We start from the raw sequence: 69,413 nt of genomic DNA, 5'->3' as shown, positions 1-69,413 counted from the left end.
TCCGCCATCTCCACCGTCTTCTGTCGCCGGGAAATGGAGCTGCTTGGGATGGCTCAGACCCATGTTCTTGAAGCCAGGACTTGGGCTGAGAGTCATCCTCAGGGTGGCGGCGGCATTGCTAGCCCGATGCTGTCATCCAGGGCGGCGTTATTACCGGCGGCGGGTGTGGCGCTCAGGGACTGTGCTAAGCTGTATGAAGAGAGTGAGCAGAGGCTGAATCAGTTGGCATTATTAAAGGAGGGAGATCAGGAGGATGGTTATGAGAGGGAAGACGATGCAGTAACGTGGGTGAGTGGCGTAATGAGTAACCATAGGACATGTTTGGATGGTTTGGAAGAGAAAGGGTACGACGTGGGAACTCAGGGTTTGCATAAAAACTTGACTTTATTGCTTGGAGAGACTCTTCACTTGTTTGCTAAGAACAAGCACAAAGCCAAAGCAAAAGCAAAACCAAAAAGTAAGTAGCTTGTTTTAATAAATGTCGCTCTTTTAACAATATACATATGTTGATCTGTTCTTAATTACTGGCTAGCATATTTTGAAGTTTGTTTAATTTGTTGCATGCGTAAAAGTATATCAACTTTTTGTTTTGTTAAAATATTAATATATATAGGTTACTTTCAATTCTTAAATTGTAATATATGTGTACGCGTATGAGTTTAGAGCCCCCCAAAAAAGGGGGGGAGAGCTTTATCCAGTTGAAGTTTGGCCGAATCGAACTCAGATTGACATTGGTCAAAAGAAAGATATTTATATATATAATTTTCAAAATGTATATAAATTTTTAGAAGATAAGTTTTGTTGTAATTTTGTTAAAAAATGTAAGGTAAAAAGGTGCCTGATTTTTTTTTTAATGTAAAGTGCATTCACCTTAAATTTTAAATAAGATTATAACATATGATGTCACTGAAAAATAACATTAGAAGATGTGAGATGCATCATAAATAAAATTAAGATACTAAATAAAAATAAATTATGTGCAGATCTCGATAAGAAATATTAAAAAAAATATTTGTTATTTAAAACAAATTGAAAGAGAAACTTAAGTACTATCAACATAAGATCATTATCTATAATATAATTTGTTAAATAAAAATAAATTATGCACAAATCTCGATAGGAAATATTAAAAAAATATTCGTTATTTTAAAAAAATTGAAAGAGAAACTTAAGTAATATCAACAAAACGTAAGATCATTATGTATAATATAATTTGTTTTTCACTTCACTTTAATGACATGAATACAAATTTTGACATAATTGAAAAAAGAATTGAATAACAATTCAATTTTTAAAAATAATATAATTTTATTAAACCTTATAAATAATGTTTTTTATTTTTATTTATAAAAATTTTGTTTCATCATAACTTAAAAGCTCATATAAGTTTACTCTAGGTTAATACAATTTTGATCTTTTAAGTTTATCTTTATTTTGGTTTTTTCAAATTTTTTTCATTTAAAATATTAGTCTTTATAACTTAATAAAAACTTAAATCACCAAAATTTATTATTTAAAACTTGATAAGTTAAAACTAAAAGTCATGTAAACTTGATGATTAAAGATTATATGAGCTAACTTATTACTTACTGGCCTGGCTTTAACTTTTTTCTGAAGCTCCAGCTAGTGTAATGCCAAGGATATTATAATTTAATAATTTAGAAATGAATGAGGAATAAAGTCTTGAAAAGCTGAATTGATCTGAACTTAGTTTTTTATATTTTGACATATAAATTTTAATATTTATGTAAGGTTAAATTATGGCAATAAATTTTTAAAAGCGGAATTGTTATCATTAAATTTTTATAGAAAAATCGATAGTCTATATGTGGTTAAATACTCATTAAAAGAACTTTACTGACCTTGACCCTATAATCCATCAGATTAATCGAAAATCAATGACTTCTAGATGATTTGATCATATCAAAGAAGAGAATGCATGCTTTTAAACCCAAAAAAAAAAGATTAATTACAAATTATAAATAATGAAAAATAAATGACTGTGATTGATTTGAGCAAAGATTTTTTTTTTTGGCCAATGATTTGAGCAAAAGATACACGCACACAAACAGATAAATGAAATTAAAATTTTTCAGCTTAAAAGTTTAATATTTAAATTTATTGTTGGCAAAAAAAATTAAAATTTGTTGGCTATACATTTGAAATACGCACATTAATTCCCATGTTGAAGTCAATGAATGAACTATATGTAAAAAGCATTTAATATCCCTTTTATTCCAGCAGAGTCTTAAAGGCACTCATTTGTATGATTATGAGATATATTTTATTTAATTTTATTCAATGTTATGAATATGAATTTGCTTCCGGCAAAAAAAAAAGAAAGAAGAATATGAATTTGCACTTTTGCTTTCTTTTGCTTTTTTTTTTCCCCTTTATCTCAGAATATAAGTTGAGTCTGAAGCCTGCTGCAAATATTCAAATTAAAAATAAAAACATTTGATATACTCATATCAACTCCTAACGTAAAATATCCTCAATTCTTATATTATCCACAAAGCTTTGTAAATTACTTCTCCCATGTTTAAACATATTTTGTAGTGTAAATTATATTATAAAATATGTCTTATTTTAAAGACCCGATGAGTATGGATGCAATAATCTTCGCCTGAGGTTCTTACATTAGTATAGTATTAAAATTTTATAAATTATGGATTGAATTTGGAGCCCTCCATATTTTTTGTAATTTTAACGTATTGCAGCGGTTGAGATATTATTCTGATATTGTTCTTCTGCGTGGAACAACATGATTGTGGGGACGTCTAAACGAAATACAAAATGGAAAATTTAAGATTCTCCCAAGAAAGTAGCCTACATTTTAAGAGTTCAAAACAATTCCACCCTAAATAATTCCAAACTTCGTCTCAATCATTGTATTTCTTTATATGTATACTATATTTTTTTTCCCTATTTATAAGTCATCTAATTGTTAAATTTTTCATATAGATGTATAATTTTCTGTTTCATTTATTATAATGTAGATTTTGCAGTTATGAAATACAGAACTACCTCTAGTCGTTAATTAATTAAGTTAGTTATTCATAATAAATAAGTGTTATCTTTTTTAAAATATTTTTGCTAATCAAAAATCATTTGATGAAACATTTGATATGTACAATTAATATAAGGACTATCTTAAAAAAATGAATAAATATTAGAGATAGAATGAATTGAGGTCTTATATTTAGGATCAAACTGAAAGTCAAGTTAAGTCTTATATTAAGGATCAAAAGTAGTATATATTAAATAGGAATAAAATTAAAAAGTGGTTAAATTTTAGGATAGGGTTAATGAAAATTAAGATTTTTCTTTAGTTTTGGTAAAATATATTGGAAATAACTTATAAATAAAATCATTGTGTATAATTAAAAAAATTGCTGAAATCTACTTTCAATTAAGTGACGATAAAATCCCTCATTTTTGTGAAATTCACTCAAATGTAAATAACAATTTCTTGTCTCTTCCTTTCTTTTTATTTCACATGAATTTATTTTAAACTAAAAATAGCGCGCATGTAATAATTGCAAGAGAAATGAACTATATACTTATTTAAAGTGTTTAAATATTAACTTTATTGGATATAATTAATCTTTTATTGGTATTATTATTGGCATTTTTTACCAGATTAACTTTTTTCTTTTTAATTTGCCGTGTGCAAAAGAAGCACCACGAAAGGAAAACATATCGAAGTCATACGGGGACTATTGGCGTCATGGAATCCGACAGAGTCAAAGGCCCATTTCGCGGTGGCTCAGGATGGTTCCGGCAGCCACACGACGATCGGAGCCGCCATTGAAGCCGTAAGTTCAATGGGTCACAATCGTCCCGAAAGAGTCATTATCCACGTCAAATCAGGAGTCTACAACGAGAAGGTCGAGATCGGATACAAGCTCAAGAACTTGATGCTTGTCGGAGACGGCATCGGTAAGACCATCATCACCGGTGCCAGGAGTGTCCGCCATGGTTCCTCCACCGTCGGCTCCGCCACATTCGGTAACCAAACAAATCACAGCACACCACAACAACCTCCTTCATTCTATCTTTAAGCTTCAGGTTTCAAAATTTCAGATTGAATTATTTGATAATCTCTCGATTTGAACCATTCGCAGATGTATCAGGGGATGGATTCTGGGGAAGGGACATGACGATCGAGAACAGAGCAGGCCCACAGGATCATCAAGCTGTCGCGATGAAGGTGAGCTCAGACCTCTCCGTCTTTTACAGATGCAGCTTCAGAGGCTACCAAGACACACTCTACGTCCATTCCAATCGTCAATTCTACAGAGACTCCATAATTTCCGGCACCGTCGACTTCATATTCGGCGACGCCTCCGTCGTCTTCCAGAACTGCGACATCCTCCTGCAGCAGCCAGCGTCTCACCAGTCCATCTTCATCACAGCACAGGGACGGGACGACCCGAACCAACCCACGGGGATTGTGATCCAAAACTGTAAAGTCAGGCCGGCCTCGGGCTCCGCCGGGGCAAAAAACTACCTGGGAAGGCCATGGAAGAAGTATTCAAGGACGGTGTTCATGAAGAATGATCTGGATGGTTGTATTGATCCTAAAGGGTGGAGTGAGTGGGATGGTGGTTTTGCATTATCGACTCTATATTATGCAGAGTATATGAACAATGGTGCCGGTGCTTCTACTCAGAACAGAGTGAAATGGCCTGGCTTTCACGTGCTGCTCTCTACTTCTGAGGTTATGCCTTTCTCTGTTAACGAGTTTCTAGGCGGAGGTCGGTGGATTCCGGCCACCGGTGTGCCCTTTTCAGCCGGCGTTTGACGTGTGTGGAACTTAAAGACAATGCCGGAGAATTTCCCTAGCTAATAATTTAAGGGGTGTGTGTGTGTCTGTGTGCGTGTGAGATGCAATGTATCTAAAGTTGTGAGTTGTGACTCTAGAATGAACAATATTAGTGTGTCGTGTATTTGTGTACTTTTGTGTGATTAAGGTAAGAATCTTGGATTAGTAATGTGACAAGGGCATAATACATAACTGATCCGCATCTAATTATTAATTCCATATAGAGACATAAAAGAATTATAAAACGGTTGAATAAAATAATGCAATGAATTTTCCTTCTCCTTAAGATTAAAAGATTTAATGGGAAAAAGATTATACTTATCGTACGGGATGTGCTTGGGCTTATGTTACATAGCGTGCAAGGATGTTTTGTTACTCTTCTCATCGGAAAAAAGATGTTTTATTACTCTTTTTGGACATGGATTTACATTCTCATGTTTTTTTTTTTTTTAAATGAGGTCTAAAAAGTCAATTTTACTAGCATTGATTAAAACAAGTCCTTGAGTTTCTGACATAATGTGGCTTTTCTCACAAAAAAAAAAAAAACTTTGCTCTCTTGTCAATCCAAACATTCCTTTTTGCCCTTTAACCAACTTTTTTTGGGGTGAAGTGCAATTTGGGCTTTCAATGCTATAACAAACATGCTCGTTAGCCTTGTATGAAATGCATTGATTAAGGCAAAACGCACATTTTATCATTCAACAATTCAATTGGTGTTACCAAACAGAGTTTGTTTGCTGGAAAAAAAACAAAAACAGAATTTGTGTTTAGTTAAAAAAACTAATTTTTAATAACATAATAAACTAAAGTTCGAATCTCTTTAAGAGAAGTGATTACAATTAATATTTGACAATATTTCAAATATATTGGCCTCCTATAAAAAGATAATTTTGTATAAAAAAAAAATTAATGGGTGCTAAGGGCCAGATTCCAAATTCAATGAATACATTGAAAATTATCCACTATTTAATCAAATATAATTACTCTAACTAATTAATGAGAATTGAGTCTAACTAAAAAAATTAGTCTCTCACAACAAAACTAATTAAAATTTGAATTATTAAGAGATGTATTCACATTTGTTTAAACAGGAAGATACTTATGCTTATAAAAAATTATTCCTCCAAAAACAATTTTTGACTTTATATACTTTAAAATTATTTTTAAAATCGTAATTTGATTTCCAATGACCAAAAATTCACACCAAAACCACAATTTGATTTCAAGTGAAAAATTCACACCAGCATAATCCCGCGCCAGGTAGGGGTCGAACCTACGACCTTCTGCTTAGGAAACAGACGCTCTATCCACTGAGCTACAGGCGCCAACGATGCCCGGTGTGGGGTTAATTTTATAATTATCTTTTCCAGCTTCTTTTTCCTTCCCCTCCTTCTTGTTTTATTCTCCCATTGTTTTTCTGACCAGCGGTTTATTCTCTATTCACTCAACCGGATTAGTCCACTTTTGAACAGAGGAATTAATTCGTCTAACTGCAAATAAGTTTTCCTATTTTCGTCTACCCTTGTACCCTTCTGCAGCCCTAGCCTTCCCTGATTGAATTCGTTGTGAATAAATCTTGGGACTTAATGGCTACTGTCGCTGAGACTACCCTTTCATGTGCAAACTGTGGCAAGCCTGCTCATCTTCAGTAAGTGTTCTTTTCTGTTGCTGCTGAGCTTATTCATTTTCTGACCCTACTCTTTCTGCCTTTTGCCTCTTCTTCTTGTTTTATATGGGATTGTGAGATGAGTTCTGCCTGTTAGAGAATGGATTGTATGTCAAAACGAGTTTTAGAATACGACGGGCAAGTCTTGAGATGCGATTGAATGGCTTCTTGAAAGCCCCCAGCAGAATTATTTTAATGCTGTATCTGATAGCATGTGTGCTTGGGACCTAACTTAGGATTTTCCATGGACTTCTGATGCCCAATTAGTAATATCAAGTACTTCTAGGAGAAATTAAGTCCAGCCATCTTTTAGTCAACTCCCATCGATAGGTTGCTATGCTTTGTTGCCTTGGTAGCTTGGGTAGTGAAGGATGAAAGGTTGCTTTTAATCTTCATGCAAATTGGTTCTTGTTGCTTACATCATATGCGACACGGGGCTCTTGCTTTTCTGATTGGGTGGTGGCCCTCTAAGTTAATAAAAGGTGGTGATGTTTTTTTGTTTGGGGAGGGGATGTTAAAGGAACTCTCTTCTGTACAATAAATTTTATCAGCGAAAATCTATGGCCTTTTGTATATAAAATCGACCAATTTTGTAATCTGGATCAATTTCTTTTGAAGGTCTATGAGCTCATAGCTCATTTCTGGGTGCGCTTATTTCTTTTTCTTGGTTTCTACTATCAAAAAGCCAGAAGCAAATTTCCATAAAGAGTAGATATTTATATAAGCATGTTTAACCTTTTCACCGAAGAAAAAATGTTTAACCAATCCTCTCTTTTGCTGTGTTCAGGTGTCCAAAATGCGTGGAATTGAAGCTGCCACGCGAAGGTGCTGCTTTCTGGTTTGTAATCATTTACCGCTTCATCAGCTTTTGCGAGTGCTTTAGATTCCATAGAAGTTGTGTGGATAATGGGAAGTGAAGCATCCGCTAAAAAAACTTCTATAGCGACAATTCTCTTGTAGAAATTTTTTATACAAGTTGTGGGAAAGTTCTTTGCTTCTCCAATTAGCTGATACATTTACATAATTGCTGAGCTCTACAGTGAAAATTTAAGAGTTGATGAGTCTCAATGATTGTTGCAGAATGTTGTTAATCTCTTTAATCTACTAATGTGGACCTTAGAGGTTTACACGTGGTGAGGGTTCCTCAATATGAAGAGATGAACTTTGAAATTTTGGTCTGGTTGCACTTCTTAAGTTGTTTTTAGTGGAAGGAAGAATAAGTTCTGATGGATCTTATGTAATATCCATGGAAAAATGTGTTAGTAATTATAGGCTTGCAGTTTGCTGGGCAAACTGTAAAAGGTGGGGATGGCCAATAATAGCCACTTATTACATGCTTGTGAGAGTTTACATGCAAACAAGTTTCATAATTCTACTTATCTTCTCAATTTGAATATCCTTTATTTTGGAGCCAATTTTAAAACTTCTTGACAGTACGCAGGATTGTTTCAAATCTTCATGGAGTTCACACAAATCAGTGCACTTGAAGGCAAAGCTAACTTCTCGTGGGACTGGCAATCCACAGCAGCAAAATTCAGATTCACATGGTGAAGAGTGGTTATATTGCTTGAGGAAAGGGCAAGCTCGAATTCCAAAGATGCCTCACTTTGATTGGACGGGGTAATGTCACTTGGACTTTGTTTCTGCATTCTAGAAATCTTACATCATGTTTAATCATCATAGAAGATCATATTCAAAATTAGTAACAATATAATACTGTTTCTGAACTTCAGATTCTCCTGTTTTTCTCTTCTCTTATCCTTCCTTTAATCCATGCATTTGATTAGTTTAAGCATCCTATGTTTGTAACAAGAAATTATCAACTGTTTCCCATCATTTATTTGCTGCATATGTTTATAATTTTTGGTCAAACATCTTCATTTGTTGACAATTGGAAACTAAGTCTAATTGCTGCTTTGATAAGGATGCTGAGGCCATATCCCATATCTCCTAAACGAACTGTACCAGCTCATATTGATAAACCTGATTGGGCTGATGATGTAAGTTATTTTTGATTATTCCTTATATCTAGATTTAACTTAATAATTGGAGGTCATCTTCTGATGACTTAGCTCAGGCTTAGTAGTTTGTAAATGTTTTTTATCATCTGCTTGTAGGGAATACCCAAAGTTGAGCCTAAAAGTGATCTGCAGCATGTTGTTGAGGTGAATATTTGTAAAATGCATTTGTTGGCAATATTATGTTGGAGTATGCTATCGGTATTTTTTTTAGATTGACATCCTGAATGTGTTATTGATTTGCAGATCAAAACTCCAAATCAAATTCAGAGGATGAGAGAAGCATGCCGAGTATGTGACTTTATTCCCCTTTTGCCTATATATTTAAAGTGGTTATATTTATTAATAGAGCTTAACTTTTGTTGATGGCTTCCTAAACCATGATGGGAATTTTAAATATAATTGCGCTCTATTTTTAAGTGTATGTCTTTGACTGAAGGAGCCATAATTTCTAGATTGCAAGGGAAGTTTTAGATGCAGCTGCTCGGGCAATTCAGCCAGGTGTAACCACTGATGAAGTTGATAGAGTTGTCCATGAGGCGACTGTAGCTGCAGGTATTGATTTAGTGAGTGCGTTATATTGTTTGGAATATCTGAGAAATCCTGTAACTCTACTGGGAGCATATAACTACAACTATTGTCAGTGTCATCGTGGAACATGCATGCCTTTGTTTTACTTTGTATATCCTGATCTAAAGCTATTTCATCCAAACTCTTAAAATTGCTTTGTTTTTGGATGCCCTATAAAAAAGTAGCATGTTGATTTGATTATTTTGTAAGTCATGATGTGTTTAAATTACCTGAGGCACACACTATTTTATCAAACTAGATTGTGGGCCTAGGTTTTATATGGAGTTTGGGGTGAGCTGCTATGTTCATAGCTTATGAATAATGCAGCTTCTTATAGGTTTTATATTGTGTGTCATATTCTTTATAGGTTCTATCTTCTATTTGGAGCCATTGCATCATTTCCCTTGGCTTGTTAGATTCTGGCCAATGCTACTTCATTTTCTTGAGCTGATTAGCTTTTCGCTCTCTCTTTTTCATCAAGCACTCTGTTGTTGGGTGTGTTTTTGCTTGTTATTTGGTTTGGCATATACTGGATGAATATAACATAGACATTGAGTCTTCATTCAATATTAAATCGTTGAGGCCACTTCGCTTATATCATGTGAAAGTCGGGAAAATAGGTTATAATAAACCATTTGATTGTAGAATCAAGTTTTGGATATTGCAATTCTGATTAAAGAGCATATGATCTTGCGGTCCCACCCTTGAACTTCAATTTTGATCCTACACAAGATCAAAATTTGCCAAAATTTGCCAAGATTGGTATCCATATTGTAGGTTTGCATAATCTTGTGTGATCCTGATGCTTATTTATTTATCTTCAAACTTCAGAGCAAGCATTTCGGCAACCCAGAATGGTTTGTTCTGGTTGAGGGTTTTATTCTGATCAATACCTGGCATTTGTTGTAATTGAATGTGTTTTTTGTCACTGCAGGAGGATATCCATCTCCTCTGAATTACCATTTCTTCCCAAAGTCTTGCTGCACGTAGGTACTTGCCCTCTGTATTTGTTTCATTTTCTCATCTTCTTCATATTTATTAACATAGCGTACCACTCTTAACAGGTCAGTGAATGAAGTGATCTGCCATGGAATTCCTGATGCAAGGTAGATTGTTCTATGCTTTTGCTGAAGAAATTCCTTTTAGGGGTTACATTTTTTCCATCCTTTCCTTAGCCTAATTATGCAGCCTTTTCCTCTACTATGAAACGTTACTTGCTCTTTCCTGAAATGAAAAGATACCTTACAACTAAACCCATTTTGACTAAAATACTCCAAAGTCTGCATGATAAACATTTTTTCTAAAATTTAGTGAAAATTGAAATTGAGTAAAATGTAAATAGAACATATTCATAAGATCTTTTTTTGACAGAAACTTAACAGATTAATAGGCAATAATTCATAAAACACAATCTAAATACATTCATTAAATATAGAATTAATTACATAAACTTGGCTGTGAATGTGATAAAATTTTTAAGAAATATATTTTTTTTTAGTGTTATACTTTTTAACCCAAAAAATCTCTATTATCCTTGGTGGTTTTGTGGTCAAAATGGCTTCAACACTAGCTTATTGTTTTGTTTTAGATGAGATGCATTTTCATGAGAGTGGGTTTGCGTAATTAATAGCCTGAGTTTCCCTTATCTTTTGACGTAGTCCTTTTCTAGATAACTATGCATTTATCAGTGGTAGCTTGATAGCTGCTTCAAGTAAATAAATATATCAACTTGAGAACTTCACCTAATACATGCCTACACTACAGGAAGCTTGAGGATGGTGATATTGTAAATGTTGATGTCACTGTGTACCATAATGGTGTTCATGGTGAGTTTACTAGCGTCCATTTGTGACGCTATTTCAACTTTCAGCTTAAAGATTTCATGATTGGTTAATCTTTGAGTTGTTGTGCAGCTGATCTCAATGAAACGTACTTTGTGGGAAATGTTGATGAAGAATCTCGCCGGCTGGTCCAGTGCACATACGAGTGCCTGGATAAAGCAATATCAATTGGTATTTGTTTATTGAATTTTAACTCTCAACTCTCTCTCTCTCTCTCTGATTAGACTCTAAATACTACCTTCAGTTCTAAATATAAAACATAGTTGATTAATTTGTAGAAATTAAGGAAGTTACTTAATTACTTTAGACTATTTATATTTATTGTTTTTCTCCAAACTAATTTGCCTCACGTCTAAATTGATATATAATCTAATGATCCATGTAAGAACGTATGTTATGATTAAGTAATTTAGCAACTTTTTTAATCTCCTGAAATTAGTTAATTGAGTCTTATATTAAGGACCGGAGATAGTATTAAAGTTATAGACTTTGGTAAACTTGGATATTCCCTGTCCTCTGCCTTTTCCGGGATAGTTTATGAAGGAACTGTTGAGAGTGAAGACTTGGTTCTCATTGTTAGGGATGGAGGGGATTTGCATAAAGGGATAGTCGTTGATATTAAACTGTCATTGGAAAATTTAACTTTGTTAATGAACCTTTACCTTTCCAAATTGACACGTGCAATTACAATGAACCTTTACCTTTCCAAATTGACATGTGCAATTATAATGTAGGTGGGATTAGTGTTTTCTTTAGAGTGCTTGAATGTTTAAAAATATTCTAATTTATTACTAGTTTAGTTGCATGTTACGTTTCAATTTTTGAACTGCTTGAGTGCTCTTATGCATGCTGCCTTAGTAAGGCTATGTTCTTTAAGTATGCAGCTGACACTCATGAGTTATAGGTGTTGGCACTATGTGCGTATGTGTGTTTATACTTGGCATTGTACAGATCGAATGCCAGATCTTGTATTTCATATAGAAAATCTTTAGGATGCTCCATCCATTTGGTGTCGTTTAAAACTAGTCTGATAACCATACATTTCAAGCATCATTTGGAAAAGTTAGTGATAACCATAATTATGTACATTTCACTATGTTTAATTGGCCAGGAGTCATGGGAAAAGCACTGTTTATGCTTAGTCTTGTAAGCATTGATTGTCGTTTAAGAAGTTCAATTATATTTTCCTAATTCTTCTCCCATCAACTTCAGTGAAACCCGGGGTGAGATTTCGTGAGATTGGTGAAGTTATTAATCGTCATGCTTCAATGTCCGGTTTCTCTGTGGTAATGCACAAAATTTTGTGACAACTTGATGCATTTGATTATCTTTGCTTGATTGGCTGACGGCTATTAACTCTGTTCCTTACTCTTGCTTCCCTCTCCCTCTTAAATAGGTAAAATCATATTGTGGTCATGGGATTGGAGAGCTCTTCCACTGTGCACCAAATATTCCCCATTATGGAAGTATCCTTGACTGATAGTATGCAGGGATGTGGAAAACATATATTGAAAAAATGTGTTCTGCATCTTCTGATATATATATATTCCTCTCAAAAAGTTACATCAAAATACAAAAAATATGATCTGCAAGATATAGTATAATTAGTCCAAAAGATGTTAAATCTTCTAACTAACATCCTTGTATCCTTATTTCTCCCTACTAACAAGTGTTTCCATTTAACTTTCATGTCATTTATAGTTCTTTGAAAAATTTGAGCACCATCTCGAAGTTCCTGTGGGAAGACCAAAGCATTCTTGGCCTGACAAATGACATAGATCACAGCATAGAATGTAGCCACCCTTAGTTTATATATCAACCTACGATTTTACCTAGTTTGTACTAAAATATGCTGCCACATAGATAGTCTATTGAAGCCAATATCAAAATCACCACAACCCATCAACTTTTTAAAAACATCAGCAGAGATAGAAGACCCAAAGAATAAACGGTCCAGTGCTTATGGGTGATCTTGACAAAACTTGCAAATATCATCTTGCAAAAGATTTGATTGCCAATCTGCCATGAAAAAGTAGCCAATCAATAACTGATTGTTTAGGTAATGTGTAGCCACTCCAAACCATAGAATACCAAGGGCCTCAAGGTAGGTAGGATGAAATATACAATAGGATTCGTTAAGTATTTTATCAAAAGGGACCACTTGACGGGTAGAGAATAATATTTTCAAAGGGAAAGTTATCTCTCTCTAAATTTATGCTAGCTAGACAATTCTTGAAAGTTTTCCTCATCACTTGTCAGTCTCTTTAAACTTACCTCTTTGCTATATTCTTTGGGCATCAAACTCCTTTTTTGGTTTCTTCTAGCTGGCACGTGAGTATCTTTGGCTTCTAATAACAATCTTGGTATTTTTTTCCATTTGCTAAACTTTGCTTATTTGGAAGATTAATCTTGCTTTGTGAAGTCGAAAATTTGTTTACCTCTTTCAAATTAGGTTTGACGTATGACCCTAAATGTTGCTTTTTGTGAAAAGCTTTTAATCTATTTTCTTAAACTTACCACACAACATTCTGTCAAAGATCATCAGCCATGATCACAGGAAGCAAACAGGGTGGCGAACTTGTACACCTTAACAGTTTGCAGAAAATAAAGCAGTTGGTGTGATGAAGGCTGGGCAGACCTTCACAATTGAACCAATGATTAATGCAGGTATTGGTTTTGCTCATTGTTTCAATGTTTAATTTCCCCCAAGTATTCCCTTTTTCCGAACTGTTGACAAAAATTTCTTAATAGGTGTTTGGCGGGATAGAATGTGGCCTGATGGATGGACTGCTGTTACTGCGGATGGCAAACGCAGTGCTCAATTTGAACATACACTTCTGGTGAGTTCAAATTCATGAGTCTACAAACTACGTGTATATATTTTCTGAGTTCTAATATGATCTGTAGGGATCATAATGTTTGATACCTTTTTCCTGGTTTAGGTGACGGAGACAGGTGTTGAGGTTCTAACGGCTAGACTGCCAACTTCACCCAATGTTTTTGATTGGCTAAAATCGTAAAGGGGCGTGCTATTTCAAGTTCCAACACTGCCCTTTTCGTTTGGGTTTTAAGGTCACATAAGCTACAAGCATTGCATTGCAGGCTCTACAGTTACAAGGTTTCAACGTTGATGGTTTACATAGTTGTCTGTTTGTTGTCTTAATTTTTTTTTTAAAATGAAAATTAGATGATGAATAATCTATTTTTTTCATTAAAGTGAATTATGCCATATTCTCGTTATAAATATCTAGCGGCTTATGTCGTTATCGTCATTGCTGCCGCTGCTTTTGTGTAGTATCCATCTTAAATCTAGAAGTTTAACTAACATACCAAGAAATAGGAGGAAAATGATTTTTGCCAAGTTGATATAAACTTCCCTGATAAAACTTGTCCTCAACTAATAGAATACATCTTCTTAAGCCTGTTCAATTTTTTGGCCCAAAAAAAAGCCTGCTCTATGCCCATTTAAGTCTATCAGATGACGACGGACGATATGAATCATCCTATTTTGTTCTCTTTTTTTTTTTTGGCCAACTTTTTCCCCATTTTCTTACCCCATTTTGTTTTGCATCTCAGACAAATTAAATTGAAATATATTTATACATATTATATGTCAGTAATAAGAAACCATGCTACTTAAATTATAAAAAGAGAATCTCAAAAAAATACTTTTATTTTAAAATTTCAAATCAGTCATTTTTATTATATGTTAGTAACAATTAACAACATTTGAAAAATAAATCACAACATATTTTAATCATTTCTGATTAGAGATTTTAAAATTTTAGAAATATTTTTTAAGATTTTTCCAATTATATATCATACTCGAAACTGTTAATTTCAAATTTCATCTATAAATGTAGAACCCTTTTTTTTTTTTCAAGTGGGGATATGAATCATCTTATATATTGATAATTTTGGGCCAATCATACTATGTTTTCAATTTTATTTCCCAATTTTACTTTTCATTTAGTTTTGCATATCTTCTTTTTACCTTGACCGGATTTGCATATCAAAAATATAGGTAGCTATTGAATCTGTGTACACACACACACACACATCTTTATATAATCTAGATGAAATTATACAAATGCAATTCATTTCAAATTTCATGCTAAGATGTCGAACCCAAGATCTAATTTTTCACTCAATGTCACATCCTCTAAGCCACAAAAAGTTTCTAAGTTCAGATATCAACTACGTCAAGTAACAAAGGAAGACGACTTGGCAATTGATCTTATCCATATAATGTTTTAAATAAAAAAAAAAACAGAATAACATCACATCATTTTAATCCGTTTACTACTTGAAGTAGAATTGCGAATCCCTCTGCTGGTCACAGAATATGATGCGGATGCTGATTTAAGAGAGGGGGACTTGTCAATGAATGCAAATCGTTCATTGCTATTCCAATATAAGATGATCCTGTTTGTGCACATATGTGACCAGCTATCACCTATTCAGCATCACAAACGTCTCGCTTTAATCAAAATCCATATGATGATGAGATCGCAAAAGATAGTTTATAGATAGTACAATTTCACATACAAACAATGGGCGGAATGTAAAACTCAAAATGACACCTACCAAGTGCAAGGGCCAATTGAAACGAACCATCAATGAGCTTGGTTGTTACCTGATTTAACATTACAACCTGGCATAAAATGGAATTTATAACTGAAAATTAGTGGACGCATTGAGGAAGGCATCGGAGAATGAAAATTTCTACTTGACATCTAAGCCAAAAATGCCTGTTTTTGTCAAGCAAAAACTTGAAATAGAGATGATAAGACTGTCCACACGTAAAACTATCCGTAAGCAAGTAAATTCAAAACTGCAACATGTATGATGCAAAATATAGTAGCTCTTACAGCCAAACCGAACTTTTTCGACAGCTTCATAAACTTTAAAGCCATTTCACTGAGTAATCGAGTTCTGCGGGCCATATCATCAAACTCTTGGCGAAAGTGGAAGGTAACACTGTCAAGAATGATGATCTTCACCTGAAATTAGACAAGGAAAAAAGAATTGTTTGATTAAGAAAGGAAAAGAAAATACGGTCATAGCAAGAGTACTCTCATGGTCTATAATCAAAGCAGATTATGAAGCAAATGAATAAGGCAATTACATATCAAAAATCATCCTCAAGAAGGTTGCTGGAGAAAATCTGTTCAATATATGAAATTTAATACCTACACTTTTATGTTCTGTGACAAATTTGTCCAAGTAATTTACCAAAGCAATTTGCTCAGTATAGCTGCAAACACGAAAGTAGAATATATTTTGCAAAACATTATTAGGGTGCATTTTAACTTGAGAATCTTGAGCATCCTTGCGAAGGTGGCCATATTCTGACAGGTCTTCTACACAGGCTTCAGCAATCTGTAGAACACGCTCCATCATAAAGCTACCCTCTGTGTCTGAGTTATACAAGACATGCACAAGGATAGCAATCAACAATCAGAAAATCCTATTACATGCTCAGCAGTCGACAAGCATAAACAAAAAACCAAACGGCTCTTACCAATGTATATAGCTTGCCCGCCCAGGCCACCATATTCTATTGGAATCTGAACATTAACTGCAAGCTGAATCCTGTCAAAGTGAATATCATGCACTACTACGATAACCAACATATCTCACAATTAAAAGGGAAAAAAATCAGCATGATATGATGTTGAAACTTGGAATGACAAAGCATACCCAATTTGTGTTTTACCAATTCCTGGAACTCCACCTAAACAAATAAACAAAAAATTAAATTGAAAGCTAGAAAGGGGAAGGCACTTGCAGAGCTTTGTCTTTTCAATTAGCAGTGATTATTATACAATTCACAAAAATGAGTCGAATGACATTGCTAACTAACCAATTTCGGTGACTTCTCTGCACCTAATACCTCCACCAAGGATGTTATCCAGGTCCAGACAAGATGTTGTAATGCATGGTAAAAACTTTTCCTCACTGAGCATTGTCCAAGCAGTCTGCGCACCTACACGAAACAATAACAGAAAATGAAGCGAAAGCAAAACTCCTGAGGATCAACCAACAAAGGGGCTACTGCAAGAGGCATCCAGAAACCGAGAACAAATACGAGGGAGCAATATCCTGCACAAGGTAGGATAGGTTGCCTATAAGCTGGAAAGGACACATCACACCTCCCATGCATCTTCCTCGAAATCATGTCTTCATCCTGCTACAGCCCAATGCCATCCTCCAAAAGGCGGTCTTAATTGCCTAGAACTGTAGGCCCTTGAGAAGAATGCGCAAAGAATTCAAAAGAGGGGTAGGACAACAACAGAATTGCTAGTCCAATGTAAGGAATTGCCAGAAGAAGAGGCCATTTGGGTTCAAGAATTAGACTAACAGCAAATGATGCCTGATTTTCTGTTTTGAAACCAACCTTGAGGACAAGGGCTGTTTTTTGGGAGGGGAGTGTTGCTGAGCGTGTAGGTTCAGTGATAAGAAGAATCTTTAACTAGCTTGTATGAGGATAGGCCACAATATGACAATTGTAAACGAAAATTTTGGTAACCTCTCTTATTCTTCTTATATCTTGTCTCCCTTCCTTCCATGCCAAAGAATATGAAGATCAGGGGGGTTTTGTTGGGGCCTTGAGCATATAGTGAGGTAAGATTTTCTGAGAAAACTGTGAGAGGCGCATTGTCAATGCCAATGGTGCGCTACTGTATCCTTGAGTTCTCTCATTTTCCTAACTGAATTATATTCTGGAGAATAGTTGAGAGTTTTTATAGACATAAAAGGATTCACATCGTAATTCTAAAAATTAGATTTAAAAGACTTCCCATCAAACTCAAATTTCTTATCTTCCAGTGGCTGAACAAAAGGCCAACAAAAGATATCATGTGACAGTCAAGTATGTTATATTTCATTATCCTTACTCACTTTGAAGCATCAATATCACAAAAACTGATGAAGAGAGATTACCCACTGAAGATGCTATCATTTCACTCCAAACAGTTTAGACAACTTAGGATAACCAAGCATCCATTACATAGTTCACTTATAATGGAGTACCACAGAGGATGTTATCATTTCGTTCTCAAAAATATAGACAATTTAGCATAAACAAGCATCCAGTAAATTCTTTATATTTCACTTATGGTGGAGTTCGTTATCCATGCAAACCATTGTGCATAGGTGATCTTTCAAAACAATTACTTCGTTCTTGGTAATTTCAGTAATTTTGTTCAGTTTTGGCATCCAGTATTTTGGATTAAGGTATTAAAATTTTTTTCCACTCTTTTGCAGATTTCACATAAAGGATATTGGATTGAGATGGCAAAAATAATTGGGATACCCAACTAGCAGCTTCTCTACAAGAGTGCATGCATATGCTATAGAGAAGATTCACGTTACTAATGGGGAAAAAGAATAAGAAAAAAGCAAACATAAATTTAATATAATCAGATTAAATGATATAATGTCAGAGGGTCAAATTTAATCAAGCCATAATCTGTAATAAGCTGAGTCACAGGATGGGTGATGATGGTGTCATCTTTTAGTTTAGCATGCATTAAATGACGTAGAAAATGGTCACAAACACAGAAGTTTTGACACTAGATAAAGAATCTTCATTCCAAAGCAAACGATATTTCCAGAAAACATGCAATTACAATTATTTTCCAAATCAAAAACAAACTTAGCCATAAATAGAACAAAGTTCATACCATCAAAAGTAGCAGGACTCCTGCTTGATCCGTCCAACCTACTAAATTGTGACACATATTTCAAAATTTCAGAAGCTCCACTCTCTGAAACATCAAGATCTGTTTAGGAAAAATAGTATAAAAGTGAGAAATACAATTAACATATTGACATGTCCAAATGTAAGATATCTAAATATGAACAATGGGAAGCCATATTGTATTTTTACTCTAAATAAAAACCAATAGTAAGGAAAAATATATTTTTAGTCCTCAGTTTTGGTCAACTTTGGCTTGGTCTTAGGCCCTATACTTCAGATATCAGTACATATAGTTTTATTCTGTTGATGAAGTTAGTATTTTGCTTTCCTAATGTTTGATGATGTGGCAAACTGAGCTGACATGGCACTGACACTGTCTAATTATTTACTGACCTGGAAGACCACATGGACAAAATAGCTGACTAGGCTTTTTTTTTATTGGTTTATTTCATGGAACCCGTTAATCAAAACGCAAAGCAGTAGGATCAACATTATAATGGGAATAAAACGCAGAAAAGCTATTCTTTTGAATCAAAAAGCTAACTTAAGAGCTTGGAATTACAAAAAGAAAAATGGAGCATTCTCCAACTCCATCGAGCTCCAACGACAAACAAAACAGACTTTCGCATTCAGGAGGGATACTTCTCAAAATAGACGCCTCATAGACACACATAAGAGGCAAAATCTGATATTAAAAAAAAAAAAAACTTACCAGTTCCTTCTAACGCGATGATTCTTTCTTCACCGATTTCCCGCGATGATTCCTTTTTTTCCATCTAGCCCAAGCAGTGATTCCTTCTTTAGCTTCACCGCCGAGCCCCTCCAAGTCGATCGCTTCTTGTCCACCGTGCCCAGGCGATGATTCCCTCTCCGCCTTCACCACCTAGCCACTGCTAATCGATCTCTTCTACCCCACCGAGCAACCTTCTCGCCCCGCGTTTTGATTATGCTATGCCGTTTTTGTGTGTCAAGCACTCAAGCTCTCGCTTCACATCCTTTTTTTTTTTTTTTTCCCAAGTACCATTGCATTTTGATTTTTGCATTCCATAAAAAAAGCAAGAAAAAACCAATTGACTTTAACTTTTTATAATATACAAAATAAATACACGAAAAAATTTAACTCGTTTTATGAAAAAGTTTTTCATGTCACAAAACACTCCAAGCATGTTTGAAAAATAGTACTCATGACGTGTAGATTTATAGTTAAGAGCTATTAAATGTTAATATTTTAAAAATAGGATATATGATCATACTCTTTTCAGTCTTATATATAAATTTTAAATAATCGAATCAAATTTAATAAAATAGCAGTTAAAATTAGTTCAACATAATAAATAGATCATAAATGTATTTTTATTTTCTAAATTTGCCTTATTTATTAAGAAAATAAATGAGAAAGACAATAAAAAAAGATCAAAGAGAATATATGGAGGTAATATTAATAAAAGAGAATACTAAATACTAGGGGAAAAAAAAATAACAAATGCTTAGAAAAACTCAAAATAAAACTTATATTTTAGACCAGGTCCTTCTTCAAAAGTAAAACTTATATATGAAACTGAAAGAAGTATGTAATTAGAGAACTTAACATAATATACCTAAGCAACTTAGCAAAACTCGGTTATCAATCATACCATTTGTCCATCCATCTTAGCAAATATATGCTAAAAAAAAAGTAATAAATACTCAGAAAAACTCAAAACTGAAGCTTATATTTTGGATCAAACCCTTCTTCAAAAGTGAAGCTCATATATGGGACCAAATGGAGTATATAATTGAGAACTTAACATAATAGATCTAAGCAACTTAGCAAAACTCAGTCACCAATCGTGTCATGTGTCCAGGAAAAAAGTAATAAATACTCAGAAAAACTTAAAAATAAAACTTATATTTTAGACTAGACCTTTCTTTAAAAATAAAGCTTATATATGGGACCAGAGGGAGTATATAATGGGGAGAACTTAACATAATAGATCTAAACAACTTGGCAAAACTCAGTCCATCCATCTCAGCAAATAATTAGCAGTGTTTGTGCGATGTCAACTCCCCTTGAGACATCATAAGGATTAATATCTAAAAGGCTAAATTATATAAAATCTCTCCCCTAAATTATAGGTAAGTTGCATACAACCTTCCTAATATTTTAAATTTAAATTTAACATCCCCAAACGCTGTACTGTTAACTTACCACTATTTTTTAAACCGAAATCACCACATCAGATTAATAGAAGCTATGCAACATCTTATATTGCATTCTACATGCCATTTAATAATTTTATACTAAGTATATATTTTTCACACAAGGCATCCTCTCAATTTTTAATTTCTTAAAAGAAAACAAGACCCTTGCATTCAAGGCTGCTCTGCATCACAATTTAATTTTGAGTACGAGCCCTTTAACATGGATTTTTACAAGGAGAAACCTTCAATATCAATATCAAGTAACGGCACAAACACATTGAAGTAGCCAAAACTCGTGATTGGACTTATTTGTGTTAATTGGAATTGAAAACTGCTCACGAGTTTGTTGTTAGCTTACTCTAGATACGATTTTTGCTTTAATTTTCACAAATCCAAATCGACCTTCCTCAAACCTTCATTCTCCAATCTCCCTTTGATTTTTTTTTTAAATATAATTTAAGCCTATCTAATACTAAAAGTATAGCATCACTTCTTTAACTTTATATATGAGATTTGAGGATTTTTTTTAATACAGATTTTAGGTTAAACTTTGAGCTAGTTACATGTAATCTAACATTTTAAAATTTCGATTTATTTATGGAATGGTTGAAACTTTAATTAATGGTGGCGATGAAGCAAAAAGAAAGGGAAAAAAGAGAGTAAGGGGAAAGAAAAATGACTCAATACAAATATGTAAATATTGTCAATCATTTTTTTTTTTAATTATGAAGTGGTGTAGCAGACATCCCAAAGCATATATTATAGAGACTTCAAAATTTAAATTACAAATAATAAGGCTAATAAAATCTTAGAGTTATATCACTTACGGTGAGATATGATTAAAAAAAGAATTTATCTTAAACAAAGTAAATTAATGGACTTATTCATAACCCAACAATGTTTCTGGACTAATTTCATTGACCGTGGTACCTTTTTATTGTCATATTTTGTCAAATTTAGTATTAGAAAATCGAGCCGACTTGAGTTCTAGAAATGAATCATTTTTTCAAGCCTAGCCCATGAGATAACGGGCTGGGACTGGCCCGCGGATTTTTGGCTTGTTTAATTAAAATGTAATTTTTTTTAAATTTTTTTTTGCATATTTTATTGAAATAATAAAAATAAAACAATAGAATTACTAATAAAATATATAAATAAAAATAAAAATAAGTCACAAACATAACCATCATCATATTTAAACATCTATCACAGTGTAATAGAGTCTATTGAATAAATAAACTAAATAGACGATAAACATAAACAACTAAATAAGCACTAAATTCAGTAAATAATTACAATACGAATGATCTAGTTTAATTATAAATAATTAACAAAAAAGTTTAACTAACAAACATAGTATATATAAAGAATAATCATTTGTCTTACCAACAAAAAAAAAAGATTCGATTATCCCTAGTTCTAAATTTGTTTTTAACTATAAAAATGATATACATCTTTATTTTAATTCAAAATATTCTTTAACCAATTCTATTTCAAGTATAAAAAATATGGAAGAATGATGAATAAAGACCGTAAAATTACATAATCAATATTTTAATAGGTTTTGACAATTTATGGTTATAAATAACAATACATTTTTGTGAATATGCCTAGTTTTAAATTTTACAATTTTCACGTATTTTAGTTATTTTTCCAACAACTATGGTTTTTTTTTTTGTGAATGCTATTTGTGTGAGTAGTTGAGGTAAGTGAAACTAAGAGTATGCTATGTGTAAAATGTTAGAGTTTTTCTTTTTAAGTTAAGAAAAAGATATAGAAATTTTTTTAAAAAAATATTGGCGGGCTTAAACTAATCGGCCTGTGATCTTACAAGACTGGCCTATTTATTTTTGGTTATACAGGACTAACCTTTTTAAGCTTGACTTTCCTTTTAAAACTCCAAAATACAAGTTTGGTACTCGACTTAAATGGACTAGCCCAACAGGCTCGATTTGTTTTCCTGGCTCTAATCAAATTGTTAGAATTTTAAAAGAATAAAAATAAAGTTTTAAGTTTAATTCTATAGTAATTTTTTAAAAGGGAAATATAAAATAAATATCACTTGGTTGATATTAAATTAAGACTGAATTTCTGGGAAAAAAACTTAAACTGAATTCTAATGACAATGCAAATTAGCATGCAGATGTTGCGCGTGAAAAGGAAAAAATAGTTTATTATTTTTTTGGGAGCCAATTCCCCCAAAAAAGTAATAATTATAAATTATAACCCCGGTCGGGTGGTAAGAAGTAGGGATCCATTTTTCTTCGTCGACGGACAAGCATTCCACACTTGGTCGAGCTCGCCGTCGGACGCCGTCCGCCGTTGTGGGGTCCTGCGCAGCTGTTCCCGGACAAGTGTTGCGGAAGGTTCGAACTCAAAGGCTTTTTCTACTCTCAAAATCGGGTGAGATTGATTTGTTCAATCGGGCTTTGAATCTAGATCTGAATTTATTCCCCGCGTCATTTGTTCTCAGAGTTGTTGTCAAATCTGTGCCGGACGAGGTCGCACTATTTCTTACTTTATTTAAAATTTTTCATTTCAATTAGGCTTTGAATCTGGTCGCATAATCGTTTGAATACTGACACTTTTGAATAAAGATTGAGTTTACATTTTTTTTCCTGAAAAAATTATTACTAGATTTTGTTGTGTACTTGGCTATTATACTTCTACATTCTTCGTTTTGATTACTAGCGACTTGTATGTTTTGGATTGTTTTGTTTGGCAATGTTGGATTTGTTGTGTACTGGCATTGTCTATTACTATATTTATATTATCCTTTATCTAGAGATCTGTCAAGGTATTTGTGATGCATGATCTGGTAAATGACTTGGCCCGAGTTGTGTCCAACACTTTAGAAGCTTGTGTTTAAATTGTCTTTCTTCAGTGGCTTGGAGGAGTTGCCTGTATCAATTGGCTTACTGAGGCATCTTTGTCAAAGTATCTGGAACAAAAAATAAAAGGACGGTATAGCAACTATTCATATTTCAAAGATTTCAGTGGGGCATCTGCCTCCACTGAGTGTTATATAGGTCTGCCTATGCTCTTGTGTGAAGACATTAAAGTATGAAATATATGCTATATAAACAAGAGATGGATGAACATAAATTTGAAGTAACATTTGACACACGTTAACTATTCAAACACAATAATCATCAAGTCACAAAACATAATTATCAAAGCACAAAGTTAGTCTAATATTTCTGGTCAATCATAATAATCACTTGATTCGTACATTGCAAAACTAAACACACCCTACAGTATATAATTCATTCATACCAATCACATAAATCTCCTATGCATGATTAAAGGATGCTAGCAAACTAAAATATTCCAATAGATTACTAACTACTGTTTACTCACTATCCATGAACACCCATGTAAAACTACTAACATAGTACTTTGGGTTTGAAACTGGAATTTAGCACCCATGTATTCAAGGCAGGTATGCAATTTTTGCAGTGAATACCTTGATTTAGCTTCCGAAAAATCTTGCAGGTTGTGCGTGAGTTTTGGTTTTGCTGAAGGATAGCATATCCAACTATCTCTTTGTTGGCCTTAGCTATGCTACCCACTGGAGCAAAAGAGACGCAATTACGTGAAAACAATAGTCAGAAGGTCCACCCTCAACCTGTGGAAGAGGCCATGAATCAGAATCCTGAAGCTTCGGAAACTTTAATGTCTAGACTCTTTACAAACATATCTTCCCTGAAGTCAGCTTATATCCAGCTTCAGTCTGCTCATACTCCCTATGATCCTGATAAAATCCAGACTGCAGATAAACTAGTTATTGCGGAGTTGAAGAACCTGTCTGAACTCAAGCATTTCTATAGGGAAAACAACCCAAAACCAGTGTGTGTTTCCCCACAAGACTCTCGTTTGGCTGCAGAAATTCAAGAACAGCAGAGCCTCCTGAAAACCTATGAGGTTATGGTGAAAAAGTTCCAGTCTGAAATTCAAAACAAAGATTCAGAGATCCATCAATTGCAACAGCAGATTGAGGAGGCTGGCCAGAAGCGGGCTAAGTTAGAAAAGAATCTGAAGCTTAGGGGTTTGTTAACCAAAGACTCTGAAGATGACAATAGATTTTTCCCAGTTGATCTTACACCAGATCTTTTCACATCTGCTGCAGAGGCAGCTTCAAAAGCCATTCATGATTTTTCTAAACCGTTGATCAACATGATGAAGGCAGCTGGGTGGGATCTTGATGCTGCTGCCCACTCAATTGAATCTAATGTCATTTACACGAAGAGAGCTCATAAGAAATATGCATTTGAGTCCTACATATGTCAAAGGATGTTTAGTGGCTTTGAGCTGGAAAGCTTTGGTGTCAAAACAGACAATATTACTGTCAGTAGGGAAAGCTTCTTCCATCAATTTCTTTCTTCAAGGGAGACGGATCCCTTGGATATGCTAGGGCAAAATCCAGATTCCATTTTTGGTAAATTTTGTCGGAGCAAGTACTTAGTGGTTGTTCATCCAAAGATGGAAGCATCATTCTTTGGAAATCTGGATCAGCGAAATTTTTTAGTTGGGGGTGGACATCCAAGGACTGCTTTTTACCAGGCTTTTCTGAAACTTGCCAAGTCGATTTGGCTTTTGCACAGACTTGCCTATTCATTTGAGCCAAATGTCAAGGTATTTCAGGTTAAAGCGGGGAGTGAATTCTCTGAGATCTATATGGAAAGCGTGATAAAGAATCTGGTCATGGATGACAGTGATGTGAAGCCCAAGGTTGGGCTGATGGTCATGCCTGGATTCTGGATTGGTGGAAGTGTGATTCAGAGTAAAGTCTATCTCTCTAATATGAAGGTTGCCGAATGATTTTGGCAAATACATGCAGACCTTTTGTCCAAACAGTCTGCTGATGTATGTAGCTAGTTCAAGTTGCGTTTTCTGATCCTGTAATATAATGCTGTTTGTAATATATTACATTCCTGTTACTGGTCAGTGGCCTTTGAGATGAAATGTGCTCTGTGGGTGTCAGCGTTTACTTGCAGGTTTCATTCTGTTGTGTGCTAATATCCGGCTTAAAAATCCAAAGAGATCAAGATTGTAACTTTTCTGGGAACTCATGTCCAGAATCGTATTAATGCGGCATATATATGAAATATGTGGTGTTATCATCATTGTCTCTAGGAAAATGCTGTCATCCCCCCCCCCCCCACCGGGCGGGGGGTGATGTCGATGTTGGCTGCCTCAAATACTAGTTCAAGTATCCATTTCATCTTTGTGAAGAAGAGAGATATCTGGTCCATGAATTTAGATAAGTTTTGGTATCTGGTACTTTTGAAAAGGCATGGTGATGGATTATTGTCATTGTTTATATTTGAGGAATTAATATAAACATTATGTAGTCCCGAAAGAGAACCTAGAAACTCCAACTAGGGCTGTTCACGGGACGGATTGGGATCAGGATAGGCTTGTTTCGGTTCTGTTTCGATGAATAGTAACAGGATAGATTTTCTATCCCATGTTCTGTCCCATCCTAGTGTTGTCCCGATTCTGATCGGGACGGGATCGGGATGTCCTGATATTTTTTTAAAATTTTTTTCAATTTTTTAATTTTTTTTAATAAAATCTGTTTTTTTTCCCTAATTGTAGTTTTTTGGGTTTAGTCCTTGTAAAAACATCTTTTTGTTTTATTTTTTATTTTTTTGGACACCCTTAAACAAAAGTCTAAAATATTACATATGATAATCATTAAAAACTTTAAACAAAAGCTTTTAATACAATAAAAACTTGTTAGAAATTCTAATCATCAATAGTCTCAAATCATTAACAAATATAAAAACTCTAAATAAATATATTCATAGTTATATATAATAGTGTTAGATCTTAAAAAAAAAATAATATTATATAAATAGGATAAAAAATTTAAAAAAATAAAAGGGACCGGGACGGGACGATCCCGTCTCGTCCCGGTCCTTTTTTTGTCCCGTGCCGGTTTTTCCCGTTCTGAAAAATTTTAGGACGGGCCAATCCTGTCCCAATAAGACCGGGACCGGAACGGGCCAATCAGGAGTGTCAGTCTTGAACACCCCTAACTCCAGCAACAACTCTCATTTTTGGAGTTTTAGACCCGTCAAATACTTCAAACATATTATCTTTGTTTCTGTAGTAGCTGTATATGTTAAAATTTTTATCAAATAGTAATTTTAGCTAATATACATAATCATCAAGGCTATTTTAAGAAGGAGAACATCTATTTATAACAAATAATTAACTTAACTAATTTTCTTAATCTATCCAAATTGGTCAACTAAAGTTTTATGTGAAAGACCGGAGGTAGTATAATCCTCAGATCTCTTGGTGCAGAACAGCTTGATGATGCGCAGCATGTTTGAATTGTGAGTGGCGTGCGAAGCTGAAGCTGTACAAATGTTCAATAGAGAGATCCGGTGGTTGATGGTGCTGTGGGGAGGACGACATATGGTATGACGGTGCAAATTTGGGGCCAATGGCCAACGTGTGAACGCAGCCCAAATTCTAGTAAGGTGGTGACGGTCACGGCCGCCACCGGCTGATGGACGACGGAGATGGACTATGCTGCTGTCAAGAATGAAGGAGAAGAAGCAGTGGGGTGGAGGGTCTGTTGTGCGGAGAATGGATGTTTGGGTAATTTTTGAGGAAATCACGTGAGGTTCCTAGATAATATAATTGTCAAAAAAGTTCCAACAATAAATTGGTAGGACAGACCTGATATTTTTTGCTGTGAAACTTGTGATTCATTTGTTTTAGTAATTACAAGGCTTTTTGTAAATACATCCTTTTCTTAAAACTGCATAATTTTTTTTTAATTAGATGGCGTTTAGGAATCCAAATTGATTTAATTTGCAAGATGAGCATTCCTTAAGAATCATGTTTTGAGACAGACCATACATCCCAACTACTTACCTGATATAAGACTTTTTAATTACCTAAAAAGATTTCCCGATGAGCATTCTCATTACATGACCTCTAATTTCATACATGATCCATTAATTAGATTAGTTTACATTAATCCTAATGCAATTATGCAAAGCTGATAATGTCTCTTACATTAATCTTAGACTTTTCCTTACTTTCTTCATGTTTTCCCCCTCCTTTTGTTACCAAATGGGATCAAATTCTTCATAAAGCCTCTTACAACTTTTTTTTTTTTTGGGGAAACTCTTGCAACTTAAATGAATAAAGGATCTTTCTTTTTTTTTTTTAAAAAAAAAAAAAGCTATGTATCAGTTGCAAGGTAAGAAATATAATATGAAAGCTGTGCTTCCAGAGCACATTAACTTCTAGAATATTAAAAATTTGTAGGTTGATTCAAATACTATCATTTTCATTTGAACTGAAGACAAAAAATCAACCATATAATTATATTATCTTTTCATATATCATAAATACAAAGTCAACAATAGAACGCAAATTAAAACTGAAGATGTCATATAATGACAACATCTTATTGTATTATTATGATATCTATGATCAATCAACATCAATGAGCTAACCATCGTGAAGGCTGCTAAACGTGCTACTAAATATTAAATTCTCAGCATATGTATGCACTTACCAGCTATATATGTATAATTAAAATAAAATTTTATAGTTGGTAAGTCCATATAATTGTAAAATTAAAATAAATTTTATAGTTGGTAAGTGCATATAATTATAAAATTAAAATAAAATTTTATAGCTGGTAAGTGCATATAATTATGCATGGCAAAAGTAGCTAATCTAACATTCAATGTTGTGCAATACTTAAGCTTTTCAACAACCGACTTTGCATTTTTATATTGCCAACTTTATGGGACCACATATCAATCCATAGAAAATATTAAATTTACAAAACAAGTTATGAATATTATAACTTTTCGACTATTTTTTTAATTATTATTAATTTTAAGCTTTCTCTAGATATTAAATTGAATTCCATGCTACAGTGCCAAAAATAGACGTCCTTTCATGGCTGGGTAGAGCTGTGTCAACTAAGTCAAAGAAGCACGACAATAGTTAAAAAAACTTCTTTTTCCCCAAAAAAGGGGGGGGGGGAATCGAGTTGAAAATAATTAGGTATTTTTGAGGTTCTAATTGAGATATGAAGTGGTATTTTTCTGTCATTCTCTTTATTTTTAAAAGCAATTCTCAGCTATAGTATTGTGATCTCCTAAAACATCTAATTGGATTGTATCTATTTTTCTTCATTAAAACATTTTTCAATGGCTATATGATGAATATTACGATTCCTCATTATTTTCTTCAATATTTTCCTCTCTTTTCTTGTTTCTTTCCAGAACGAATTAAATTAATACTTACTATAATAAAAATCAAACAAAATGGCATAACACGATCGCTATAAATCAACTCAGTGAAACGATGAAGTTAGGACAGTCAGTTCAAGTGAGCAGGACAGAATAACATATGAACTTCATAGATATAAAAAGGCCATTTTAACATAAATTATATACATTACAAAACAAGTAAAATAAAATATCCTACCTACCTTTCACCAAATATATATGTGTGTGTACATATCTCGCACCTACCAGAGTGGAGATGGGAAAAAAAAAAAAAAAACTCAATTTTCCTTAAAAAATCTAAATCTGTTATCAATACTCAAACCAAACTAAGTAATACCATATAGCAGATAGAAATGGCCAAATGGGAAACTCTGAACATTAAATTTTAACCGCAATCACGAAATTCAATGGTCAAAGAGTTGTTACAAATTGTCAAATTCATATACTTCTACTCTCCTTTCACCATGACGCTCCTTCAATCATCACCATGAATCGCAAGCAGCAACGATCTCATGCTGCATTATTCAAACAAAGGAGACTGCTCTCAACAGATCCCCTACTCATTACCTAATCGTAGAAACGAAAGCCAGAACTAGTTGAAAAAAAAAAAAAAAGTTCTAAAAAGAGAAGAACTTTTATATGACATCTAACACAATTCCTTGGCTGCAGCAATAACAGCTTCCTTGGTGAGACCGAACTCTTTATATAGGGTTCCTGCCGGAGCACTTGCACCGAACCGATCAATTCCAATTGCCTTTCCCTTGCTCCCAAGAATCTTCTCCCATCCAAATGTTGTTCCTGCTTCAATGCTAACTCTAGCTGATACAGCAGCAGGAAGAACGCCCTCCTTGTAGGCATCTGACTGCTCGTCAAAAAGTTCCCAGCAAACAAATGAAACAACCCTAACGGCCTTACCTTCCTTCCTTAAATCCTCAGCAGCTTTGGCTGCAATTTCCAATTCAGAACCAGTTCCAATCAAAATGACATCAGGCTTGTTTCCTGATGAATTGTCTGAAATAATGTATGCACCCTTTTCAACTCCTTCAATAGATGTGCCTGGAAGCTGGGGCAATTTTTGCCGAGAAAGGGCAAGAATTGAAGGCCTGTTCTTGTTGAGAACAGCAACCTTATAAGCTCCGGCAGTTTCATTACCATCAGCTGGACGGAGCATCAAAATATTTGGCATTGCCCGGAAGCTTGCCAAATGCTCTACTGGCTGGTGAGTTGGGCCATCCTCTCCAAGTCCAATTGAATCATGGGTCATAACGTGAATTACTCTAGCCCCGGATAATGCAGAAAGCCTTATGGCGCCTCTCATGTAGTCAGTGAAAACAAAGAAAGTAGCACAATAAGGAAGCAATCCAGGGCTGTGAAGAGCAATGCCGTTGCAGATTGCTCCCATTCCATGTTCTCTAACACCAAATCTAACATTACGCTCTTCTGGGGTATCCTTCTGAAAATTCCCAAACATTTTCAGCAAGGTCATGTTGGAAGAGGCAAGATCTGCACTGCCACCGAGCAGCCCAGGAAGAACCTTTGCAAGGGCATTAAGGTTTTGCTGAGACAGATTTCTGGTCGCATCTGCTGGGCTCTCTGGAGTGTATGTCTGAAAGTTGAAATCAAATTGAAATAAATGATCAATAATCCAGCCATAATCAATTCTTGAATGTCAGGTGTGGGTAATTGGAATAACTTTTGAAACAATGCACACAGAAATTGCAAGTGCAGTGGTAAGAATTTAAAAAGAGGTTGAGTTATCTAATATAAAGATGAAACTCATTAACATAAGATTTATCTTGGATTTTGGAATTGATACCTTGCGAGGTTACCTTGATCTAGACATAGTGAGCAACCTAATAGTGTAGAATATAGGACTTGACTTACCGGAAGTGCTTTCTCCCAATCGGCAGGCAATTCCCCACTAATAATAGACTTCAGCATTGCAGCGTCTTCCTTGTATTTCTTCTCATATTCAGCGAACTTAGCATTCCACTCAGCTTCAAGCGCAGAACCCTCAGGAATGTGGCGACTCCAATGCCTGGATGGAAACAAGCAAGTTTCGTTCAGGAATATATACAAATCTTAATTGATGAGTAGAGAATGAGGTAATCTTTAAAGCCATCACTAATACTTTTTAACATCCTCAGGAACATGGAAAGGCTCATATGGCCAGCCAAGGTTCTTCCTCGTGGCATCAACTTCTTTGGCCCCCAGTGCACTTCCATGCACACTGTAGGAGTTTGCCTTGTTTGGAGAACCATAACCAATGGTCGTAGTCACCTGTAAAACAGGATAAGTTCAGCAAAAGACTGATATTAGACCAGTATAAAACTCATATTAGTAACTTTTTCTGCTTTGCTTTATCATCTATCACATTCAGCATCTCTAATAAGAATCAAGTCTTAAAAGATCCATTTTTCTTAGACTTTTAAGTCATGGTGAGATTAAAATGTGTCCTATATGCTAAACTTTATTTATGTTGTGAGCATGAATTACTAACCTTAATCAAAGTGGGCTTGTCTTTGACAGCTTTTGCTTCCTTAATGGCAGCACGAATATCATCATAGCCATGGTTTCCATTCTTTACCCATATAACATGCCACCCAAGTGCCTCAAAACGTGTCTCAACACTCTCAGTAAACGCAATCTCTGTGTCACCATCAATGGAGATGTGGTTGTCATCATAGAAAGCTATTAGCTTCCCCAGGCCCCAGTGTCCAGCTAGTGAACATGCTTCATTTGCAACTCCTTCCATTTGACAACCATCGCCAAGAATAGCATACCTAGAGAAAACAAATACTATTGGTGAAATGTCATACAAGAAAACTATATGTCCACACTAATAATTAACTTGAAGGAGGAAGGAGTAATAAAATATAGTTCGTTTACGTGTAATGGTCAACAATCTCATTGTCAGGCTTGTTAAATCTGGCGGCCAAATGCTTCTCCGCAAGGGCCAAACCAACAGCGTTAGCAATGCCCTGACCAAGAGGACCTGAACAAAAGAAATGGTGAGGCAATTGGGTGGCTAAACCGCATAAAAAATTCAAACAGGACATATGGAAAATATTTTATCATATAAATATAACTAAGGTATATCTGACCTGTTGTCACTTCAACTCCCAGGGTCTCAAAGTTCTCTGGGTGTCCTGGAGTTCGGCTTCCCCATTGACGGAACTCCTTTAAATCTCCTTCCTATTGTATAAAGTAAAAATAGCTCCCGTTAAATGACGATTCTTGTGCAAGATATTACATTGGAAGTCATATTAACTTGATATCATCCGACCAAAAACGGATTACAAGCAGGTTCAGAACTCCAAAAATGATGTAAAGCAGTTTCAACATTCCGCGGAAACAACTTCATACAGATGCTAAGCTTAAAAAAAAAAAAAAATTGCCCGTGAAACAAGAATTTCCCCAGCAAGAAAGTTTTCCTACAAATAGTTTATGCTTAATGAACATAAAAGAATAAAAGCTAAAAGAAAATGAGCGGGCAACAAACAAGTACGTTATTAAACTCTCCTGATCTAATCGAACGACAAGTCAAACAATTCAGCTGTCAAAAAAATACATCAGAAGCATTAGCCTGCAGAGATTCCATGTTCACTATCCAACCCATAATCACCAAAAATCATCCATTTGATTACCGAAAGGATTTTTCTCATAAGGTGGCGAAAACCCAGATGGATTTTCAACTACGCAAACAGAGGCCAACCAATCCTAATGAAGTCAAACGGTGAATCATACTCACCCCAACGCTGTCATATCCTGCTAAGTGAAGCAGAGCGTACTGAAGCATACATCCATGGCCGGCGGACAACACGAAACGGTCACGGTTGAACCATTTGGGGTTCTTGGGGTTGTATCTCATGACCTCATCATAGAGGATATGCCCCATCGGAGCACAACCCATAGGCAGACCTGGGTGACCCGAATTCGCTTTCTCCACCGCATCGACGGCCAAGAACCGGATCGTGTTGATTGATTTCTCGACCAAAGAGATCTCAGTGGCCTTATCAAGGGTCTCGACGGCGGAAGCCCGAACGGAAGAACCCGCCCGTCGAGGCAAGCGAGCTACGGCGCTGGTTGGGTTAAACGAAGAAGAAAGAGAAGAAATTGATCTGAGAGAAGAGAAGCTGGACAAGGAAACTCGATCGGTGGACGAATTAGAGGATTGGGAAGAGATGGATCGAGCCAAGAGGGTTTGGTAAAGGGTGAGAGATGAAGAGGAAGCCATGGGTTCTGGGGACAGGTAGACTTGGAAGGAGTTGGTGAGTCCATTTTATGACGGAGCCGCTCCAGCTTTTGTAGAGGGTGCAAGCAGAGGAGGTTGTTGAGATTCTCGTCCATGATGCCACAGTGTTCAACCTCCCGCAGAGAGAAACTATTTTTTTTTGGGAGAATTATGCAAGATGACCAAAATATTTTTCTTCTGCCTTTAATGACCAAAAAAGCAGAGAATTTTTTTTATTAAAAATCACATTAAATCTTTTTTTTTCAAAGGGGAAAAGGGTGTGAAAATTACGGGTGAACAAAATCAAACAGAAATAAAAAACCAAACGGAAAAGAACTTGATTTGTTTTTTTTTTTTGGTTAATTTGATTATTTGGTTTTTATTTTCTGTTATTTCGCTTTTTTCCGAGTCTTAAAAAAATTTCAGTAATAACAAAAAAAACCGAAATATAGCTAAACCACGTTGTATAAGCATGTGTATTTGCATTGCACCAGATAGGCTTGTAACAAAAAGGCCCAACAAGACGCCGAATAACTGACCTAAAACTGAATAATTGAACCAAAATAATTCAATTAGTTTGATTCAGTTATTTAATATATTTTGATTTTGGTTCGGTTTTGAAAATACACGCTGTTTGGTTTTTTTTTTTTTTGGGTTTTAACTGAATGCTCACTCTCACCCCTAGTGAAAATGATCAAGATATCATAAAATATAATTTATCCTTTTAATCCTATTTATAAATATTTTCTAATGTTAGGAAAATATTAAAATTCATTAACTTTGTCTAAATATTTTTAAAGTATTTCTTATTTTATTCATATTAAATCTAAATGCATCTTGAAAGGGTCTGCTACTTTCCTACATCCTCACTAAATAAGGATAAAAAATTAATAAATAATTAATATGGTACTCCTCCTTTAATATAGGACCCAATTGTTGAGTTGGTTTTGGTCCTAAATATAAGATTCATTTCTCATGTTTATCAGTTTTCTCTAAATTACCCCTATGGATACTCCATCAACCATAATCAAGTAGAAGAAGAAGAGAGGGTATTAAGAAAGATGATTATAGTATTTTAAAAAAAGTGTGTCACATTTCTTATAATTAACTAACTTACCTAACTTTCTTAATCTAATCAAATTAGTTAAATGAGTCTTATATTGAGGGCCAGAGGAGTATCTTGTAAAAGAGATTACAAAATCCCTCATTATTTAAATGTCTTGTATATAAGTAAGAAAACGAAGGTCTTTATAATATTAAATTTCATTTGTGATTATTATTATTTTTGTCCAAATTCTTTATATATGACTATTAAAATGAGGCAGGTTATTTATCATACAAATATCTAATGATTACATTTCTTTTTTGCTTTTCAAAAAAAGGAATTTTTTTCGTCGTAGAAAATAATTTTAGAAGTTTAAAATCTTTTTTAATAAATAAATTTTTATTGGGTCATTAAGGGTAATTCTCCCTTACTTTTTCTTCAATCGGTACGAGAAAACTGATACGATAGCCGCTAAGAAGGACAAGGAATAGGGCAGGCCCACTGATAGGAATGGGGAAAATAACAAAAGTTTTAGGCCTTTTAGTGAAAGTCTGGTTTGGTTATATGACAAAAGTTTTGGACCCAAAGGTGTTTGTCGAAGATGGACCCAACTGATCTATCAAACTCAATGGGAAGTATTAATATAAATTAAATCTAACACAAAGAGTTAGTCTCTCGTAACATGACAAACAAAATTTTAAATCTCTGTTAAGAGAGGTATTCACATTTAGTACCTAATAATGATTTGAATGGGATTGCCTCCGATAAAAAAATACCTATGCTTTGCCCAAAAAAAGAAACTCAACAGGAAGCATGTTTTGATATGGAAGATTTCTAATTTTCTATAAAACCAGCTTCCATTATTCAACATCATATAGGTTCACCTGAGGAAAAAAAATGGTTGAAAATACTCCTCTTGGCCCCTTATATAAATTGTCTTTTAAAGATAAAAAGTGATTTAAATTATAATGTGTTTAGTGAAGGACATTCAAAAAATTACACTTTACTCGTGTTGAGATTGTATAAATTACAAAAAAAATTATTTATATTCCCGCACGTTTAGTGAACAAAGTATTTTATTTTGAATTCGAAGAATAAACACTAACAGTTTATTCCCTTTAGTGTGATTTTTTAGTATAACTCAAAATATTCTTAAGCCCTCTCAATAAACAAATGTGTTTTTTAGGATTTGAACTTGTGTTATTTTTCTTACAAAAATAAAACTGTTTATTATATCAACAAACAGCTTGTTAGTTCCTAGATTTTTTTATTTCATTTTTACTTTCTCTTCTTGTCAAAGGAAAAGAAAAGCAAAAAGAGAAGATACAATCGAAAGGAGAACGAATAAAGGAGAAGAGCCTAATCTGAAAAAACAGACCCAAATTCCCCCGCTGTGTTGAGCAACACTACGATGGGCAACATATAACTTTCAATCTTGATTATAAGATCTTATTTGTAATCTTTTAGTTTTAATTATAAGACCTTATTTATAGTTTACAAATAAGATCTTATAATTAGAACTGAAAGTAGTATTTGACATGTCCCGAGCTTGACCTCATACACACACACACATATATATTTATAAATATTATGTCTGTGTATATGTATATTTATATATTTTTATAAATAATGATTAAATTTTTAGGATTATTTTTGGAGAAAATGACAGAAAAAGAAGCTGAAAATTGCAAATCTCAAATCAAATTTGGTAACACAACTTTATTTGGTGTTTGATAAGTTTGAATTTGCAAATGACAACAAATTTTTGTTGACATTCCTTATTTGGCATTTACAAAATTCAAGCTTTTTTTTTTGTTATTGTCCCTTATTTTTATTCCCATATCGTGTATAATAAATTAATTTTACGATTTTCATGAACATTAATTAATATTAAAGTATTTTAATTTTACCTTTAATTTAAATTGATTTATTAACTTAGTGTTAATATTATTTAAAATAATATATCATTATTGAGTATTTACTTTTCTTAGGAGAGGGGGTATTAAAAAAGATGATTATAGTGTTTTAGGAAAAATGTGTCACTTTTCTTAAAATTAACTAATTTACCTAACTTTCTTAATCTAATCAAATTAGTTAAATGGGTCTTATATTAAGGACCGGAGGAATATAATTTTTAAAAATATTATTTTTCAAATGAATATATTTCAGATTTATGGAAATTATGTGAGGTTAAACCAAATGACTATATTCCCTTTATTCCCTTTGTTCAATGATTCTCAACAGAGACCACAACCAAAGGGTAGTGGTCACTCAAAAGGGAGAGGCCGCAGTGAATGAGGTACGTACGATGTTTATCCTATTCGCAGGTATCAAATACCGCAACACTGGCGGACCAGATAAATTAATCAGTGTGGGCAATATTTATGCATAATATAGATATTATTTTTAAAAAAAATTATAATTATAAACAACTATTAAATTAAAATAACGATAAAAATTTATTAAAATTAAACACTACGGAAATGATACAAAAGTTATACAATTATGATAACATGAAAAATAAAATCATCTTAATAATCGTATTAAAAGTCATATTAACTTGTATGGCCGTGAATGAAGTATAATATAGATATTATTTTTTAAAAAAAATTATAATTATAAATAACTATTAAATTAAAATGACGATAAGATTTATTAAAATTAAACACTACAGAAATAATACAAAAGGTAGACAATTATGACAACATGAAAAATAAAATGATCTTAATAATTGTATTAAAAGTCATGTTAACTTTTATGGCCGTGAATGAAATGGAATTCTTAATACATGGAGGCTCAAATGGAAGTCCTTGTGCCATAGGATCCAAAATTGGCTTCCTTGGGATTTGTATATCAGTGAGAGATGAGAGTCCAAGTTTGGAGTTTGTAACTCCGTCTGTGTTTATAAGAAAAATCAATTTGAGATTTTTCTTTGGAGCAACATGGCGATGGTTCTAAACTGTCGTGGAGCTAACTAGCACAATAATTTGCTTCTCTGAAAACATAACCAATGGAGACCTCCCCATATATCTAGTATATCTTTAATCATATTTATGGTTTATCCGAATACGCTATAAATAATACTTCCTGGTGCAAAATATAACGTGAACTTTGTTAGAGGGCTTTAGTTTTTTTTTTTTTTAAAAGTACGCATAAGATTTTCCATCCAGTAAGAATAATGAGAGGGCGATTCCATATTAAGGTGGCCATACAAGCTTCCTAATTGAGATACTACTGTGATCTTATTTACAAATTATTTTAACATGTTTATACATACTAATAAAAACTTTAATTTCATTAATTCTTATTTAAAATTTAACAATTTTTTAACTTTATATCTATTTAATATATATTATACTCTCTCCAGTCCTATATGTAAGCTTCACTTTTTGAGAAGAGTTTGATCCAAAAATAAGCTTCATTTTTAGTTTGTCTGAGTATTTAATACTTTTTTTCTTATTTTGCCGTTAATTGACTGTATTTAGTGATTCCTCTCTCTCATCAATATTACTCCCATATATTTTCTTTTATTACTTTTTCATTTATTGTCTCTCTCATTTATTCTCTTAATAAACAAGGGCAAATTTAGAAAACAAAATTACACTTATAACCTATTGATTATTTTTAACTAATTTTAACTGCTAGTTCGTTAAACATAATTCAGTTATTTGAAGCTTATATATAGGACCGGAGAGATTACCATATAAGAACAAAGTCAACATAATATTAAATTAAGGATAAAATTGTACGTTCATAAAAAAAAAAATTTCTCTCTATCTTATAAATAAGATCATAAAAGTAATTAATTATGCTTTCAAGTGCTTGTGAGAAAACAATGTCATGATGAGGCATGTCTTAATTGGAGTACAAATTTCTATACTCATCATCCTTCCATATCTTCCAGCAAAAACACATGCAAACAATCTTTGTCAACAAATTCTCCTTGATTCATATCTCCCTGCTTCATTATTTGCATCTCATAAAATCCAATCCTGCAAAGTGAGAGCAATGAAAGGATTGATTTTTGGAACTCTTTTGTATTTACGAGTTTAAGTCAAACATATTTTGTTTTAGGACAATCCCTTGGAACATGAGAAGAAGCGTATTTCATGGAGTTGCAACCAAAGGGGCCACAAAAAATTGAGGAGGGGAGGGGGGGATATAACAAATTAAAAGAGAAAAATTTTAGACACTTCAGATTTAATCTAGACAATCCAAATATATGTTGCTGTTAATTGGAGGGCTAAGCGCTACAAATCAAGGACATTTATGCGTCCAGCAATTTTATTTTTACAACTTTGCATCACCAAGGCGTGTTATCTTTGCAGATTGACTAGAAACATTAAAAATAAAATAATATAATTTTCATCGATCATACACGTACACTGCATCAACCACCAAAAATAATTATGACCTAGGCAAAATCAATTGAAGGTCTGGACAAAACTATCCATATAGCACTAACATAACATTTTTTTTTTTTACATTTTACTTTTTAATTTGAAAAGATGTGGAATCTAACATATAAAAAATTAAAAATTTAGACCTTTCAGATTCAGACTAAACTGTCCAAATATTTGTTGATGCTGACAACAATTTGTAGGGTTATGTGCTTCAGATCAAGTACATTATGTGTCCAATAATTTTTTGTTTTATACATTGGTTGATAAAATGATCTCAATTTAGCTTCAGAAAAACAGGGCAATCAAGGCTACCGTGACGGGCCGTCTTCCTAGCTCAATTTGACTCTCCCCGTCACATGTCATCACTCATGAAGCAGGAGTAAAAATATTTTCAGAAACTTAAAATGAAATCCCAAAACAAAAAAAAATCACAAAACAAATCTCAAAAGTTATTATTTTTTTATTCTAAAACTTGTTATTACATATTACTTAGATTATCATTGAGACTTTTTAATAATTATTTTTTTTAAAAAAAAACTTGATTGTAATTCTTCTTCTTTTTTTAGGCCCAAACAAAAAAATCATTATATGTCTCCATCGAAAGGTTAAATTACAACAAAGAAATCAAAAAGCATAGAATGCAGAAACCGTTATGAACACTGTAGGTCAAGCTACGCGACAAAAAAAATTCAGTGATTCTTTTGCCAGGAAAAAGGAAGAAACTTGAAAAGAAGAAAACGGAACAATTATATCATTTTTCATCTAAAATAAAAGCACTTTGAAATAAATAATAAGAAAATCCATAACCCCAAAAACGTCTTTGTAAAATGTATCCTGATACAACTCCTTTATCACCAAAGCAATGGACCGTAAATATTAACTCTCTTTTTTCACTTCTATTCACTACTCAGATAACAACACAATAATAAACTCGAACAGGTCAACCCAAAGGAGACACTGCTATAACCTCAATCATCCTGGGATGCAGAGGAATGATGGGGAAAAGTTGACCATACGTCTGCCCACGTCGTGTGGCCTTCGGTCACCCCCTTAACAACTGAGGCAGCTTCTTCCACATTCACACGCACTTGATCTTTACTGTCTCTCTCCCTAATAGTCACTGACGATTCTGAATCTACAGTGATTGCAAAAGGAACACCTAGCTCATCTGTTCTTGCATATCGCTTTCCTATTGATGTGCCTGTAAAAAGTTTTTGAAGGATACCCGAGTTACAAACATAAACTTCAGATGACATGAAATGGGTTCATGTGAAGCAGTCCACCAAGTGTCATTTTTCTAACGACCGCGCTAAACAATAAAATAAGAAATTTATTTTATACAGCTATATTCAAAATTGGAACTTGGAAGCAAATCATCAATGCAACAGTTAAAAAAAAAAAAAACGGTTGGAAACAAATCTAGACAACTAAAACAAACATCACATTTTCATCCAAAAGTAAGAATTAATACCAACTTTAAGCAGACATTCCAGCACGCAAGCATCCAGTATTTTGTTATCAATGCAAATTTGTAAAACATAAATGTCAAGAGAGTGTTTATATCAACATACCCGTCACGTCAATCTTATGTGAAATTCCAGCTGCCGTCAAAGACTTGGAAATTGATTTAGCAACTGCTTCATAGTGCTGGTTCTGAACTAGTGGGAAAACTGTGCATTTAATAGGGGCTACGATGGGGGGAAAGCGGAAGACATTTAATTGTTCATCCCCAGCTTTACTTGGCCTCATGTAGAAAGAGTGCTCGTACAGGCAATATATTATCCGTCCAATTCCAAAGGATGGTTCAATCACAGATGGTGTGAAAACCCTCTGGTGTTCTTTTTTTCTCTCCTTGTTAATAGTCACCATACTTTTCTTAATAGTCACATTTTTCTCAAGTGTACAGACATAAAACTCTACTTCACCTTTTGATTCCAGAGCTGCCTTCATATCCAAAGCTTCCTTCTCACTCATAGCCTGGCAGGGAGAAAAAATCCAGATGTCAGTGGCACAAGATGATGTTAAAGAAGTACTTTACAACTGTTTGCAAAGGGGTTTGAAATCCATCAACTATACGAAATAGGTATGCCTCAATTTGTCCAAATCAAGTATTTGGTATGAATTTTTTAGTGGGTTAAGGTGCAATTTTGACCCTGATTTTATTTCTTATGGGCAATTCTACTCCTAATTTTTAGTGGTGCAATTTTGTCCCTAACCTTATTTTTCAAGTGCAATTTTGCCTCTAATCTTTTTTTTCCGAGTGCAATTTTACCTTTGATCTTTGGGTCCCCCTCCCCAAAAAAAAAAGAAAGAAAGAAAGATCAAGGTCAAAATTGCAACATTAAAAAAATCAAGAGTATAATTGCACCTAAGAAATAAGATTGGAATTAAAATTGCACCTTAACCCTTTTTCAGTCATAAAACCAACCAGACGCTGGTTGAGTTGAGTTCAGTTGAGCCCTGCATCCCCTAAAACTGGGAGTAGTTTACTTTTGCTTTTATCTTTTCGGAAGGAGGATAGTGGGAATAATGGTCTAGAACAGCCAAAAACATGGTCTGGGTCTCAAATGGTGAGTAACTACCTTCTGAACCTTATTATTAGCATTATATTTGTCCATATCTTGAAACCCAAAAATTTCAAAAGTACACATAGCTATGAATAGTGGCGTAGAAAGTCTTTCTAGCACCATTAAGTAATGATATTATTAGATGCTAATGGTATTACGTCTTATCATGCAATATATTAATATTTTTACTGTTTAGACTCCTATTAGCATGTGATTTACTTTGTATTAGCATATGGTATGGGTCTGATAAATTTTATAGTTGTGAATCTTACTATTCATTATTTGAAAAAATGGTTGTCCATATGATTCACAATTTACCAACTATGGTGATGGCATTTAAACCACAGAGAATTAACACTGTTTAATTACCTCAAGTGATTCAACCACCTTCTTCTGATTCGCCTTGAAAGCTAGACCCAACTCTTTTTTTACAGGAGCTATAACCAATTTCTGAGAAAAATCAAATGACCATGTCAACCAATGACACCATTGACTTCAAATGGATATATATGAAATTGCAGCAACCAATCATAAATGCTGTCCATAATTATGTGCTAACAATAATAAACATTACCTCGACTTCCTTAGGTTCTGAAAATTTTTCAGAAGCTACTAGAGGAACACCACTCTTCTCCTGAGATATTAAACAGAGAAACATAATGAGATTATAGGACACTATACGGTGTTGATAACATGGAAACAAAAAATATGGGATGCATTCTAGTGTTGTAAAAATATGTATAAATATAAACATTGTCTACTGAAAATAAAGGTATTACAACGTTCACGTCAACAAGGTTGCTGACCATAGGTAAGCCAAATGAAATTACAGAAAGCAAAGAATACATCCAATAAAATCATGTTGTCGTGGTTTAAAGTAATAGACAAAAGCTAAGTGAACAGAATCATTACAGTGTGAGCACGCAAATCATATGCAGATCTATCTGCAATGCCAACACACTCAATCCAACCATAGGAACATTCAATTTCAGCATCCCAGCAGTCACAAGCATAATGGGCCATCTCATTAGCAAGGTGTTGCCTGAATCGTAAACGGTCTTTATCTATACCAAGACGAGTCAAGAAAAGATAAACTCTTCCAATGAAGTAACCAAGAGTCTCATTATTGACAATTCCCTGAAAAAATATTCAAAAGGAAAAAGAACCTGTAATGTCATAAAAGGACAATAGAAGAGACAAAAACAAGAAGAAAACAATGTATTACAATTTGAACTGACCTTTGAAACAGCATCACCAAGACGTATTATCTTTGCAGATTGACCAGACATTTGCAGGTCCCTTGGGAACATAAGAAACTCTAAGTTGGCAACTTCTGAGTATTTTGGATGAGATTTATCTTCTGGATCAACAAAGTGCTCAATTTCTGCCAATGTGAATTCCCGGACTCTGAGAAGGCCTTGGCGGGGAGATATCTAAAAATGTAGGAAACAGTTAACCCTTTAGCATGAAGAGAGTCACTTGAACGCATTCACTAATCTAATGCTAGGCAACAAGGAGTGGGTTACCAACCTCATTTCTAAATGCCTGTCCAACTTGGGCTGCAGCAAATGGGAGTTTATTCCCGTTGAAATAGTACAAGTCTTTGAAATTAACAAAGATGCCTTGTGCAGTTTCAGGGCGCATATACCTGCAACATTTGGAACAAGATAAAGCCGTTTGCCTCAGTACTAATGTCAGATTCAAAGTTATACAAATGAAAAATACAGACAGATATATGAACCAGGACAGGAGAGTTACACACCCAGGAAGCACACCAGAGGGGCCTATAGATGTCTGGAACATTAAATTGAAAGGATAAGGATCAGAAAGTGAATTCTTTGTGTCTGGAGCTGTAATTCCATACTCCTTGATCTTTGCACCCAGCTCTTCAGTTGAGAGATCATCCAAGGTGGCTAATACATGCTTGAGTTCTGCAACCTTTTCTGGGGGCATGCTCAGGTCTTTCTGTAACTTTTCATTGCAATAATCCTTAAGCAGGTGATCAGCTCGGTAGCATGTCCCAGTTTTCTCATCCTTAACCATGAGGTCAGTGAATTTATCCACATGACCTGATGCCTTGAGTACAACTTCAGGTGTCACACACGGGCAGTCAACCTCCAACATGTTCTCCTCAAGAATAAAATGCTGCAAACCATGAGAAACTGACAATAAGAAGCATTGTATAATAGATGGAACATATGCCGGCCAATCACAAAGATCAAAACCAAACCTAAATGCTAAATGTCTCTCATATATCAAGTAGCACAACTTCCATACAGATTCAACCAAAATTAACCTGATACACTTGCTGAACCTATTGATCTGATCGGAATCTACAATTTCTCAGGTCTCACTAGTTTTTAACCCGCTGCTGTAATGCAAATGACCAACTGATAACTACTGAATATTTTTGAATTATATAACCTATCCAAACTCAGACACGATAAATTAACGCAAGTATAAGTAAATCGATGGAGAATTAAATTTCAGTGAGATGAAATAGAGACCCTTTCCCACCTGACGCCAGAAGCTAAGGACATTGGACTTAATGGAGCAACCAGGTGGTCCATAATCGTAAAGCCCAGCAACACCTCGGTAAATCTTAAAAGACGGGATATAAAATAAACGCCGCTCGAGAGTGTTAACGACCGCTTGACGGAATGCTTCCTTGCTAATTGAACCGTCACGACCAGCGCCACCAATGTGTGCTTGAAGCTGTTTCTCAATCGAAGCCTTATCGAGCTTCAATTTGTTGAGGTTTTCAATGGCGGCATCGATTTCCTGCTTGGACGCGGAGGTGGTGACGGCGGCAGCTTTGAGAGCTCGGACAGCATTTCCCTGCGCTTCTACGGCGGACTGCTTTTCCGACAGGGATTTACGAAGTGATTCCTCGACAGCGTCCATCGACGATGAGTGTAACGCCAATCGTGAGCGACGGCTGACCAGCGACCGGAGACCAAGCAAATTTGATGAGGATAGAGTTCTCAGCAAGAGCATGCGACGCTAGATATGCAAGGAAACCACTTCACTAGGTTTTAAGCGACTTCACTTCAGAAAACGAAACAACTGTAAAATTCTTTTTCTTTTTTTTTTCCTTTCTTAATTATTTATTTATTTATTCATCTATTTTTATTTTTTTTATTTTTTTCACATAGCTACAAGATACTACTGTTGCACTATTTACAATTTGTAAATATTGCTGTTGTATACAGCTTTTATAAGTATACTACTGACTTCATAAATATATTGATATTGATGTTATATTGATGATAGTATAAAATAAAATTGCAAGTATTATATAATTATATAAATTAATAACTTATTTATCTTCTTTTCTATAGGGATGAAATGAAAATGACAAGCACACAATATGTTAACACACAAACACAACCGCACATATGGCACATATATATTTAAAGTTACATATTTTAAATACTCTTGTTACACCGTAAGGATTAAATTGTGAGTTTTGAAAATTAAACGACAATTTTGGTTTTTCAAAAAATCATCTTAAGGGTCTCCATTTATTATTTTTAATATTACCTTCGGTGTTTGATATGAAAGCTATTTAACTAATTTGAGTAAATTAAAAAATTATTTTAAAAATCTTTATCCAGTACTCTCTTTTTTTCCAGATTTTTTCAATATTTCTAATTCTTATTAATTTTAGTGTATTGATACAATAATAATCTTACGCGACCTTACTTGAAATACTAGTTAATTTTGAAACAATGACAAATGTCCACTCAATCAAGTTTTGCTTATTCAACTTCATATTATATATTATATATTTAATATTTGAATTTCGTAGGATAATGATAAAATTATGAATTTTTAGTACTCCTCCGGTCCTAATTATAAGACCCAATTGACTTATTTGAGGAGATTAAGGAAGTAAGTTAAGTTGGTTATTTATAATAAATAAGTGTTGTTATTCCTAAAATATCTTTGCTAATCAAGTATATTGGTTAAAACTATCATTATTAGAAGGATTATCTTGAAAAAAAAATGCATAAATATAAGAGAGAAAATGGATTTGGTCTTATAATTAGGACCAAATAAAAAGTCAAATTGGGTCTTATAATAAGGACCGGAGGAGTAATTTCATAAATCATATTGCATGGGCATTTGCCATGTTTCGAGTTGAAAAGTCGGGAAATTTTTTTTAAAAAAACAAAGGAAAAAAAAAAAGAGAGAGAGAGGGAATTTTGAAAGGGAAGGGCTCAGACCCAGTGACAATGCAACAAAGTAAAACCGCGTAGACTTGAATGCCAATTGTGCGCAGAGTGCAACATCAAACCAGCTGCCGACGACCAATGGAATTTAATGAGAATGGAGTTCTCAACAAACGCACCATGCTAGTTGTGCAGTCTACAGCTAGATCCAGTTCTTAATATAAAAATTTATTGATTAATTTAAGTAGATTAAAAAAATTTATTAAATTAGTTCTTTATAATAAATAGGTATTGTCTTTGTTAGAATACTCTTGCTAATCTTGTATATTAGTTAGAACTACTATTTGATGAAACATTTAACATATACAATTATTACAAGTACTATTTTGAAAAAAAAATTAAACAAATATGAGAGATAAAGTGGATTGAGATCTTATATTTAGGACCAAATTAAAAATCAAACTAACTGTTGTATTAATGACTGCAGGTATTATTTACTTACATGACGAGGGGATCTCAACATCTTTAAAATATGCTTTTACTCATTTAATTTCAGGTTAATATAATCTTTAATACCTTAACTTTGTTTTTATTTTGATTTTGATATCTCAATTTTCAAACATGGTAAAATAGTCTAGGTTTTTGTTGGATTACAAGAACCAATATTTAAAAAAAAAAAATTTAAGGGACAAAAACCTAAAATTTAAAACTTGATAAACAAAAAAAAAGTGAGAATAAACTTGAATGACCAAAAATTATATTAATTCTTTCTCCACAAAAATTATATTAACTTTTTACTTTTATATGAAATTTCAATTTCTCCTTTAAATTTAAGAAATATATTTTTATCTTTTAAAATCATTAATAAAAAGTAATAATATTGTGTTCTTGAATGTTAATAAAACATCCTGCATTGGAAATATTAAATTTAAGGAAAAATTGCAATAAAGTCCCATTCAAAAGAATTGAATATAAAAACATCCTTTGAAATCATCAAATTATTTTAAAGTTCTAAAAGACCTTAATACGAAAAATTTCACTTGTTTAATTATCAAATTGTCTTTTTTTTTTTTTAAAAGTATGTATCAATAACTGAAAAAACAATCGTTAACAATTTAAAGTGTAAAAATTAACAACTATCACGGCGGGTATTGATAATACATTTTCTCAGCACATCATAAAAATATAATGCATGAGTTGTTAATAACTGCCATGATAGTTATTAATCCTTATACCTTAAGTTGTTAATGATTACACTTTCAGATGTCAATGCATACTTAAAAAAAAAGAAGGACAATTTGATAATTACACAAATAAAATCTCTTGTAATAATGTCTCTTAGAACTTCGAAATAATTTGATAATTTCAAAATGCCTTTTTGTATTGAATTCTCTTAAGTGGGACTTGATTGCAATTTTTTCTAAATGTAATTTTTAAAACAATTATGATTGTCATAAAAAAATCATCATCACTAACCATTTTAAGATTAAAAAATTAAAAATATGTTTTTTCAAAGCTAATGAACTAAATTAAAATCTTCTATAAAATTAAACAATGTATACTTTTGTTTAAATAAAAATGTAGCAAAGTTTTCAGCCAATGCCTCTATATAATACTTTTAGTCCTTTTCATGAGATATAAGTAGCCAAATTATGTAAATAAAAAACAAGAAAATTACAATAAGATCCCAAACTAAAAAATAATAATTATTACTAAAAAAATCTCAATAACAGCCTAAACAGCTTATAATAACAAGTTTCAAAATAAAAAAATGACAACCTCTTAAACTTGTTTTAGAATTATTTTCTTTCTATGAGACTTCATAATCCTCCCACAAAAAAATTAGTTAGAGATATCACACATATGCAACACGATAGAGAGCTTGCATGTTTTCTCATTTAATTTTCTCTTGTATTATATATATATAAACTCCGTCTAGCCCCAAATATAAGAATTTTATTAGAAAAAAATGTTGATTCAAAATATAAGAAATTAACAAAGTAATTAATAATAGTTTTCACCTTCACCTCTTGTTACAATGAAGAAAGGAAGTTTTAAATACATGAAAGAGAGGCGCGAACTTCCAATCACATTTTTTAATAAAAATAGATTAGGTGACTTTCATGAATTTAAAACATATTTAATAACTTGACTAACATTCTTTTATGTGAGAAAACTTAACTGACATCTTACATGAACTGGAAAGTGTGTGTATTGATTGCCACATATTGATTTCATACCCAAAAAGAGAGAAGGTGGAGGGACAAATTTGAGCTTTTCTCAGAGAATATCTTCCATATGGCACTCCATATCACTACAGCGACTGAGCTTCATTTTGCCATTCCAACGAATGAGCTATTCAATAAGGGAACAGCTTTGTAAATTAGCTCAATCCTTCTACAGATTGTTATATTTCCTGCACTTAATGTCCCCTCAGTAAAGTTTCATTCCCTTAACCAATCTTCTACAATAAAAGAATCATTTAAAAAGAATCGTAAAAGGTGAAGAAAAATCCGGGTGGTGGCAATGTAAGTCACCCTGATAACCAATTCCAACCACAAATGACACTTTATAACACTTAGGAAATTCAAGAATATTATGACCATTGACAGCTTACTCCCAACATTAGTCACTCTCTAATATCACTTCAATTTTTATTTTTTTTTGCCAACTAGCTCTAAACTTTCACCATAGCTATAAACTTTGAACTCAAAATCTGTTAAACATGATCATAAGGCCCCATTTTGGTAAATTTGTGAATAATATCAATTAAGACATTTTCCTCGAGCTTCAGGCACTAAATGTGATTTATTCGCACTTGTTTTATTAACCTCCAAATGGATTCAGCAACTCCATTTTCAATATTTGGCAGGTGTGGGCCCTCCTTCATGAACCATATCAATGTCTGTGATTGTATCTGAACATTTCAATTACTAACTGCTTAGAACCAACTAGATACCAGAACCGTTTAAAATATAACAACAAAAACTTTATGCTAAAATAGGAACAGCTAGCTGAAGCAAGGAATATTAGTGCCTTTAGTTCCCAATTTTTCTAACATATTAACTAACTTTAGTAAAGAGGATGCATTTTTACTTTCTGTAACTGACATAAACCAAGCTAAAGACCATAGTTCTGCAACCTCCTTAAGGAGCATCAATTATAGAGAACATGATAACCAATACGAGGTAATACTTATGTATGAGGTAAAATGTCTTTTTCTTGACCTTGCTTCATGAAGCTGTTTGTCACTTCTTTTTTTATTTTTTGAGGGAAAAGCCCTTATGAATGAGGTACAATGTTCTCTAGAGGTTGTTCCACTAGCTCAATCTAATATAAACTTCACTAACAAAACAAATGAGATATTCTCACTCATATCTGTAGTAGTTATGGCATACATTTACATGGGGATATCATGCACAAAAATGAACCCGTATAGGAATGAATATCTGCCAAAAAGATGGTTATATAGACCCACAAAAGAAAAAACGCTAATAAACTCCTCAAGTGTTCGGATACTCTTCAAAGTAAGCCCACAATTTTCATGAGGCAAATTTTGCCTAATTAACTGACGCCCACTACTACTGTTGCAAGTAGAACGAAAAGCCCACACAAATAAATGGACAGTAATCTAACAAAGACCACAAGAACTGGCCTTCAGCAAAGCAATTTAAATACAATGCCAACTGTTGAGTTCCCACTCTGCAGAAATACATTTCATTAAAGAATTCTGATGGACAATAGGGAATCAGAGGCAAGTTGCAACTTGTAAGTATAAATTCTAATCCGTCCGCTAAAAAATATGAAAGAACTGCAAAGGACTAAAAGAGATTAATCAAACATTGACTTTGTTGTCCTCACCTTTCACTTCAGTTGTTAGCTCAGAAATTTTAAACTTGAATTGTCATAGGACCTTGGGCAAGTTACAAAACTCAATTATAACAAAGTCATGGACCTCCTGGTAAAATGAATAGTGTCAAACAAAAATATAATTCATCCAACGCACCAAAAACGTGAAAAATGTCTAATCTAACATGATTTACCTGACTATAGAACCCCTCATTGAGGTTCAATTTGACACCTATTTTCCCAGCATTGTCATGGCAATCACACATCAAGCAATTTGTGGATGATTCCATTCCAGCACTTTCAAAAGTTAGAAACAAAATTGCCAAAACTGAAAGCTACGAAGTAAAAGCAATTGCAACAATATTATACTACAAGATGATTGAAAGAATCGATCACATTTGCGGAAGCATAGCTTGATAGTAATATCAAAGAACATAGTCAATAATACCAAAACAGAAGGAAAAAAATCCAGCAGTATTTTTACAATTTGGAAACTAATTATTACTTCATATATTCACTTCCTAACTTCACATATATATTGTGATTGCCATTCAGCTTAATGCTTCAGCCAATGGTTCAATTTCCTATTTATACTCAGTACAGTGTCACCCAGGTAAGCCTATTACAATTTCCTATTTATACTCAGTACGTTTGAGCTAAGCCACAAAAACCCACCTTGAGCAATGGGATGGTTGTCATTCTTTATATGAAAAATGAATCATACAAAACGCTTTAAAACCAGCACCTAAGGACGAATTGCTCTTACTCTCGCTCAAGCTCTTGATAAAACTGCAAAGCACCAAGCATGTATCCCTGCAAGACTCTTACTCGATCAACCAATTCGTTAAATAAACTCAAAAAATACTTCGTATTTCCATTTTCCCTTTCACACCTATCCATCTTTTTCTTAATATCCTTCAATATGTCCTTACATTCATCAACCATTTCCAGGTACTCAAGTATAAGACCGTGATAGGACTTGGTGCCATATGGATCTTTCTCCAATATCTCTTCAAATCCAACCTTCACGAGCTCCAACTCTTCAGTACAACTATGAATATGGGACTTCAACTCCAGCCAAGCTTGATCTTCAGGTTTCGTTTTCGTAAAATCGTACACTACTGGAATTTTCTCCTCGAGCTTCAAGTACCGCACGGAGCATCCATGAAATGGTTTGCGAGCAGACCCAATTAACTCCTCTATTTCTCTCTCCTCAACCATCGATTCTTGGATAGCAGCCACAGGAGACGACGCAATGCACTTGGAAATTAACGCGCTCCGGTAAAACCCATTGAAGAATAGTGTCGATACAGCGGTTAAAGTGGCATAGGTGGCGATTTTGGGGAAAAAGTCCAGGAATTGGTTTAAAGGGGTTTGACGAATTTGGAAATTCGGCCAAGTCGAGTCAGATGAAGCTCTAACTGAGGGAGATGGAAAGTGCACAGGAGGTGAGAGGAATTGGGAACAGGCGGATCTTCGTAGCGATGGACAATAGTAATCAGCTGAGGAACCGAGCGGTTGGCGACGGTGTTGAATACAAGCAAGGGCCTCCATCGTTGGCTGTGTCTTCGTCTGCGCTTGTCCGAAGAAGACGACGACGAAGAGAAACTCAGAGACCTTCGATCGAAACTGCCGACCAAAACCCCTTCTTTCGGGGCTAAATCGCAGATAACAAACGACATTCGATCACAGTGATGCAGCCACTGGGCGTTGAGGCTCACATGACAGCAGCCAAACGACGTCGTGCGACCTTTGTCGTTTTTCGTTCTCCTTGTCCGATAATCTTTGGGAGAATTACCAAAACGTCCCCAAAAAATTTAATTACCAAAAAATCTCTATAACAAGTAACCAGTCTGAACTTATTGTCCTTTTCCACTAAGAAACTTGTCATTGCTTACTCTTTACTTGTCAATAGATTTTAAGGTAATTAAATCCCTTCTTTAAGACCTGATTATGATTCTCCTATGATCTTTCTTTCATCAAATTCATTTTACTTAGCAGATTATGTTTATCATGTTAAACTTACTAGCTTTCGAGCAATAGATGCTATGAACTTTTTATTTTAATTTAAAATATTTTAGGGATAATACATATGAGGACAGCTATGATAGGTAATTATCAAAATACTATTTCTGATTTTTAATATAGGAGTTAAATAACTAATTTGTGAATATTAAGAAAATTAATTAAATTAATTATTTGTAATAAATATGTGTTATTTTTCATAAAATACCATAACTACTCATATACATTGACACTGGAATTGGTAAAGCAGGCTGGCGATACCAATACGGGCCAGCCTATGGTGGTGCAGGCTAGCAAGCGTCTGCCAAGGCTAGCCGCCAGCTTGCCTATATAATTTTTCTTATAAAAAAACTATTACCATTAGTATGGGTTTGGCTTAGTTTAAAATGTTGAAATTAAACTTGAAGTCTTAAACTTGGATAGTAGTTATAATAAAATAATGTGAGGATTAATTTATAATTTAAGAAGGTGTTTTAAAAAAAAACAATACATATTTTTTATAAATAATTAATTTAACTACTTTCTTTATCCAAATTAATTAAGTAAATCTTTTATATGTATATGTCTTATCAAAGAGTGTATGGTAAAGCAACAAATAGATGAAAAATAAAATATGAACTATGCTGTTTATATAACTGCATATATATATATTGTTTAATTACATATGTAATTATATGAGTAGGACAATGTGCGTATAGGATTTGAGGGTCATAATCATCCAAATATGTTATATAATATATTGGGAAATACATGAAAAATTTTAAAAAAAAAAAAAGCAAGTTAACTGGTGGCGAAAGAAGGCCCAAAACAGTGTGAGCTAGAGTAGCTCACACCTTGTTGGATTGTTATTTTGTCAGCCTGAGCCCACCATTTTTGGCAGATTGGTAGGCTAGGCCTGCAGGTCCAGCATGTAATACTGGCTCTAATTGACACTACTTTATATGAAATCTTTAATATGTGCAATCAATATATAGACTATTTTAGGAAGAAGAAAAAAGAATAAATGTATCAGACAAAGTATATTAATGTCTTATATGTAAAACCAAATTAAAATCTAAACTGACCTTTATATTAAGAATCATATTAGAGAGATAGTATCTCACAAAATAAACTAATATTAGTAAAGTCCCAAGGAACTTAAAACTCCTATACTAGCTTGGGACTGATGCATTGTTGATTTTTGTTAGCGTAGCGCAGCCTAACGGGTGATTGGGCCTAAACACCTCATTTATGTGTTGGGTTTGTTATTTTACTTCGTCAAAGTTTTATCCTTTCCATTACAGATTTCAATATCATGTTTAATATAATTTTTGGTCATTTAACTTTTGATCTCTCAAATTTTAAATTATAGGTTTTACTTCCTCAACTTTCTTTTTGTTTAAGATATTGATCCTTATAATTTAATAAAGACTTGGACTATTTTGCTCTTTAAAAAACTAAAACCTATGATTTGAAACTTGAAAGACCAAAATCATAATAAAAGTAGACCTGAGGGACAAATATTACATTTATGCTCAATTCTATTTCATCCTTAGAATCATAGCCTCTCATAATGATTTAGTGTTTGCACTTATCTAATCCTCTGTACGTATGAATAACGTAACCTTTTACAGCATCATAAACTTATTCATGGTATAGGAGCAGTCATGAACCAGTTTGGGTTTGGCTTGAACGCTGAAGGCCATGGTGATCAAGGGGTGCTGATAGCCAATACCTCATGTCACCAAGCATCCATGGATGTCAATCCAGTTTCTATAGTTCATTGGTTGAATGACTAAATCTGTCTTCAATGGGCAGCCAATGTGCGATTATGTGTCACAAGAAAAGGGCAATATGAATATCTCATTGGAACAGTGCCAAAGCCCGCCGTTGATGATACCATGCCGGTTGGGAAGCAGACAACTCTATGGTGCAAGGACGGCTGATAAGTATTCATTTTTCTCTGTTCCAATCGAATAAAAGAAGTATGGGAAGCAACAAGAGGCATGTTTGCCTCCCTCAAAAACAGAGCTACCATTTTAGAGATAGAAGTTTTGTCCATGAGTTTAGAAAAGGCAACCTTTCCATTACCCAAGAGTACATTAATCTAGCGCCGCGGTAGATTTTGGCCTATCCATTCATTGGGATATTAATGCCTTCAGAGTTATCTCCATCCGACACCTCGCAAGGGGCATTGGAGGACCCCAAAGCATTCCTCGTCCTCCACCGAACCATTATCGGTTTTGTGGGACATGGGGCCATGCTTTGCTCTTTGAAAGAATGCATCTTATGGACAAGGGTGAATTCCTTTCTTAATCCATTGTGAAAGGCAAAACCTTGATTTATATGACCCACAAGAGTGGAAGTACTCCAAAGATGCAACTCTCTCTAATAACATAAAAGAATAGAAGAATTTTCAATTTCCATCTTGGCTTGGATTCTGCTTTTGATGAAGCCCGAGAAAGGATAACGAGTCTTGAAACCTTGCCTCTTTACTTAACGAGTTAATGGATACATTGAAACTCTGGCTATCGTTGAGTGTGTTTGATCCAAAGTTTAAAGCAATTAAACCATTGTAATAGTTTTAGAAAGTTTATCTCTCTTTCAACACAAGTGATTATCTATTATTTATAGATTTGGGAATGCTATGGGAGTAACGGTATTCTTCAATCCCACCTATATGGGTTCGTTCAACCTCAAATAACAAGTAATTTCTTATACTAAATACTTTTTTAATGGGTTTTCTCAATCACAATATAATCTCAATCTTTACCTCTCATTCTCAATATTTCATACCAAATGGAGACCATAGTGTTTTCCATTTGCCTTCTTGATTTAAGAAGAAGCCAGCACCACCCATCCAGATTGAAAGGTGGAAGAAGTCGAAATGATTGAGATGTGTTGAAATAATAATCTGCTGTTACGTAGCTGCGGTCATCCGGACTTAAGGAAGGCCACATTTTAAGTAATTGATTTTGTCCTCGAGCTCTTTAATTATGGACCTCATTTGGCTTCATGAAGAGCAGCATGCAGATTGCGTTTGGACCATAAGATATTTAGGAGGATAGATATGATAATCCCAGGGGCAATACTTTCAGAAAGATTGTCATCCGTTAATTTCATGAGGATATTTTTAGGCCAAAAGCGCAGAATTCTTCAAAGTTATTATTGTCCATAGATATGTTCTATGGGGATTCAGATAAAATACATCCAAAACAGACAAGTGCCCAACTTGTTAAAATATCAGCATGTTGGGACGGCTTGATGCCACAATTTCCACACAAATAAAATAAATTCATCCGGCAATGAAAGAGACCACAGGAACTTCCAACAAGATTCTTAGTTGAGAGAATATCTATAAGGAATGGAGGTAATAGTTGAGAGAATATCTATAGAGATAATAAAAATAGATATTATATTTAGAGTCAAAATTAATTTAACAATTAGATTCTATATTAAAGAGCGTACAGGAAGGACAATTTTGCTCCTTCTTGATACTTCACGGATAATACCCCACCACTTCAATAGTTTAAGATGACCGATATGCCGATTTAAGGACTAAAATACCTTTTAACCCAAAAAATAAATTTAATCTTCTTTAATTTATTCATGCACCGAACTTAATTTAGTAAATGAATAATATCAATGGGATGAACATGTGATTGCCTATGTGTCCTATCATGCTGATATTAATCTAGTTATTCATGGCTTCATGCACAGAACTTTATTTAGTAGATGAATAGTGTCAATTGGATAAACATGCATGCTTGCTTATGTGTCCTGGGGGATTGATATTAATGTGCTTGTACATTATGAATTAATGTAATACTACCTCCATTCTTTAACATAAGATCTTATTTAATTTTTATTTTGATTCTAAATATAAGACTCCAATCTACTTTATCTCTCATATTTATATATTTTTCTAAGATAGTTCTTCTAACAATAATAGTTATAACCAACACACTTGATTAGTAAGGATATTTTAAGAAAGACAACACATATTTATTATAAACAACTAATTTAATTTTTTTTTAATCTTTTTAAATTAATCAACCAACTCTTATAATTAAAACCGGAAAAGGTTGAATAATTTACGTGCGAACAAATTAGTCGCGCCACGTGATGGCCATATTTTCGTCCAGAGACTTCCTAACGCTATCCAAATAAGCGCAGCATCCAATAGTAGTTGACCACGTGGTGCTACAGTTCTGTGTGTACGATGGCTATTCAAAACGAAATTGGAATCAATGATTCCCTCCCCTTTCCGCAGGCCCAGGCCCGGCAACATTGTTTTGGATATATATAGCAGCGTGAGGGATGTGTCTAGTCCACACAACAACAAACGACTCTTGGTTCGTACTATCATCATCGTCTTCTTCCTTCCAACCCTCCGAGCTCACTAGCCATGGCTCCCACTGCTGGTCGCGTCATCAAGTGCAAAGGTCTCCCGTGGAATTCCTTCTGTCTTAAATTTTTGAAACTAGCCTTTCTTCTTCAACTATGTTGTGTCTTCTTGTTTGTTTAGAGTGTGTGTGTGTGTGTACATATATATATATGGTGGAAGTGGTGAACTGAATTAATGGGAATGTGAATATTGTATATTGTAGCTGCGGTTGCTTGGGAAGCGGGGAAGCCGCTGGCGATTGAAGAGGTGGAGGTGGAGCCTCCGCGGGCTGGAGAAGTGCGTCTTAAAATCCTCTTTACCTCGCTTTGCCATAGTGATGTTTACTTCTGGGAAGCCAAGGTACGTACTGCTTTCAGTTTCGTTTGCCTCTCACTGTATATGTTTTTTTTGGGGTCACTTTGATTAACATCCTAAATTTACTTTGACGGTTTGTATCTCATTTGGATAGTCTAAATTTAAAATTTTTAATTAATTATTTTTAAATAAAAAAATATTTTTTAAAAGAATGATAATTAAAAAATTATCTATATTTTACATTCTGTATGTATCAAAATAATTATTTCAAATAAAAAATAAAAAAATTAAATCTAAACCATCTAAATAAGAAATAAATAGTTCAGATTTGATAAATTTAAGATTTGTCAAAATAATAAATATCAAAACTGGTTCCGTTGTTTCTTTTCCTATTGTTGGAGGCACTAAATGTCAAAAATAAAGGTGACTATTAAGTGATAGGAACAACAATTAATGGTAGGTACCAGCTCAAAAAAAAAAAAAACCATTAATGGTAGGTACCAACTTTTTTAAATGAGTTTTTCTTTTCGTAATTAATGTCCCAACTTTTTTTTAAAATTTTTTTCTTAGATTTTAAATAAAATAAATATTTTAAGACAATTTTTTAAATAAAATAAACTAAAAACTTAATTATTTTTCTTTAAAAAATTGTAAGAATTCAAAATCACACTATATTATGGTAAAAAGATACTGCTTCCATTCTTTTTTATTAGAAAACAACTATTGACTTGTTTTGTTTTTTATTTATAAGAAACATTTAAAGATTTTTTCAAATTTTTTTGTTAATTTTTTTATTTAATTACTCATTTTAATATTAATATTAATTATCACATGCCCACAAAATATATCATTTTCTATTTCACTCACACTCTCTCCTCTGGGGTTCTCTTTATCCTAATAATTTTCTTATTGTTCTTATTTTACTCTTTCTCCCCCATATGGTAAGTGTATTTTAAAAAAAAAAAGTTGCTCCCTCCATCCTTTCTTTAAAAACCAATGTCTTTCATACCGGTATCTCTTAATATAAGAAATCAATTTTTTTGTCTAAAATTTTAAATTTGTCTTTCCATTTATATGCTCATTAAATATATGCAACTTATTATCTCTTTACAATAAATTTTCACTTATCATCCCTCATGTACTCAGGTATAATTGAAAAAAATAAGTATATATCTTACAAATTTATTATTGTTAAATAAATTTAACTAATATTTTGAACTACATGATTTTCGTAGTTCTTTCTCATAAAAAAGAAAAGAGCAAGCACAGTTCTCTTGTAAAATAAAACGGAGAGAGTTTTACCAAAAAAAGGCAAAAAATTTGGGAAGTTGAACAGAGAGCATAAGAGGGAGGCAAGTCAGAACATAGAGGCCCAAACCGTAGTTCACTTATGCAATTACATTTATATTACAGGGACAAATTCCGCTGTTCCCTCGCATACTGGGTCACGAAGCAGCAGGGTATGTTCCTTTTCTGGTCATAGCCAGTGTTCAATTCCCTTCCTTTGCATAAACAAAGAACTTAGTAATGAAGTGGACGTAACATGTTGGATTCAGGATAGTGGAGAGCGTAGGCGAGGGGGTGACGAATCTGAAAGAGGGAGACCATGTTCTGCCGATATTCACCGGCGAGTGCGGAGAATGCCGGCACTGTAAGTCGGAGGAGAGCAACCTGTGCGACCTTCTGATGGTGGACTGCGACAGGGGTGTCATGCTCAACGGCCGCGACTGCAGGTTCTCTAAGAATGGGAAGCCCATCTATCACTTCCTGGGAACTTCCACTTTCAGCGAGTACACCATTGTCCATCATCAGTGTATTGCCAAGGTCAATCCCGCTGCCCCTCTCGACAAACTCTGCCTCCTCAGCTGCGGTTTCTGCACAGGTCCCATTTCCCAACACATCTCATCGTCACTATCCATTTAGATAAGGGAGAATTGCTAACATAATTACTAAAAAGAGTCCTAGGGACAACAAGTTTCAGGACAGTAAAAGCGGTAGTTGTTTTCTTTTTTTGAGACCTTACTGTAATTTTTCTTTTAAAAAAAAAGAGAATTGTTCTAAAATCGCATAATTATTAAAAAAGTCTTAACGGCAACAGAACAGTCTAAAATGATAACTTTCAGCGAAATAAATGACAATTGTTAACTTGTTAGTTGGACTTACTTATAGTTGTTTTGTTTTTTCTTGGGACATGATTATTGTTTTCTTGATAATTAAGATTCGTTAGATTTGTCAATTATTAGGATTTTTTGGCTTTAAAATGAATTTTAAGTCCCCCAAATAGGGTTTGACTTGTTGGTGCTCATAATTTGGATATAAAAACTGTTTTCTTATTTCTCTCCCTTACACTGTTTCTCTTAGGTTTCGGTGCCACAGTCAACGTTGCAAAACCAAAACCTGGTTCTACTGTTGCCGTCTTTGGACTGGGAGCTGTTGGGCTTGCGGTATTTATATGTTTATATCCTCTTCTTGTGTTTAATTAGCATATGACAATCATCTGATGCCTATATACATATGTGTGTGTGTGTGTTTGTATTTATCAACTTCTTCTCCTGATGTCCTCTTCTAAAATGATAAATCTTAGGCTGCCGAAGGTGCAAGGGTTTCTGGTGCATCCAGAATCATTGGGGTTGACTTGCTGAATAGCCGTTTTGAGCCAGGTACATCTCATCATCTTTCTTAGAATTCAGAAAAGATTAATTATCTCACTTCTAATTCAATTTCAAACACACACATACTGTTATGTATTGATTGATAGATCTTATTAATTACCTGAGTTCCTAATATTGTTGCTGGTGCAGCCAAGAAATTTGGGGTGAATGAATTTGTGAACCCAAAGGATCATGACAGGCCTGTGCAAGAGGTCAGTACATTTATAATTAGTAGAGAAACTAGCCATGTTAAGCCTCTCTCTCTCTCTCTCTCTCTATATATATATATATGATGTCATTATATTGCTGCCTTGTTTCAATTGTTCACAGGTGCTGGCTGAGATGACAGGTGGTGGTGTGGATTGTGCTCTTGAATGCTCCGGCAGCCTCCAAGCCATGATGTCCGCATTCGAATGCGTCCATCATGTACATGCCCCCTCTTCAAAACTCATATTCGCATCTTGTGTTTTGCACTAAAGACGTGTATCTTTATAAGTAACTTTTTCTGACTTTTGACTTTTGACTTTAAGCTTTCTTTTTAAATTTGAATATTCCAAAACTGAGTTTTCAATATATCATTCAAACATAGATCATATTATCCTAAGCAGGTGTTTAAATAGAAATCAAACTATGGTTTTAGAAGTGATTTTACGATATATGAGATAAACATATAGAAGAGTTTGTCTCGATTTACTAAAAAGTATTTTTAAAAAATATTTTGAGGTTATCGAAACACCCCCAAGTAACTTTTGTCCCAATTTCAGTTTATAAAAGTTTGAATATGCATGTGCAGGCATTTGAATGCATCCATCATGTACATACCCCCTCTCCAAAACTCACATCTGCTTCTTGTGTCTAGCACTAAAGACACCGTTATAATTAAGCAACTATTTCTAACTTTTAACTTTTAGCTTTTTTCTATAGATTTGAATTTTCTAAAACTGACTTTTTAATATATCATCCAAACAAAAATCATATTATCCTGAGTAACTTTTGTTTCAACTTCTGTCTATAGAAGTCGCTTTTGTCAACAACGTTAATCCAAAGATGCGATTAATTAATATGCATATGTGCAGGGTTGGGGTGTCGCTGTGCTGGTTGGTCTGCCAAGCAAGGATGATGCGTTCAAAACTCACCCAGTGAACTTCCTGAAGGAGAGAACTCTGAAGGGTACTTTCTATGGCAACTTCAAGCCCGTATCCGATATTCCTCTTCTTGCGGAGCGATACATGAAAGGGGTACGTAACTAAAATTCATTAAGCCTCCCTGCTTCTTAATTATGGAATAATGATGAATCGTGGTTTATATACTCCTCCGGTCCTTAATATAGGACCCAATTCTTGAGTTGGTTTTGGTCCTAAATATAAGACCCATTTATCATATTTATCAATCTTCTCTAAATTACCCCTATAGGTATTCTCTCAATAATAATCAAATAGAAGAGAGAGAGGGGTATTAAGAAAGATGATTATGGTGTTTTAGGAAAAATGTGTCACTTTTCTTATAATTAACTAACTTATCTAACTTCATTAATCTAATCAAATTAGTTAAGTGGGTCTTATATTAAGGACCGGATGAGTATTTTCTGTATTTGATGATTAATGACCAATGTATGCATATATTTACACACAGGAGCTGGAACTGGACAAGTTCATCACTCATTCCGTGTCATTCAAGGATATTAACAAAGCGTTTGAGTACATGTTGAAGGGAGAATCCATCAGGTGCATCATTCGCATGCAAGATTAAAAAGAATCCAGCTTCTTCCTTTCTGTGACTGTGAAAGAACTAAGTAATTGAGAACAAAAGAAGCTTCGTATGTATATACACAATCTCCAGTAGTATCGTACGTCCGTACGTTGTTTTATCGAAAATAAGTGCATTATTGTACATTGTTCCGAATAATAAGGAGATTTTATCTGATGAATCGCTACTTGTTATCTTTCTTTTAATTTATTTCTGAGGAAGAAGAAGTGAGCAATTGGATCACGTTTTCTTAAAAAGAGACAAACCAAGAAAGGGGACCAAGGCTACCAAGAAATAGCAGATTGTTCCGATTTTGTATTTTTAAAAATATTCATGGGAAATAAATTTAAACCGTGAACAATTGATTTCAACACAGCTAACAACTATATATTGCTGTTAAAATATTTTATAAAGTGGGTTCTTTTCCTATCTATTTTCACTATGATTGTGAACTATTCATACCAAATTTTAACGCTTAAAATTTCTTATGTAAAATTAAAATAATGATTTTATAAAATATTAAATTTGATCCACTAAAATTTTAATTAATAGCAGCAAAGAGAAAATATATAAGGATAAAAGGAGGGTATGTAAAGGAAACAACCACCCATATATACTATTTTCTTTTGGCCAGGGACTATACCTAACAAAAATCTTTTAAAAAGACGTTTAAATAACTCAAATTTTTAATTATATCACTAGATTTGTTAAAAATCTAATCAGGTCACGTGACTTAAAAAGAAATTTTAAAATTTTATAAAATGATTCTAATATTTTTTTCATTAAAAACTGAGAGGGATGGGAATTTTTTTATCATTCCTGTGTTGTGTAAGACCTCTGAACAAGAAAAACTTAGTGTCTATAATTATAAAGTTAGAAAATCAATCAATGAAATAACGATGACTTAGTATTCTTATTGAATTTTTATTATTTAATTTTCATATTTTTATCCTAACAGAAAATTGTTAATTTAGAATTAAAACGTGTTAAATACGAAATTGAACATATTAACTTTTAAGGTTGTATTGTGATACAGTTTTATTCAAATACTTGATATAAGTGTGTTGTAGAGACAAAAAATTGTTAATTTAGAATTAAAATATGTTTAATTGTGAAATGAAACAAGCTAATTTTAAAGGTTATATTGTGATCAATTTTTATTTAAAAACTTATTGTAAGTGTGTCATGAAAACAAAATATTAATTTAGAAATAAAACATGTTAATTGTGAAATAGAACATATTAATTTTTAAAATTGTATTATGATCAAATTTTATTTAAAGATTTGTTACAACTGTGTTATGAATAAAGAATATTGTTAATTTAGAGTTCAAACATGTTAATTACGAAATGAAATGTTTTAATTTAAAATTACTTTTTAGTTTCTAATGAAAAGGGCATTAAAGTCTTATATAATTTTAAAATTCTTTCTTGAGTCATATAACTTAATTAAAAATTTGATAAATTTAATGATCCAAATAAAAATTTAGAATATTTAAATGTTTTTAAGTGTTTTTTTAAGAAATGTGGAAGGCTTGACTTTTGAGTCTTGTCTGCGGGCGAGACCACCAATTTATGTATTTATTTATTTACTCCTTAACAATGCTGAGTCAAGCTTAGCTGGTTCTGTTTCTACTTTGCTTTCAGCTCTTCACAAAGAGGAGGCCATCATAATACACACACACACATTCATGGTTTGGTTTCCTTTTTCAATTACTATATCTGATGCAATAATTCAATATATACACACAGTTTTTATTGAACCCTTCAAATAATCTCATTTATGTATTGTGATTTAGTTAGCGTGTAGTATATTTTTCCTATCACAAAACAACATAATACCTTCGGTTCTTATTATAAAAACTTATTTGATTTTTATTTTGATCTTAAATATAAAAGTTGATCCATTTTGTTTCTTATATTTATCTATTTTTTTAAGTAGTCCTTATAATAATAATAGTTCTAGCTAATACACTTGATTAACAATAATGTTTAAAAAAATATTTATTTATTACAAATAACTAACATAACTAATTTTCTTAATCTATTTAAATTAGTCAATTTACTATTATATTAAGTACCAGAAGTAATTTATAATGATATTGGAAAACAATTATCGGACAATATTTTAAACTATAAACAGCTTTTTCATAAGACTAATCATTATAGCTTAGTTAATTGTGATTTTGAACGATCCCCGCAAAAGTGTAGGTTTTTTTCTCTCCCCGGGGAAATACTCCCCTAATCTTATTTATTGCCTCTAACTAGCTCTTGTCATTTGAAAAACTATTTTTGTTAGAAGTATAAGTCTCAATTTTATTATTTAAACTAGATTTAATTGAGATTAAAAAAAAACAATGATTTGCTCTGCAATTTTTATTCCATCCTGAAAGTTTCCACGCGCCTTCCAAACAAAATTGTCCAAAACCAATCTCATTTCTCTCTTTCTTTATTCATTCTCACTTTCTTTATTCTCAATTTCTTAATTCATCTTTTGTGCCCAAAGTTCTTCTCTCCCAAATATATAATGCCCCCTCCCAAATCGTCTTCCACAATACACCACCTGCAAACGCTTTCAAAACAACCTTCATCTTCCCTTCCATGGCTGCTGCTGCTTCTTGTTCTTCTTCCCTTGTCATTTCCCCAAGAAAGCTTCGCTCTGATGTCTATTCCTACTCATACCAGGAAGATTCCAACACGCCATTGGTGATAAACGTTGTAGCTTCTGTGATTGAGAGGAGCTTGGCCAGAACCGAGAGGATCGTCAAGAATTGTTCGTGGGCTTTGTGTAAATCAATCGGCATTAGCATCTTCGATTGCAGAGAGATCCCAGATTTGACTATTCAGTCCTATTTAGAGAGAATTTCCCGATACACTCGTGCCGGTCCATCGGTCTATGTCGTCGCTTATGTCTACATTGATCGGTTTTGCCAGAACAATCCTGGGTTCCGAATCAATTCAAGAAACGTCCACAGGCTTCTCATTACAACTATCATGGTGGCTTCTAAGTATGTCGAAGACATGTGAGTTCTCTTTTTTCGTAGCTGGTTTCTATTGGTAATTTTCACAAACACCTGAAATGCAATAACTTAGGGACTCATTTTTAGCTTAGCTTCAACTTCTGATTGTGCAAATTTGATATGGGGTTCATTAACTGCACTCAATTTGTTGATATTCATCTTCTTGATTTTTGGGGATCCTCATTTCTTGGTAATTTGTATTAGAGTATTGGTAAGCTCCATAAACTTTGTGCTAATTACTATATGAACTTCAACATCTTACTGCAAATTTCATACGGGGTTTGTTAAATTGCGACAAAAAAACTTTATTTTCATTTCAATCTCAAATCACTGACACGACTTGGTAACAGCTAAGAAAGGATACAATTTCCAGTTGTTTGGTAACCGATATTTGTGGTCCATGATGTCAAAATGTATGATAATAGGTCTTTTTCTTCCTCCTAAAGTCCACTTTCTTGGATTAAAAAACTGGGCATATTGTACTGAAAACATCTGATTTGACAGGAATTACAAAAATTCATATTTTGCAAGAGTTGGTGGGTTGACAACAAAAGAATTGAACGACTTGGAGGTGGAATTTCTGTTCATGATGGGGTTCAAGCTGCACGTGAATGTAAGCGTGTTTGAGAGTTATTGTAGCCATTTGGAGAGGGAAGTGAGCATTGGAGGAGGCTATCACATAGAGAGAACACTGAGATGTGCAGAAGAAATCAAAACAAGGCACAGAGAAGAAAGGGGTTATACTCAGATTGGTCGTGTGATGTTGTAAGATTAATTCATGAGGAAATTTTTTCTGCGTTTTGGTCTCTTTCTTCTCTGCTTGCAATGCAAAAACCACAGAAAGAGACCTAATTCTCTGTTGCTGCTGCTGCACGACAACACTAGAAGCTGATCTGATATGTTTATTTCTCTTATTGCAATTGCAATACCATGTTGTTGTAACAAAAGGATAGAATTCTTGTGAAAGAGGTTTATTTGGAAGTTAGAGTTTGGAATATGATGTATAATTCGGATTTTTTTTTTTTTTTAACAATGAGAGAGATAGATGTATATAATGTATTTGAGGGGTGATTAAGAGATAAAGAGATTTTTTTTTTTTTTGGCATTGGTAGACCATGCAAAATGATTGGAATGTACGAGTTTGATTTCTTGGCCAGAAACATGCAAGTATAGTGAACTTTGTTCATATGATGATTTTCTAAGATTTTATTTCTCCCTGATGAGTCCTTGACCCTGTCATGGCCCATGATTTATGACTAATGCATGTATTGAAGATTATATCCTAAACTGATGATGATATTTTTAGACTCTTTTTATGAAAAATGATATTTTGGGTTTTTGACTTTCGCTGTGAAATCAATGATTTTGTTCTCTTGAACATTCTATGGGTGAAAAATTATGTTTTCTGCTTCAATTCTGCATTCTGACAAGAAGTTTTCATTTTGGCTCCCTGTCAATTTGCCTTCTCCAAGCTGAGAGGATCTACTTTTATTTTCATTTAATAGAAAGCAATTTAATCATTTGATCAAACATCTTCGTCCTCACAAGTAATCTTTAATTTGAAATAGTTTTCTTTTCCCTTTTCGCTAAAGGGCCAAAGAAACTCGCCGTGTTTTCTTTTCTTTTTGTTTTTTTAAAGTAAAAAAGGATTTATTGTCAATTATGATTCACTGGTAAAAACAAATGAATATTGGGATTTTTCTTTTTTTCTTTTTTTGCATGTGCAATTGATTGATTTTGTGTTGTCTGAAATTATTAGGATTTATGACTCTTTTCATGTCAAGGGAAAAGAGCTAAAATCAAGGCTTGATTTATGGGGAAAAAATCACACTTAACAATTTAGACTTTATATGTTGACAGTTATCAAGTATCACTGGGGCTCCCAAACTATGCTTTTTACAATGATTCTAACTTTTTTATGTCACAAAGATATTTTGAATTTAATATAGCAAAATATATTTGTAATATCTGAAAAACCAATTGCCATCCTATAGAGTATGAATGGACATCAACTATAAACATACTATTATTTAGTAGAAATGTAATTTGTTTTTTAAAAAATATTTACCACCAGTTTTAAAGTTGTGGATTTTCAAATTGCCGTTTGTCTTCATTTTATTAGAAGGGATATCTAGTAGTAGATAATTAACTTGAAACTCCACCAAAATTACAACAGAACTTAAAAAATTAAAGTCTATTCATAATGATGGGTATGAATAATGAATTTGTGGGACTGGGACCTTTATAAGTTGAACATCTTTTTCATCGGTTGGGCCCACTGAAGAGGCTCCATCAGTATTTAAATCTGTTTTTTCTTTTTAATTTTTTGAAAAAATAACATACAAAAAGAATTTCAAAATTCCAATATTCCAACTCAGACATTTAAGAGCTCAAAATTCTAGGAGAGAAAGTAGTGTTTGATATGATATTTAAATGACTAAAATGTCATTATATTATATTTTTTTTTAAAAAAAAATCAAACTTGTCATTACTGATACATTTCTTATTGTTAGTTATTCGATACTTGTCATTATCAGTTCACAACTTATTAATAAATAACTTGTCATTACTAGTACATTTTTCCTCATATGCTGTTTAATACTTGTAATTGCCAGTTCATAACTTTTTAATAAACTTTTTAATACGAGGATAATTTTGTCATTTAACTATATTTACAAAATACTAAATTAGACATCACTTCCTCCCCAAGAATTTTGACCTCTTATGTGCCTGAATTAGAACATTATAATTTTTAACTTTTTTTAGGCCATTTTCCCTAATTTTTTTTGGGTAATATTATATTTAAATTTGGATTTCCTTGAATTATTTTGAATAATGAAGAAGGAAAACTAGTTAAGTTAGTTTTTTTATAATAACTAGATGTTATCTTTCCTAAAATATCCTTGTTAATTAAGTGTATTGACTAGAGCTATCATTATTACAAAGACTATCTTAGAGAAAAAAATAGATAAATATAAGAGTCAAAGTGGATTAAAGCCTTATATTTAAAATAAAAATAAAAATCAACAAACTCTTATATTGAAGATCGGAGGTAGTATAATCTAATATAATAATGAAGATTTGTTATAAAAGGTAGCATTTTATATATTTATTTCTTCTCCAAATTCACATTAAAGGTGGAAAAAAAAAACAGAGAGAGCCGAGATTCAATTTCTTAAATTTGAATTCTTCCTAACTTTTTTTTCTTCATATTTTGTCTATATAATATCCATCATTCAAGTCAGTCCTACGCATCTAGTTTGATTTAAAGTGAATATTACATATTATACATCTGTATATCTTTTAAACTAATAATTTTTTTTTAAAAAAAAAAGGCAAGTAAGGACATTCGAAACTCCAGCATCTTTAATTAAATAAATACAAAATGAAGGTAATGCGTACTTTTTGGTTTGCACGCGGAGAGGATGTGTTGGGTTGGTGGCCCATCATAATCCAAAATACGGATCTCAGGGACCCCCAAAAGTCACCATACAACCAATTTTATTTATTTATTTATTCTCATCACAATAATGATAATGCAATGAGGCTGCCTTTTGTATTTTTCAACCCCATGCTGCTTTTTTCCGTCTTTTCCTACGCTTTCTATTCTCTCTCTCTTTTCAAAAAAAAAATTTATTTTTTGAAAAAATAAAATAAAAACATTGGAAATTGCAAAATGTCATAAAAACGCACTGAAATTGATGAGCCTAGGATGACACCGATTGTTTAACAATTCACTGTAATTCATTGATCATTTAGTATTTATTATAAAAGTTTACTAGCAATTAACAATCATTCTTTTTTTTTTTTGGTGAAGGAGGGTAATTAACAATCATTCTTTAATAGAATTGAAAACCTCTGTTTAGCTATTTATTATATTTTATTAGCTATTTAAAACTCAGCTGGACTTAGTCTTTTTATTTTTCTTTCACCAAGATATAAGTGCATGGAATTAAATAAACTAACTCTTATATTAAGGATCGGCGATAATATAAGAACTGATTTGACTTTTAATTTGGTTTTAAATATAAAATTTTAATTCATTCTATCTCTTATATTTATCTATTTTTTTTCAAAGTATTCCTTGTATATGTTAAAGATTTTATCAAATGATAGATATAACTAATATACATGATTAGTAAGAGTATTTTAGAAAAGACAACACTCATTTATTATAAATAACTAACTTAATAAATTTTTTAATCTACTTATATTAATCAACTGGCTTTTATCTTATAGAATTGTGTGTGTATTATATATATCTGTGTGTATGCAAGGTTGTCACACTCACGAGTTCAAACAAACTCATGAGAATGATATAAACTCGGATCATGAACTCGTAACAGTTTACTTTTATTAATAAACTGATATTAAAAGTATATAATCAAATAATTAATATATAAAAAATAAGAACAATTTTATTTAAATATATTTTAAATTTAAATAATTGAAATTATATCCATTAATATTCATAATTTATCACATTAACAAAGAAATTTCTATAAAATTCATTATATAAAGTCACGAAATATAATCAATTCCAAAAATTTAATATGAGTTTTAGAGCGAGTTGACGCGATTTTGTAAGCTTAAAACGTAAAAACGGTAAACTCGGTAAATCAACTTGTAAGTTTAATCGAGCTTACAGTTATCATAAATTTAAAAATAAATCAAGACGATTTTATTAACTAAAAGTATAAAAATATTAAACTCGTAGAATTAACTCGTGAGTTTGATGAGAACGCATGTATGCATGTACATAGGGGGGAAGAGAATTTGTGTGCACGCGAGCAGGAGAGAGGATGCGTGGGCGCGTAACGCGTTTGAGTGTTTTGTTGAAGGCGGCGATGTTATTTATCAAACAGAATAATCCGTACTCTAATTTAAATATAAAAGATAGAAAGTAATTCATAAAAATTGAATAAATTACTTAAATTAGTTATTTGTTAAAAAAATATGTATTAATTTTTCTAAAATATTTCATTTAATTATTTGCAATAATATGTATGAATTTTTTTTTTCAGGAGTTAATATTATTATTAGTTTTTATAATGTGACCGAATTTTGGTTTTGATACTTATAATTTCAAATCGCTGGTTTTAGTTCCTATAGTTTTACAAGGATTTAGTCTAAGTTTAAATATATGAATAAAAATAAAAATTTATTAAAGTTATAGGTTTAAGCTAATTCTTTATGAAATTATAGGAATCAAAACGGATAATTTAAAACTACATGGATTAAGATCGAAGTCTAATTCATTTTTTGATATTTGCCTATTAAAAAATTTAATTTGCATGGTAGGCATATTTCTCAAAGAGATGCCGTGACGCTTTAAAAAGCAAGTTGAATAATTGCAATTTAATTGCGTACAACCAGCTTGCAATTTAGGCCAATATAACAATATTGTAGACAGGTCTTAGCTTACCAATGGCTCAAAGTGATTGGGATATTTGTTTAAAAGCAATTAGAGGAGGAAGTTTGTGGAGAGAAAAACAAGCCCTACAGGGGAACGCGTCTACCAAACTTATGCCACTTTGAGTGATACAAAATAAACGAATTGTTAATATAACGACCCATCATCTCATAATGCTTTTGAGTTATTTATGCTATTCTAACCACCCAACATTAATCTATGTCCCTATCCCTAAGCCTAACAAAAAACCCCCAAATTAAGAAAATTAGTTAAGTTAGTTTTTTTTAATGAAAAAATATGTGCTATTTTTTTTTTGTATTAAAACTACCCTTTAATAAAAATCTCTTTAATATGTGCAATTAATTAATAGTAATATTTTGAAAGACAAATCAAATTAACATCTTATATTCAGAATGAAAATAAAATCATGAACTAGCTTTCATATTTAGAATTGGAGATAATTAAAAAAAATTTATTATTTTTTATGGTTTTTCTTCCTACTTTTTTTTTCTTCCATTTTCTC

General features: G+C 33.2%; 9 protein-coding genes and 1 non-coding gene across 16 annotated transcripts in view; 5 read left to right on the top strand and 5 right to left on the bottom strand.

The window, feature by feature from the left end:
- Positions 1–4,812, top strand: part of LOC114713649 (pectinesterase) — a 4,863-nt gene extending 51 nt beyond the window's left edge. The window contains exons 1-3 of the mRNA XM_028898316.1: positions 1–461; positions 3,680–4,011; positions 4,128–4,812. The exon at positions 1–461 is cut by the window's left edge and continues 51 nt beyond it. Of these exons, the coding sequence (XP_028754149.1) occupies positions 1–461; positions 3,680–4,011; positions 4,128–4,807 (1,473 nt within the window). The 3' untranslated portion in view covers positions 4,808–4,812. The remainder of the gene's footprint in view (positions 462–3,679; positions 4,012–4,127) is intronic.
- Positions 4,813–6,080: 1,268 nt separating this feature from the next.
- On the bottom strand, positions 6,081–6,153 carry TRNAR-CCU (transfer RNA arginine (anticodon CCU)). The gene has a single exon. It is a non-coding gene; the product is annotated as a tRNA-Arg (tRNA).
- A 147-nt stretch (positions 6,154–6,300) lies between these two features.
- LOC114713674 (methionine aminopeptidase 1A) lies at positions 6,301–14,284 on the top strand. Its single transcript, XM_028898347.1, has 16 exons — positions 6,301–6,476; positions 7,282–7,332; positions 7,929–8,114; positions 8,419–8,494; positions 8,612–8,659; positions 8,759–8,803; positions 8,968–9,067; positions 10,017–10,068; positions 10,147–10,188; positions 10,847–10,908; positions 10,996–11,094; positions 12,136–12,209; positions 12,320–12,389; positions 13,525–13,590; positions 13,675–13,763; positions 13,866–14,284. Exons 1-16 carry the CDS (start codon positions 6,415–6,417, stop codon positions 13,941–13,943), a joined length of 1,200 nt encoding a protein of 399 aa, XP_028754180.1. The 5' UTR covers positions 6,301–6,414; the 3' UTR covers positions 13,944–14,284.
- A 721-nt stretch (positions 14,285–15,005) lies between these two features.
- Positions 15,006–19,559, bottom strand: LOC114713669 (DNA repair protein RAD51 homolog 3). 2 transcript variants are annotated; one of them, XM_028898336.1, is made up of 9 exons: positions 19,341–19,559; positions 18,612–18,710; positions 16,790–16,912; positions 16,627–16,660; positions 16,448–16,518; positions 16,120–16,343; positions 15,795–15,926; positions 15,511–15,577; positions 15,006–15,379 (listed from the first exon to the last, which is right to left on the bottom strand). In XM_028898336.1, exons 1-9 carry the CDS (start codon positions 19,402–19,404, stop codon positions 15,204–15,206), a joined length of 990 nt encoding a protein of 329 aa, XP_028754169.1. In that variant the 5' UTR covers positions 19,405–19,559; the 3' UTR covers positions 15,006–15,203. The 2 variants fall into 2 exon arrangements, with proteins under 2 accessions (XP_028754169.1, XP_028754170.1); XM_028898337.1 differs by having other exon boundaries at positions 18,612–18,695.
- On the top strand, positions 17,772–25,935 carry LOC114713667 (protein GRAVITROPIC IN THE LIGHT 1). Of its 5 annotated transcripts, none has more exons than XM_028898335.1 (2): positions 17,772–17,782; positions 24,364–25,935. In XM_028898335.1, the coding sequence occupies exon 2, from the start codon at positions 24,371–24,373 to the stop codon at positions 25,628–25,630; it is 1,260 nt and encodes a 419-aa protein (XP_028754168.1). In that variant the 5' UTR covers positions 17,772–17,782; positions 24,364–24,370; the 3' UTR covers positions 25,631–25,935. The 5 variants fall into 5 exon arrangements, with proteins under 5 accessions (XP_028754168.1, XP_028754164.1, XP_028754167.1 ...); XM_028898331.1 differs by lacking the exon at positions 17,772–17,782 and adding an exon at positions 23,073–23,212 and having other exon boundaries at positions 24,305–25,935; XM_028898334.1 differs by lacking the exon at positions 17,772–17,782 and adding an exon at positions 23,075–23,175 and having other exon boundaries at positions 24,305–25,935.
- Positions 25,936–29,395: 3,460 nt separating this feature from the next.
- On the bottom strand, positions 29,396–33,353 carry LOC114713670 (transketolase, chloroplastic). Its single transcript, XM_028898338.1, has 7 exons — positions 32,834–33,353; positions 32,187–32,277; positions 31,972–32,077; positions 31,583–31,865; positions 31,214–31,362; positions 30,967–31,120; positions 29,396–30,688 (listed from the first exon to the last, which is right to left on the bottom strand). Exons 1-7 carry the CDS (start codon positions 33,317–33,319, stop codon positions 29,729–29,731), a joined length of 2,229 nt encoding a protein of 742 aa, XP_028754171.1. The 5' UTR covers positions 33,320–33,353; the 3' UTR covers positions 29,396–29,728.
- A 6,221-nt stretch (positions 33,354–39,574) lies between these two features.
- Positions 39,575–44,333, bottom strand: LOC114713671 (glycine--tRNA ligase, mitochondrial 1). The gene is made up of 9 exons (XM_028898340.1): positions 43,849–44,333; positions 43,094–43,476; positions 42,862–42,979; positions 42,570–42,764; positions 42,244–42,468; positions 41,906–41,965; positions 41,701–41,781; positions 40,336–40,741; positions 39,575–39,965 (listed from the first exon to the last, which is right to left on the bottom strand). The coding sequence occupies exons 1-9, from the start codon at positions 44,326–44,328 to the stop codon at positions 39,733–39,735; spliced, it is 2,181 nt and encodes a 726-aa protein (XP_028754173.1). The 5' UTR covers positions 44,329–44,333; the 3' UTR covers positions 39,575–39,732.
- Positions 44,334–49,042: 4,709 nt separating this feature from the next.
- Positions 49,043–51,011, bottom strand: LOC114713654 (uncharacterized). The gene is made up of 3 exons (XM_028898319.1): positions 49,887–51,011; positions 49,550–49,690; positions 49,043–49,464 (listed from the first exon to the last, which is right to left on the bottom strand). The coding sequence occupies exon 1, from the start codon at positions 50,907–50,909 to the stop codon at positions 50,118–50,120; it is 792 nt and encodes a 263-aa protein (XP_028754152.1). The 5' UTR covers positions 50,910–51,011; the 3' UTR covers positions 49,043–49,464; positions 49,550–49,690; positions 49,887–50,117.
- A 4,679-nt stretch (positions 51,012–55,690) lies between these two features.
- Positions 55,691–60,645, top strand: LOC114713653 (alcohol dehydrogenase 1). Of its 2 annotated transcripts, none has more exons than XM_028898318.1 (10): positions 55,691–55,804; positions 55,970–56,106; positions 57,475–57,521; positions 57,618–57,943; positions 58,423–58,505; positions 58,646–58,721; positions 58,863–58,924; positions 59,043–59,138; positions 59,789–59,982; positions 60,296–60,645. In XM_028898318.1, the coding sequence occupies exons 1-9, from the start codon at positions 55,768–55,770 to the stop codon at positions 59,960–59,962; spliced, it is 1,038 nt and encodes a 345-aa protein (XP_028754151.1). In that variant the 5' UTR covers positions 55,691–55,767; the 3' UTR covers positions 59,963–59,982; positions 60,296–60,645. The 2 variants fall into 2 exon arrangements, with proteins under 2 accessions (XP_028754151.1, XP_028754150.1); XM_028898317.1 differs by having other exon boundaries at positions 55,692–55,804; positions 59,789–59,950; positions 60,345–60,645.
- A 2,325-nt stretch (positions 60,646–62,970) lies between these two features.
- On the top strand, positions 62,971–64,330 carry LOC114713675 (cyclin-U2-1-like). Its single transcript, XM_028898348.1, has 2 exons — positions 62,971–63,480; positions 63,982–64,330. The coding sequence occupies exons 1-2, from the start codon at positions 63,059–63,061 to the stop codon at positions 64,244–64,246; spliced, it is 687 nt and encodes a 228-aa protein (XP_028754181.1). The 5' UTR covers positions 62,971–63,058; the 3' UTR covers positions 64,247–64,330.
- The last annotated feature ends 5,083 nt before the right edge of the window (positions 64,331–69,413 follow it).

Source organism: Neltuma alba, unplaced genomic scaffold, assembly GCF_004799145.2.
Source record: "Neltuma alba isolate B1F8T4 unplaced genomic scaffold, ASM479914v2 tig00011443_pilon, whole genome shotgun sequence".
NCBI lineage: Eukaryota > Viridiplantae > Streptophyta > Magnoliopsida > Fabales > Fabaceae > Neltuma > Neltuma alba.
The sequence above is the reverse complement of the archived record's forward strand: the minus strand, read 5'-3'. Positions and strand labels throughout refer to the sequence as shown.

What these genes read in the sequence shown, in the direction of transcription:
- LOC114713653 (XM_028898317.1), top strand. Translation starts at nt 55,768, where the DNA reads ATGGCTCCCACTGCTGGTCGCGTCATCAAGTGCAAAG. An exon ending in TTTACTTCTGGGAAGCCAAG is followed by an intron (nt 56,107 to 57,474) that starts GTACGTACTGCT and finishes TTTATATTACAG; the next exon opens with GGACAAATTCCGCTGTTCCC. An exon ending in TGGGAGCTGTTGGGCTTGCG is followed by an intron (nt 58,506 to 58,645) that starts GTATTTATATGT and finishes GATAAATCTTAG; the next exon opens with GCTGCCGAAGGTGCAAGGGT.
- LOC114713675 (XM_028898348.1), top strand. Translation starts at nt 63,059, where the DNA reads ATGGCTGCTGCTGCTTCTTGTTCTTCTTCCCTTGTCATTTCCCCAAGA. An exon ending in TCTAAGTATGTCGAAGACAT is followed by an intron (nt 63,481 to 63,981) that starts GTGAGTTCTCTT and finishes CTGATTTGACAG; the next exon opens with GAATTACAAAAATTCATATT.
- LOC114713670 (XM_028898338.1), bottom strand. Translation starts at nt 33,319, where the DNA reads ATGGCTTCCTCTTCATCTCTCACCCTTTACCAAACCCTCTTGGCTCGA. An exon ending in CAGGATATGACAGCGTTGGG is followed by an intron (nt 32,278 to 32,833) that starts GTGAGTATGATT and finishes TTTATACAATAG; the next exon opens with GAAGGAGATTTAAAGGAGTT. An exon ending in GAGATTGTTGACCATTACAC is followed by an intron (nt 31,866 to 31,971) that starts GTAAACGAACTA and finishes TGTTTTCTCTAG; the next exon opens with GTATGCTATTCTTGGCGATG.
- LOC114713669 (XM_028898336.1), bottom strand. Translation starts at nt 19,404, where the DNA reads ATGGAAAAAAAGGAATCATCGCGGGAAATCGGTGAAGAAAGAATCATC. An exon ending in CAGAGAAGTCACCGAAATTG is followed by an intron (nt 16,661 to 16,789) that starts GTTAGTTAGCAA and finishes TTATTTGTTTAG; the next exon opens with GTGGAGTTCCAGGAATTGGT. An exon ending in TCAATTGGCCCTTGCACTTG is followed by an intron (nt 15,380 to 15,510) that starts GTAGGTGTCATT and finishes GATGCTGAATAG; the next exon opens with GTGATAGCTGGTCACATATG.
- LOC114713674 (XM_028898347.1), top strand. Translation starts at nt 6,415, where the DNA reads ATGGCTACTGTCGCTGAGACTACCCTTTCATGTGCAAACTGTGGCAAG. An exon ending in GGCAAGCCTGCTCATCTTCA is followed by an intron (nt 6,477 to 7,281) that starts GTAAGTGTTCTT and finishes TGCTGTGTTCAG; the next exon opens with GTGTCCAAAATGCGTGGAAT. An exon ending in GGATAAAGCAATATCAATTG is followed by an intron (nt 11,095 to 12,135) that starts GTATTTGTTTAT and finishes CATCAACTTCAG; the next exon opens with TGAAACCCGGGGTGAGATTT.
- LOC114713671 (XM_028898340.1), bottom strand. Translation starts at nt 44,328, where the DNA reads ATGCTCTTGCTGAGAACTCTATCCTCATCAAATTTGCTTGGTCTCCGG. An exon ending in GACAGGCATTTAGAAATGAG is followed by an intron (nt 42,765 to 42,861) that starts GTTGGTAACCCA and finishes CTACATTTTTAG; the next exon opens with ATATCTCCCCGCCAAGGCCT. An exon ending in CAGAACCTAAGGAAGTCGAG is followed by an intron (nt 41,782 to 41,905) that starts GTAATGTTTATT and finishes GATTTTTCTCAG; the next exon opens with AAATTGGTTATAGCTCCTGT.
- LOC114713667 (XM_028898335.1), top strand. Translation starts at nt 24,371, where the DNA reads ATGCTACCCACTGGAGCAAAAGAGACGCAATTACGTGAAAACAATAGT.
- LOC114713654 (XM_028898319.1), bottom strand. Translation starts at nt 50,909, where the DNA reads ATGGAGGCCCTTGCTTGTATTCAACACCGTCGCCAACCGCTCGGTTCC.